Source organism: Rhea pennata, unplaced genomic scaffold, assembly GCF_028389875.1.
Source record: "Rhea pennata isolate bPtePen1 unplaced genomic scaffold, bPtePen1.pri scaffold_33, whole genome shotgun sequence".
In the NCBI taxonomy this organism is placed as follows: domain Eukaryota; kingdom Metazoa; phylum Chordata; class Aves; order Rheiformes; family Rheidae; genus Rhea; species Rhea pennata.
In genome coordinates this window covers 3,001,576-3,062,523 of record NW_026907680.1, presented here as the reverse complement: position 1 = coordinate 3,062,523, position 60,948 = coordinate 3,001,576, and the positions used below count along the sequence as shown (strand labels likewise).

The 60,948-nt window shown below is 54.6% G+C and overlaps 2 protein-coding genes and 1 pseudogene across 2 annotated transcripts; 2 read left to right on the top strand and 1 right to left on the bottom strand.

Moving 5' to 3' along the window:
* The first annotated feature begins 15,637 nt into the window (after positions 1-15,637).
* LOC134154719 (transmembrane protein 209-like) lies at positions 15,638-34,394 on the top strand. Its single transcript, XM_062601397.1, has 16 exons — positions 15,638-15,660; positions 20,393-20,532; positions 22,392-22,518; positions 22,635-22,693; positions 23,434-23,565; positions 24,551-24,789; positions 25,200-25,408; positions 25,881-26,052; positions 27,006-27,077; positions 28,216-28,312; positions 29,875-30,000; positions 30,436-30,533; positions 32,542-32,656; positions 32,757-32,854; positions 33,675-33,748; positions 34,340-34,394. The coding sequence occupies exons 1-16, from the start codon at positions 15,638-15,640 to the stop codon at positions 34,392-34,394; spliced, it is 1,836 nt and encodes a 611-aa protein (XP_062457381.1).
* Positions 34,395-37,246: 2,852 nt separating this feature from the next.
* LOC134154718 (uncharacterized) lies at positions 37,247-40,731 on the top strand. Its single transcript, XM_062601396.1, is given in 15 exon segments — positions 37,247-37,418; positions 37,520-37,665; positions 37,756-37,864; positions 38,003-38,119; positions 38,234-38,457; positions 38,578-38,635; positions 38,638-38,768; positions 38,891-38,993; positions 39,127-39,268; positions 39,350-39,533; positions 39,646-39,745; positions 39,830-39,948; positions 40,082-40,125; positions 40,375-40,508; positions 40,604-40,731. Coding segments are annotated over 15 exon segments (1,911 nt in total).
* A 1,962-nt stretch (positions 40,732-42,693) lies between these two features.
* Positions 42,694-48,845, bottom strand: LOC134154717 (uncharacterized; annotated as a pseudogene).
* Between the last annotated feature and the right edge of the window lie 12,103 nt (positions 48,846-60,948).

The following is a 60,948-nucleotide window of genomic DNA, read 5'->3' as shown; positions in this document are numbered from 1 at the left end:
TCCCCCCTGCTCCCCCCCACCCCAGGGGTCCAGGCACCCCTCTGCCCCCCTGCACCCCAGGGGCCCAGGCATCTGGGCACTCTCCTGCCCGCCTCTACCCGAGGGGCCCAGGTGTCCGGGCACCTCTCTTCTGCCCACTACGCGAGCGGCCCAGGCGTACGGGCATCCCTCTGCCCCGCCCTGACTCCAGGGCCCAGGCATCCGGACACCCCATTGCCTCCCCCTACCCCAGGGGCCCAGGCGTCTGGGCCCCTCCTTCCACGTGCCCAGGAAGTCCCCATCCCTTCCCACGTCAGGGGCCCAGGCGTCCGAGCACCCTCCCCCCACCCCCGTTACCTGAGTGCCGGCTCGGACGCCTGGGCCCCTCGCCGCGCCCCCTTCCCTCCCCCAGGCCCAGCGATGCCGCTGCCGCCCCGCGCCGGGAACTGCAATCCCAGCAGGCAGCGCGGCCGCCGAGCCCCGCCCCCTCCCTGGCGCCTCGCGGGAGCAGCCGCTGTGAGGAGGAGCCTTCCTGGCCCCGAGCCCGGGCTGCTCCGCTCCGCTCCTCAGGCCTCCCCAGAGCTGCCGCGCTGCAGGCGGGCGAGCGCGCCGCACACCCCGCCAAGAGCCACCCGGCCTGGGGCAGCTGGTTTAATTCAGCACACAAGAACTTCCTGGGTGCTCGCGCGGCTCACAAGCAGAGCTGCTGCTGCTGCTGCTGCTGCTGCCGCCGCCGTTGTGGCTGCTGCTGTGGCCACCGCCGCTGCCCCCGGGGCTCCCACTGCCGCTTCCCCTCTGTCTGACATGTGGTCTTCGACTGCGCCTGCCCCTGGGGCTGCCGCTGTGCCCGCCACCGGGGCTTCCACTATTGCTGCCACCGCCAGTGGATCTGCTGCTGTCCCCGCCACTGGAGCTTCCACTGCCGCTGCCGCTCTGTCTGACACTGGCACTGGAGCTGCCGCTGTGCCTGCAGCTGGAGCTTCCACTGCCACTGCCAGTGAGGCTGCTGCTGACACTGGGGCTGTCGCTCTGTCTGACAGTGGGTTTCCCAGTGCCACTGGGGCTCCCGGTGGGGCTGCCGCTGTGTCTGCCACTGGGGCTCCCACTGCCACTGCCAGTGGGGCTGCTGCCGGCACTGTGGCTGCCACTGATGCTGCCACTGCCCCTGCCACTGCTGCTCTGTCTTCTGTTGCCACCGGGTCTGCCGCTGACACTGCCACTGCTGCTGCTCTTTCTCCTGCTTGTCCCTGTCTCCGCCCATGGCTCTTCTTCCCCCTGGAGAAGGAGGCAGAAAGGAACAGGCTGTGCCCTCCTGCGGCAGAAAGGCCAAGGCCGTCCTGCTAGGGAGGACAGGGGTGCGCAGTGGGGGCCAGAGCCGGTCTCTTTTCCCGCAAGGGAAAGGCCTGTTCCCTAACTCTTCCCGTGAGCCTTCCTGTCAGCACCCTTCTGCCCTGAAGGGAAGCCCAGCAAGGCTGAACATCCCTTGCTTGTTCACACCAAAGATCTTACTCATCACACAGCTGAAGAGAAACTCTCCATCTTCTAGCGTGGAAACGCCCTGCAGTTCCACAGCCACCAAGCAGAGAGCCCCAGAGGCTTTGTTGGGTTGCTCACAGAGAGCGCTGGAGAGGCAGATACATTGCAGAAGTAGAGCACAGCTGGCATCTCTGAAAACAAAGGCCTGTGCAAAGCCTTCCAGGGCCCAGCAGGGCTCTTGTACAACCAGCACCCATAGCACAAGGCCTGGGCAGAGAGCAGGCTGGCACATGAAGGGCCTCAATGAGGAGCACTTACCACTCCAGACCTCTGACGGTCCTCGCTCAGAGGACATGCACTAGTGCTCGGGCTTCTCTCCGTTCCTTCTTCCTGCCCGCTGCTGCACTCTGTGCAGAGCACTCTGAGGTGACTGGCACCGGCCTGCAAATACACACCGCGGAGAGGTGATATGAGCACAGGGAGAGTAGGGTCCCCACCTGGCCCTCACCAGCTTCACACCTGCTCCTGCAGCAGAAGGCAATTCTGCAGCAGAAGCACAGGGCTTCCACTGACTGGGGCCACATCAGAGCATCACCTCCCATCAAAACACCTGGGGCTGCACGTCATGCCTGAAGGAGAGCTCCAGGAGCCCAAGGGAGACTCTCTCCAGGCAGTGAGGAGAGCAGCAGGGTCATCTGCCAGGACAGGCTCTGAAACACATCATTACCTGCTGTTCTGCCAACTACACAAGACTGCTCTGTGGCCCCAAAGACTCTGTGTTCAGGGGTGAGAAAAGGATTGTTGCTGGGCACCCAGTGTCAAAGAAGGAGAAAGGCATCAAGCATTTACACACAAAGCCCTTAGCAGGTGGACGACATCACAGAGTTCTGCAGAACCCTCTCCCCACCCTCAGAGCCCAGATGTAGGCAGAGCATGCATGCAGGTCACTGCGACTGTATCCCTGCTACCTGACACTTGATGGGAATGGTCCGTGTTGTAACTTTTTGTATCTGTACTACCTGATACTTGGTGGGAATAGGCTAGTGTTGTAACTTTTCAGTGCCTGAACAATACCGCTGTGTTAAGCGGGATACAAATAAGTAACTGACAAGGTCTTGGGAATCTGTGAGAAAGAACAGTGGTTGGTTACATGTAGATTCGGTGGCTTCCAGCTACAGAATCACCATGAGAAGCAGTCAACATGAAGGTCAGAAGCTGAAGAGTAGTGAAATAGCGACTCCCAAAGCCAAATGTGGCCCCCGAAATAAGTCTGCACGCGTGCGCAGTATCATAGCCTGGTTATGCAACCGGGGTGGAGTTGGGCTAGACTCCCTGCACTTGCTGGCCCCAGGGGCCGGGACTCCCGCCTACCACAAGTAATCATAAATACCGGAGTTTTTCTGAAGGAGAGAGAGGCTGCTACACAACAGAGGACCACGTTGCCTCCTCGGGGACATCCGAAAAGATTGTACCTGCCGATTCTCGCTCTCTCATCATGCAGATGATTGGGACAAGCATTGAGGTGGTCCTCGAGATTACCATTGGGTCGGTCTGTTCGTAAGTATCTACTAATAAACTGCTTGCTCCTAAAGAGTGTTTGTGTGTGTGTGTGTGTGAGTGAGTTTGTGCCGGCTTGCCAACCTGGGCATATGGCCCCCGGGAATCTAACTATAAGAGGGACCCAGCCGCTGGGAAGACTTGTTCCCAAAGCACTTTCAGAGCAGCCTGCCCCAGCCCTGGCACTGCAGCCCTAACAAACCTGTGCGGAGAGGCTGCTGCCTTTCTGAGGCAGGGGGAAAGAAGGAAGGCAAAGTACTCACGTTGGAAAAATACTTGGAAGAGGTTCAAGGGACACAATCGAAGCTGCTTTAGTGGCTGTCGGGATTGAATCCCTGCGTATTTTCATCTGCAAAGGTGAGAAAGAGAGGTGAGATGCTGCCAAGTAAAGGCTCTTGCTCCTGGCAAGGGCAGCCCATGTTTCCATGCTCCGGAGAAGAAGCTGCCTCTCAGAACTGCAGAAACACCCATTGCTTTTGCTCACAGCAGCCCCTCCATTCCACACAAGAGCAGCTGCAGGGGAATATGGGCAAAGAGCTAAATGTTCTGGCAGGCTTTTGTCAAGGGAAGAGCCAAAAGGCTGATCCAGAAGAGCATGGAGTCAAGGGAGGCAAGCACAGGGGAAGGCAGCTCACTAAACTCTAGGGCAATGTGCAGGGCAGTCCTGCTAGGGAGGACAGGAAGGGGTGGGGGGGGCTATGGCAGCTCCATTTTGCAGAAGGGAAGGTTCTTCCCCAGCCTCTGCTCTGAGCCTTCCCGGGAGCCTTCCTGTCAGCACCCTTTTACCCTGAAGGGAAGCCCAGCAAGGCTGAACATCCCATTCTCTTTGAACCAGGCATCTGAATTATGACAGAGCTGAGCAGAAACTCTTCACTTTCTATCACAGAAAGGCCCAGCACTTCCAGTGCCACCAGCAGGAGGGCCCCAGAGGCTCTGCTGGTGTGTTCACGGAGAGCAAGGTGCAACAGTGTGTGCATTCCAAAACTACATTCACCACTGCTGCCTTTGAAGGCAGGACTGGGCGATGTCGGGCAGGGCTCAGTGAACCCATGGGAAGGGCTCTTGCGAGCCAGCGCCCATAGCACAAGGCTTTTGCAGGATGCACACCGGCAGAAGAAGGGCCTCCAACAGTGACACTTACTGCTCTGGCATTCTCGTCCACTTCATTCCCAAGCCACTCAGTAGGTGCTCCAGCTTCTGAAGATGGCTTCCTCCTGCCTGGCACTGCCTTCTGGGCAGAGCACTCTGGGGTGCCTAGGAATGGACTGCAAATACACACCGCGGGGAGGTGGCATGAGCACAGGGGGAGTAGGGTCCCCATTTCAGCCTGACAAGTTGGGCACCTGCTTCTGCCACAGAAGGCAGTTCTGTAGCAGAAGCACATGGGTCCCACTGACTGGGGTCACATCCACAGGAACGGGGATCACCTCCTAACAAAACACCCAGGGCTGCAGATCATGCCCGAAGGAGAGCTCTGGAAACAACCACAGTGAAAATTTCTCTCCATGCAGGAAGGCGAGCAGCAGGGTCATCTGGCAGGATAGGCTCCGAGGCACAGCATTACGCACTGTGCTGCCAGCTACATTAGCCACTGCTCTGTGGCCCCAGGGACTCTGTTCCAGGATGGGCAATGGTTTGCTGCCTGTCTTCCTTGGTCCGGTGGCCTTACGAGGTCATCCTACAAGGGACAGCCTAAGCTGGAATACAGCCTACCGCTGTTGTGTTAAGGCAGGATCAAAGCAGAGAGGAAAGGTGTTAGGTTCTCACTCTGTTGCCAGGGCACATGTCTGGCTGCTTTCTCCCTCTGTCATAGTTTCTTAATTCTGTCTTCAACACTTGAACTGCACCATATTCAGTGTTGCAGAGGTGGAAGGGGACCAGGTCTTGGGGAAGACTTTGCAAGGTACCTATTTACCACTAGCTCACCATGACATGGTAACCATCTACCTGCACCCAAACCTCTTCTGCTCGCTGGAGTTTTAATGGGCAGCAAGTGCTGTGAGCCTGGAGAGTGGCCCTCTCCAGCAGTGGCGCTGACCGGCAACGGCGCAACTGCCTGACAACGGCGGCAACGGCAGCAGCAGCACTGCTTGTGAGCCATGCGAGCACACAGGAAGTTCTCTGATGCTGAATTAAACCAACTGCCCCAAGTCGGGTGGCTCTTGGCTGGGTGTGCAGTGAGATCATCTGTTTGCAGCATGGGAACTTTGGAGAGGCCTGAAGAGCAGAGCTGAGGAGTCAGGGCTTGGGGGCTGCTGCCAGGGTAGCTCTCCGCCACGGTCCTGCTGTGGCTCTTTGGCTGCAGCTGCGGTGGCTGTGGCCTAGGGGTGTGCTGCGTCTTGTTGGTGCTGGGGAGAGGCGTGGAGAGGGCCCTGCCATGGCCAACGCATGTCCTGGGGGCAGGGGGCCTGTGGGGAGAGGAGGAAAAAGCTGCTTTATGCCTCTGAGGGGAGGAAGTGCTTGAGCCTGGGCCCCCCTTGCTGGGGCCCAGTGCTGGCGTCGTGGTGGGAGGGAACTGCCAGCTCTTGTGTGTGTCTTGGGTGCCCTTGAGTGCTGGGCTTTTGCGGGTGTGAGGGGAAGAAGGCGGGTGCCCATGGCCAGAAGGGGAAGCGGCCACCCCGGAGGCTTGGTGCCAGCAGCGTCCATGGCCACCTGGGCTGTAGCACCCGGGAACTAGTGGAGTTGCAGAGACCGAGGGCAGGTAGGAAGGAGAGCAGCAGAGCCCAGAGCTGGCCTTGAGGCGAGCAGGCTCAGCAGAATCACAGAATCAGGAAGGTTGGAAGGGACCTGTGGAGATCATCTAGTCCAACCTCCCTGCTCAGGCAGGGTCACCTAGACCATCGTAGACAGGACTGCATCCAGAGAGGCCTTGAATCTCTCCAGGGAAGGAGACTCCTCCACCTCTCTGGGTAACCTCTCCCAGTGCTCGGTCACTGTCACTGTGAAGAAATTCCTCCTCATATTCAGGCGGAGCGTCCGCTGGTTCAGTTTGTTCCCGCTGCCTCTAGTCCTGTCGCACGGCACTACTGAAAAGAGTTTGGCCCCGTCCCCTTGACACCCTCCCTTCAGGTACTTAGACACACTGATAAGATCCCCCTCAGGCTTCTCCTCCCCAGGCTAAACAGCCCCAGCTCTCGCAGCCGTTCCTCGGAGGGCAGCTGCTCCAGCCCCCGACCACCTTCGCAGCCCCACGCCGCCCTCTCTCCAGCAGCTCCGTGTCTCTCTCGTCCCCTCTGTCAGGGCTCGAGGAGGCGCCAGGGAGGGGGCGGGGCTCGGCGGCCGCGCTGCCTGCTGGGATTGCAGTTCCCGGCGCGGGGCGGCAGCGGCATCGCTGGGCCTGGGGGAGGGAAGGGGGCGCGGCGAGGGGCCCAGGCGTCCGAGCCGGCGCTCAGGTGATGGGGGGCGGGGGAAGGGGGGGTGCTCGGACGCCTGGGCCCCTGTCGTGGGAAGGGATGGGGATTTCCTGGGCACGTGGAAGGAGGGGCCCGGACGCCTGGACCCCTCGTGTGAGGGGGGCAGAGGGGTGTCGGGAGGCCTGGACGCCTGGTGTGGGGGGAGGCAGTGGGGTGTCTGGATGCTGGGTCCCAGGGGTGGTGGGCCCAGAGGGGTGCTTGGATGCCCCCCAGGATGGGGGGCTGAGGGGTGCCTGGACGCCTGGGCACCCGGGGTGGGGGGAAGCAGGGGGGGATGTTGTCCCACTGGTCCCAATTGCCCTGCACATGGGTGTGCGTGGGGCTGCCGTGTGCGTGGGGCTGCCGTGTCCATGTCTTTGCCTGTGAAAAGGGCAGCCGTATCCTTGGCGTGTGTGTGTCACTGGCGTGTTATTGGGGCAGCCATGTTGGCATGTGTGTGGTTGCTGCAGAACAAACCAAGGGTGATGAGCTCGATTGACTGTTTTTGCCATGACACTGTCTGAAATTAGCTTAAAACTCCAATGCAGTGAGTTCCCAGCAAGACATATGGGTTGAACCAGGTGATGGGATGTCTCCTCCCTGTCAGAGGTGCTCATGGAACATCATCCGTAGCTCCAGCATTTCCCATGGCCAGTTCACACCGCACGGTGGTGGTCTCTGATAGGGCTGCAGTTAGCTGTGCTGTCACTTGATGGCACTGGCTCAGTGGAGATGGGAGCAGCCATGAGAGAGGGTCACCAGCAAGGCTGGGAGGTGGCCTGGGAGTCCTGGTCCCCTAAGGGAAGGAGCCTCCTTTGGAAAGGTGTCTGCTCTGTCCCTCCCTTCTGCAGCGCCCCGTCGACTGTGCAAGATTGGAGCTCCCTCCCATTGCTTCCCCTCTCATTTCTTTTCTGTTTTGCTGTCCCACAGGCTTTAGGGGCAGAGAACAAATCCCCAAAGAATCTGCTCAAATGTTGCAGTGACAGGTGAGACTTTTGGGGGCAAAATGCCTCAAAACCAGGGGCTGCGGCTCAAACACCCACTCTAAAACACAGCATTGGCCCCGGCACAGCCCCAGTTTGAATTAGACATTCACACTAGAATGCTTTCGGCTTTCGGCTAGACGGTGCCATCACCCACTAATAGCAGAGAGGACTGGGTGCTCCGTGGTGCCGTTCATTTCCTCCTTGGGTCGTGCTAGCTCAGGCAAACCCTGCTGTGAAGTGGCTGCTGCTCCATGACCTGTGAAGCAGCTGAAGGAGCACCAGTGTGTCCACAGATGACTAACCCTTTGCTTCTGTCTTCCCCAGGGGAACACTTTGTCGATAGGCACCGAGTGGAGCTGACTGAACGTGTTGTTGAATTGAAAGGTGTCCTGGACCTCCTGCTCGGGGACATTCTGGACTTTGAGCAATAGCAAAGAATTCTGGCGGAGAAAACATCCCACACCATGATGCGTGAGCTGTTCAGGCTGATGCCGAGCTGGACTCCCTGGTGCAAGGATCGCCTGTACGAGGCCCTGAAGAAAAAGCCCCCACCCCTCGCTGAAGCCCTTGAGAAGTAATTTGCTGAGGCACTGACTGCTCTGTGATACAGAGGAGTTCTTCCATGGAGAAGCAAAGTTCCTCTAGACAGCTCACAAGTGACTTCACAAATGGCAGCATCACCAAATCACTGAATCAACGCATTGCTGAAGTTGGAAAGCACCTCTGGAAGAGAACATCTGCCTCCACCCTCTTTTCTTTTATACTTGGAGGTATACCTGGAGCATGCTGACTGAGACTGTGTCCAGTTGGGTTTTGAGCAGCAGCAAGGATGGAGACTCACAGTCCTGCTGAGCAACTTGGTCTGGTGTTCCATCGCTCTTGCAGTGGAAAGTCTTTTCTTATATTTCAATGGAATTTCTTGTATTTCTACATGTGCCTGTTGCCTCCCATCCTGCCACTGGCTGTCACAGAAGAATCTGTCTCTGTCTTCTTTATGCCATGTCCCCATCAGGTACTTCTGTACATTCAAATTGCTCTGAGCCTTCTCCCCTTACACACTGAACAGGCCCAGCTATCTCTGTCTCTCCTCATACAGGAGATGCTCCTGGCCCTTAGTCTTCTTTGTGTTTGGACTCACTCCAGTAGGTCCATGTTTCTCTTGTGCTGGTGGACCAAGCTCTCCAGGTGCGGCCTCACCAGTGCTGAGCAGAGGGGAAGGATCACCTGCCTCCACCTGCTGGCAATGCTCTTCCTGATGCAGCCCAGGATACCATGGCTGCTCTTTGCCACCAGAGCACATTGCTGGTTCATGGTCAGCTTGGTGCTCACCACAGCCCCCAGGTCCTTCTCTGAAAAGCTCCTCTCCAGCACAGCCAGGTATCAGCACCCCTCCCTGGTTACACACCAAGTCCCTGCTTCATCAGGACATTGATGAAGAAGCAATGGGAGACAGCGTGGAGCCCTCCTGGAGGCAGCTGCACAACACCTGCTGCTCTCCCCTCCGGCACTGAGCTTGCCAACACCCCTGCTGCCTCCCCAGGCTGGTTGCTCCTTCCCAGGCACTAACAGCAGCCTTGTGGCCACTGGTGGCCTCTCAGGTCTTGAGGCGCAAGTGAGCTCACTAGCAGAAGCAGCAGCAAGGTTCCTCCTCCTGGCTTCCAAGTGGGTGGGGCTGGAATCACCTCCCTGTCAGCACTGACACCATTTTCCTGCTGCAACGCTCCCGGGTGCAAGGCACAAGTGCCCTCACACTCAGCATCAAAGCCTTGTGCCTGCCACTGGTCTCTCCGGGCCTGAGGGAGTAGTGGCCTCGCAGTCAGCACTGCCATCCTGGGCCTGCCACTGACCTGTCAGGTCCTGAGGCAGAAGTGACCTCCTGAAGTGGAGCAGCAGCAGTGGGCCTGCTCCTGGCCTACCAGAAGTGACCTCGGAAGCTCCCAAAGGGGCACTGGGCCTGGTGCTGGTGGTTCTTCGGGAGAAGTGGCATCAGAACCAGGAGGAAATCCACGTGCCTGCTGCTGGCCTAGGAGCTGATGTCACCTCCCAAGCACCGCTGAAGCCAGGTGACGGCTCCTGCCTCTCAGGGACTGAGAAATCCTAAGTAGAAGAGAATTTCCGAGCTCTTTCTTCCCCGCAGTACAACCGCTCTTCCTCAGCAGCCCTTGGAAGGAACTTCCCCTGTCCCAGCAGCCTGGGATCACTGCCCTCCAAGGGGCACGCGTGCAGCTGTGGGATGACAAATGCAGGTGTTCAATGACGGCAGAGAACTCGCTGAGAAACTCGTGTTACTGAGACATCCTTTACTCTGCCCTTCAGCAGGGCTACAGCTCTGGCGTGACCAGCAAGTCACAGTAACGGAAAGCCTGGCTCATCTGTCAGGCCAGCTTCTAGAAAGGATTGAGGAATGAGGAGGCGGGGGCAGACACACCTGTATCTTAACATCCCTGGACTTCTCAGAGGAAGTGTCCCCGGAGTGGCAGCGTGGTTAGTCTAGTGCCTGAAAGCCTCTAGAGCTGCAGCATTAAGGTATCTCCAAACCAACGTGGCGTAGTGAAACTCGTATAACAAAACCACACTGTAGTTGTCTTGGCACTCCTCTCACTCGACCGTGCTTTTACAGCCACCTCCAGAGGCGCACGGAAGCAGCAGCAATCTGTAGTGCCCAGCGCTGCCGGCTGAGCCCTCGGAAAGCTTTCGGCTTCACTACAGGGTTTTCCAGTGCATGAGGACTGAAGTAGGGGACACAGAACAGATCCAAGAGCAATGTGCTCAGTGCTAAGAGAACGTTGAAAACGCTACATGTCTGTAGCAGGACAAGAATGCAAGGGAGCAGAGGGACTGCTCGGCTTTTCTTCAAGAAAGCCCACCTTCTGGCCTGGTCAGTACTGCTCGTGCTTAGCAATGGATAAGAGCTGTGGCAAACATCAAGCACTATCATATTCACAGAACGTGCCTGTGCTATGCTTTCCTGCTGTCTATGCCCTACGGGTAGGCAGGGAGAGCTGAGGCCCCTGTGGCTGAGACCGCCGCTGCTGGCAGCTCCTGCCCCGGGCTGGGATGCAGCTGTGCCAGGCGCAGCGCTGGAGCCAGCTGCAGCTGGGCTTCCTGCTGCAGGAAGCAGCCTGACCTGCTCCAGCACCTCGGGAACAGACATCTCTGGCTGGAGCCCCAGGAGACTAAAGCCCCGCGAGCTCTGCAAACGCAGCCACGTCTTTCCCCAGCTGGAGCGTGCGGAGCCCCGGGGGCTGGGAGAGCGGCTGCTGCCGGCGCTGCTGCCAGGCCAGGAGCTGCCGTGTGACCGTGCTGAGGGGAAGGCGGCCGAGCTGCAGCCCCGGTGCCTGGGGCGAGATCCCTGCCCCGAGGCAGGGCAGGGACAGCTGGGTTGATGGTGAACATGAAGGTGTCAGGTGCACGCTGGCCTGGCACTGCCCGCTTGTGGGTGCTGTGCATGGGCCTCGCCGGGGAGGGCTGCGTGCCAGAGACAAGGGTCCACGCCTGGCCCCAGCAGCAGGACAGCACCTGAGCAGCCTGCAATGACCCAGGCTGCAGCCCTGCTCCACCTGGGCTGAGCCTGGGCTGAAGTCTCACCTCAACCTCATCTACAGGTGGACACAGCAACCTGACCAGGCCATCAAGCAGCCCAAACACCTGCACAGAGCCTCCACAAAGGCTCTCTCTGCTTTCCATCCCACGCAGCATGTGAGCAGAAGCTGCAGTGATGCCAGGGCCATGGCAAGACTCAGCCAGCCCTGGCATGACAGGAGCTCTCCCTGCACGGCCCTGTGCAGGACCTGGCCTCAGCTCTCAGAACCACAGAATCACAGAGCTCTTTGAGGTTGGAATGGACCTGGAGAGCCTCTAGTGCACCTGCCCTGCTCACGCAGGGTCACCTAGGGCAGCTTGCCTAGGACCCTGTCCAGACGGCTTCTGACTGTCTCCGGGCATGGAGACTCCACAGCCTCTCTGGGCAACCTGTTCCAGTGCTCTGTCACTCCTCCCAGGGAAAAGGCTTATTCCTTTGTCTTCAGATGGACCTTCCTGGGTTTCACTCTGGCCTGTTGCCTCTCATCCTATCGCTGGGCTCCACTGAACAGAGTCTGGCCCCATCCTCTCGACACCCACCCTGCAGATACTTATACACATTGCTGAGATTCCCCCCCTCAGCCTTCTCTGCCCCAGGCTGAACAGGCCCAGCTCTCTCCACCGTTCCCTGTGGGAGAGATGCTCCACTCCCTTCCTGATCTTAGTAGCCCTTCTGGGGCAGGACTCCACCTGGTAGCTCCACGTCTCTCTTGTGTTGTGGAGCCCAGAATTGGACACAGCCTGGAGGAGGAACTCCGGGACTCCAAAGAAGCTTTCTTTGATTTCCCTCTTACTTCTGGGAGCCTCTGGCATGGGGTTCTCCTAGACAGCTGCCTGTAGAGGCCAAAGTCTGCTCTGCTGCAGTCTAGTGTTGGCATCCCACATTTTGTGCTCTTCCATCCTCTCAGGATCCTCAGCTCCACACTCTCACGGCCACTGCAGCCAAGGTTGCTGCCAGTCTTGATATCCGCATGCAGCCTTCCCTTCTTTTTAAGTAGGAGGTCCAGCAGAGCCCGTCTGCTTGCTGGCCCTGCTGTGTTGTCTCTCCAGGAGCTCTCAGGGTGCATAAAGTCTGCCTTTCCTTTGTCGGAGCCTGGGAAGCACACTGCATACACAAGTGGAAGGCCCACATCTCCAGTGGATCTGAGGAGCTTTCCTTCTCTGACAATACCTATGCAGACTCTTCCTGGGTGGTTGTGCAAATGGAGCCCGTAGGAGCCACAGTTATCTCAGTGTGGCAGGGGACAAGGCCGGGGAGTTCTTGTTTTCTTCTTGAAACTGTATGAGTAAAGAGAAAAGCAAGAATTCAACCCCTTCAGGAGCGCTCCTGCTGAAGGTGGCAGCCCAGCATGCCAAGAGGCCCACTTGCCTTCTGAGGCCATACTTGAAGACCGGGCTGAGAAAATTGTGGGCTTTCCCTGAGGGCTTTGGCTCCCCAGTATGGCTTAAGGCCTTTGTGATGAGGAGATCCCGTGCCCTTTTCCGATCCAAATCATGCTTCCATACAGGCAGCTGACTCTCTGCTGCGACAATCGTGGTCTGGAGGAAAACGCCAGCCCAAGATGTCTTTCTGCCTTGCTTGTTTCTGGTAGGGATCAACCTTTTCAAACAAACCAAAACCAGAACCACTCATTCCTCTCCATGTTTTAGGCTCCCCAAATAAGAGCTACAGAAGGACCAAAGCACAGGGCAATAAAGTGCCAGAGGGTATTTGCTGCAGGAGGAGTGAGGCCTGTTGGGGAGAAAATGACCACATCTGAACTTTGCATGCACCGGGGCAGGCTGTGAGCTAACAGCTCTTGGTCAGGAAGGAGAGGCAAGAGAGAGGTCGCTGAAAGCCACATCTCCTTGCCCTGCAGAGGTGAGAAGAAGCCCAGCAGAAGTGCTTTGAAGAGGAAGAGAGAAGCCAAGCAAGGAGGCGCATGTGACCCTGCCACAGGTTGACGGTGTGCTTTCAGCCCACGGTGGGGGTGTGCTTCTGGAAGGACCAAGCAGGCAAAGGCTTTGTGGCTCCTGCGTCTGGCTGAGGAAGCTCCCAGGCCCCAGGCTGCTGGAAGAAGACCCTGTTGGGGCAATCACTGCATTCTTTGCGGTTCTGCATTTACTTGCTGCTGTTCCAGCCTGTGCTAGAAAGACTGTGCTGAAGCACCAGCAGCTCTCGCAACACTGGCCTCAAGCACTTAGTGAGCTGCAGTCTGCAAGCAGAACCTCCGTGTACTTGCTGCTGCTCCAGCCTTTGCAAGAGAGGCCTAGGCTGGAGTAACATCTCGTTGGAGTCAGACCCTCTCCTCAGCCAGAGGTCTGTCTGCAGAGAAGGTAGTGCCTGCCCTGGGGCCTGTGGGGCAGAGGCTCTGCGGGCTGGCAGAGGCCATGTGGGGTTTTCTGGGAAGAAAACGTCTGCACTGGAGGGGAAGAGAGCTAAATTCCCTAACTCTCCCTCCCACCGCACTTCTGCTCTACCTTCCTCCCCTTCTTGCACCATGGCTCCACCGCCTGCAGCTTTTCCTGTCAGCACGAAATGCCCTCTCCTGCGTCCATTGCCTGCCTTAGCCAACAGACCCCAGCCCACTTCTGGGGCACTTGTCTGTGCCCCAGAGAGCCCTCCCAGCAGCAGGGCACTGCTTCGGGGCACGCACCTCTTGGCAGGTGCCAAGGAGCAGCTCCACAAAGGCTCCTGGGGCCAGCAGAGCTGCTGCTGCTGCTGCTGCTGTGTGAGGGCAGAGCAGGGGCAAAAGCACTTTCTGAGCTTCCTCGCAGACCTGCTGACCCCTCAGCAGCCTCCCCAGTCTCCAGCTCTTCTCCAGCCTTGGCACCTCCTTTTCCCTTCCCCCCAAAAAACAGTGTGGAACAGAAAGCCAACACTGGGGAAACCTCTTTCCCTGTGGAGTCGTCCCTGCCTTGACTTTCCTCCGGGTAAGCTCCTGGGGCTGAGCAGCAGCTCTGAGCAGCCTTGCCCCACGCAGCCCCCACTCTGGGGCACTGTGATCCTGCCCTTTTGTGGGCTGCTCCTTCCCCCACGGCTTCTCCCTACAGCCCTGCAGGCAGTTGCCCAGGCGGGCTGAGTGCTGACCATCGCAGGTGGCAGAGGCATGGCCCTGGGCACCCTGACCTCCCAGGACACTGCTCTCAGGCACAGCCCTGGACACACCTGGCTGCACGCACACCCTGCTCACACAGCCCTGCCGCCCTCCCCGGCAGAAGGGAGCCGTGCCGCCTGAATGCCTTTTAAACTCTGCCATGAGGACTAGGCCTCTCTTGCTGGCTGGGCAGCCCGGAGCAAGTGCCTGTCAGAGCCTGCTCTTGGCTTCTTTCCGCTGCTGCTTCTGCTTTCAGCTTCCAGACCTTTGGGAAAGTCAATGTAAGTGGTCCTTTTGGAAGAGGAGGGCCTTTTCTCCTAGCGCGTAGGTGAAATAAATGTGGATGCTGCTCATTTGCGGAGAGCAGTGCTGGGTGTCTCAGGGCAATTTTGGAGGCTGAGGAAAAGTCTGCATGCTCTTGTCAAGCCTTGTGAAGAGGGAGGTGTTGGTGTGAGCTTTGCCGCAGGGTGTGCGTTGTTTGCTCAGACCTGTGAGTATGCAGTTAGGCAGGAGGAAAGGCGGAGGATGTCTTTTGTGGCCAGGACAGGATCGAGCTTTGTATGTCAAAGTGAAATCGGAGCCCTGCTGGCAGCAAGGCCAAGGAGCAGAGGCTGTTTGCAGAGTTGTGGATGAATTTTGGGAGCTAGGAGCCCTTTTCTTCCTTTGAAGTCCCCTCTGGTGGCTGGCACCAACAGAGTGTGACTACACCCCACTGGCTGGCATCTCTGTGTGTCACTGAAGCATGACACACACTTGTGCAGAGTTGGTGGATGTGAATGCAAAGGGGAGTCTATGTGTGTGCACATACATGCAGGGCCTGGAAGAGGCAGGAGGGCCCTGTTTCAGGTGAGAGAGAGCCTCTGTGCCTGCTGCCACAGAATCCTTTGCCAACAATGTCTCCAGGCATGTAGAGCTGTGGTGAGCAGCCTAGTAGAGAGGAGTGAGGTGGAAGAGAGGGCTGCAAGGAATGCTGCTGGAGGGGAGGAGTGCCTTGGGTGAATATCTCCCCAAAGCTGTGGTGTTTCCCCTTGGGCAATGCCCTTCCTTTGACTGCCAGCAGCAAGGAGGAAGGAAGGTCATTTCCAGGCAGCAGTCAGGGGTGGCGAGCAGCAGGCTCGAGAGGATGTGCCCTTGGCTCAGGCAGCCCTTAGAGGCAAGGACAGGTTGTTTGGGCTCTTTGAAGAGGATGGGAAGGAGGGACATAAGTGCCTGAAGAGAGAAGGACTGCAAGGGACGGAGCAGTTATTCCCGGTTCCATTCCTGAAGCTTCCAAGAAAGCTTGTCCTTGGGGGCTACACAGCAGTGGCTACTGGAGTGCTCAGGACAGTGGGTAATGGTGTGTGCTGGAGCCTGTCCTTGGAGCTGACGCTGCTGCTCTCCTTGGTACCTGGAGAAAAAGTCTCAACTGTGGGCTCCTCGAGTTTTCTTTTGGGCATGTTGTGCAGTCCTGAGTGTCCTGTGGCACACATCCCCGCGGTGTGTATTTGCAGCATGCTTCCAGGAATTCACTCACATTCTGCGAAGAAGGAATTACTGGGCAGGAGGACGCAAGTGCCAGAAGCTCGAGCAGCAGCTGCGTGGCCTGTACATGGCCATCAGAAGTCAACAGAGGTAGGTGCTCCTGATGGAGGTCCTTCTTTTGCCAGCTTGCTTTCTGCCAAAGCATTGTGCTCTGGGCACTGGCTGTAGAAGGGCCCTTCCCATGGGTTCTGCTTAGCCTTGTCGGACTTTCCCTGGGGCTTTGCTTTCAGAAATGCCACTTGTGCACTAGTTTTACAATATATCTGTAACTCCTGCACTCTCCATGAACACACTGCTCTTTCTGGTGGCCATGGAAGCACTGAGCCTTTCTGTAATACGAGATGGAGAGTTTTTGCTCAGCTGTGTGATTATTCAGATGCTTGGTCTGAACAAGAAAGGGATGTTCAGCCTTGCTCAACTGCCTTTCAGAGCAAAAGGGTGCTGACAGGAAGGTTTAGGGAAAGGATGAGCGCAGGGACTGAGAAAAACGTTTCCTCCTGGTAAAACAGATGTATTGCAGCCCCCACTGCTCTCTCTCATCCTCCCTAGCAGGCTGACCGACACATTTCCCTAGAGTTTAGTGAGCTGCCTTCCCCTGGGCTTCCCTCCCTTGAATTCTCTATAGGCAGGAACTGCTCTCTTAACTCAGACTCTCGGCTCTTGCCCTCGACAAAAGCCTGCCAGAGCTTTTAGCCATTCTCCCCTATTCCCCCACAGCTGTTGTTGTGTAGAATGGAGGGGCTGCAGAGCAAGAGCAAGGGTTGTTTCTGCAATTCTGAGAGGCAGCTTCTTCTCTGAAGCATGGAAACATGGGCTGCCCTTGTGAGCAGCAAGATCCTTTCCTTGGCAGCATCTCACCTCTCTTTCTCACCTTTGCAGATGAAGGTGATGAGGGAATCAATGTTCACAGCCACTAGAGCGGCTCCTTTTTTGTCCTCTACTCCTCTTCCAAGTATTTTTCCAACGTGAGTACTTTGCCTTGCTTCTTTCCCCCTGCCTGATGAAGGGAGCAGCCACCCAGCACAGGTTGGTTAGGGCTGCATTGCCAGGGCTGGGGCAGGCTGCTCTGAAAGTGCTTTGGGAGCAAGGCTTCCCAGCGGCTGAGTCCCAGTGACCTGCACGCATGCTCCGCCTTCATATGGGCTCTGTCTGTGGGGAAGGGTTCTTCAGAGCTCTGTGCTGGCTCCCACCTGCTCAGAGCTTTGTGCTTGACTGCCTTGATGCCTTTCTCCTTCTTTGACACTGGGAGCCCAGCAACCATCCATTGCCCATCCCTGAACACAGAGTCTTTGGGGCCATGGAGCAGTGGCTAATGCATGTGGCAGGACAGGGGTAGTGGTATGAGTTGGAGCCTGTCCTGTAGCTGACCCTGCTTCTATCCTCACTGCATGGAGAGAAAGTCATGCTGTGGGCGAGCTTAGAGCTCTCTTTCGGGCATGATGTGCAGCCCTGAGTGTTTTATTTGGGGGTAGTCTTCACAGCTGTTGATGTACCTGCAGTCAGTGGAACCCCTGTGCTTCTGCTGCAGCACTGCCTTCTGCTGCAGAAGCAGGTGCCCAGCTTGTGAGGGGGGAGTGGAGATCCTACTCCCCCTGTGCTCATACCACCTCCCCGTGTGTATATTTGCAGTCCATTCCCAGTCTCCTCACAGTGCTCTGCACAGAATGCAGCAGCAGGTGGAAAGAAACCACGTCCAGAAACTAGGGTACGTGCTACACAGCCTGTGAATGTAGGCCATCAGAACACAGGAGTGGTAAGTGTTCCTGACTGGGGTCCTTCTTGTGCTCGCCTGCATTCTGCAAATGCATTGTCCTGTGGTTGCTGGTTGTACAAGAGCCCTTCCAGTGCCCTTCTTTGAGCCCTGGCTGACTTTGTCCAGGGCTTTGAGTTCAAAGGCGGTGCTCTAGTTTTACAATGCATCTCTCCGTGCTGCACTCTCCATGAACACGCCTGTAGAGCCACTGGGGTCCTCTTTCTGGTGGCAGTGGAATTTCTGGTTCTTTCTGTGATAGAAGATGGGCAGTTTCTGCTTAGCTGCGTGATTATTGAGATGCTTGGTGCAAACAAGAAAGGGATATTCAGCCTTGTTCAGCTTTCCTTTGGGGCAAAAGGATGCTGACAGGAAGGTTCAAAACAAGGTTCAAAGGAGAGTGTAAGTAACCTTCCCTTCAAGAAAACCACCATGTTGAAGCCCGCACTTGCTGCTCCTGGAAGTGACAATGCCCTCCACAATTTATTTGGCAGCAGGAGACATCGGAGACTGATCCCATGGGAAAGGCAGGGAACCCTGCTCAGGCTGTGATGTAGCTGGGGAATGTTGTGGAGCCCCTTGCTCTTCTGCAGCTGGGGCTGCAGAGTCCCTGCCTGCAGCAGCGTTGTCCAGCGGGGGGCCCAGGCCAAGCCAGAGCCAGGGGCCTGGTGATTGCCGAGGTCCTGCAGTCTCCAGATGCTGATGAGGAACATGTGGAGAGCAGCGGAGTGGACTTGGAAGTGGGGCACATTGCACAGTGTGGAGTTGTCTTGCAGGTGCAGGAGGGTGCTGAGAATCTGGCTGAAGAAAAGCCCAGTATGCAAAAGATCGTCCAATACCAGCTGGGAGAAGAGAAGCAAGTGACCCTGAAGGTCTACTTCTCCTGCCTAGAGGAAGAGGAGGAAGGACTGGACAGTGAAGAGGGGCCTTGCAAGACAGGGCAGGTATGTGGCAGCTCCAGGAGAAGCCTGGCAGAACTGAGGGGCAGTGAGGCAGCAAGGGGTGCCACTTGTAATCCCGGAGCCACTGTGCTGCCTAGAGCGTGCTGTGACTTTTCCTGACATGGGCTTGATGTGGCTTAAAGCCTGTCACTAAGTCCCTCTCCGCAGCCCCCAGCAAAAGCCCAGCACTGCTGTGGAGCTGAAGGGCTGTTTCTGCAAATGGGGGGAGGGTTGAGGGAGTAGGGGAGGAGAGAAGCAGGAGGGCTCTGCGGCCGAGCGAGAGAGACAAGGTGCAACCCCATTGCCCCATGAGCAAGCCACAGGGCTGGCCTGGGCTCAGCCTTGCCTTCCAGCCAAGGGGGCAGCTGTTGAGTGCTGAGAATGGCCTTCAACAGTGGAACCTGCAAAATCTGAGTAGCTGAGCGCAAAGGGATGCTTCCAGTGTTGGTGTGCCCCTTTGCAAAGCTCTCCTTGACTGCTGAATACTGGACACAGGTACCCCCCAGTCTTGTTTCACAACAGATTAGCAGTGTCCAGACAAGGTCTCAAGTCCCATGACTGTCAATATAGCAAAACCATCAGCGAACACTAGCCTGCACTACTCTGCAGACTTTCTCAGCCTTTCTAGTGGGGCAGAACACAGCCTGTTCATTTCTACCTTCTTCCCAGGGGTTAGAAGAGCTGTGTGCAGAGACACAGCCAAGTAGCAGCAGGAGCAGCAGCAGCAGCACCAGCACTACTTGTGAGCCACGCGAGCACCCAGGAAGTTCTCTGAAGCTGAATTAAACCAACTGCCCCAAGTCGGGTGGCTCTTGGCTGGGTGTGCAGTAGGTCGTCCGTTTGCAGCGTGGGAACTTTGGAGAGGCCTGAAGAGCAGAGCTGAGGAGTCAGGGCTTGGGGGCTGCTGCCAGGGCAGCTCTCTGCCGCGGTCATGCTGTATCTTTTCAGCTGCAGCTGTGGTGGCTGTGGCCTAGGGGTTTGCTGCGTCTTGTTGGTGCCGGAGAGAGGCGTGGAGAGGGCCCTGCCATGGCCAACGCATGTCCTGGGGGCAGGGGGCCTGTGGGGAGAGGAGGAAAAAGCTGCTGTACGCCTCTGAGGGGAGGAAGTGCTTGAGCCTGGGCCCCCCTTGCTGGGGCCCAGTGCTGGCGTCGTGGTGGGAGGGAACTGCCAGCTCTTGTGTGTGTCTTGGGTGCCCTTGAGTGCTGGGCTTTTGCAGGTGTGAGGGGAAGAAGGCGGGTGCCCAGGGCCAGAAGGGGAAGCGGCCACCCCGGAGGCTTGGTGCCAGCAGAGTCCATGGCCACCTGGGCTGTAGCACCCGGGAACTAGTGGAGTTGCAGAGACCGAGGGCAGGTAGGAAGGAGAGCAGCAGAGCCCAGAGGCTGGCCTTGAGGCGAGCAGGCTTCCCCTTCTGCAGAGACCTGCTAGGGGGACGCCAGGGGAGGCAGCTCAGAAGGGCAAAGGAGCTCAAGAAAGCTGGCAGGCCTTTAAGCTGCTGAAGGAGAGCCTCCTCCAAGTGCCACTCTGCTCCACCTTGACACTCCAGCAAGCCCAAGTCAGGGCAAAGCCTGCGGCCCCTCACTAGCAATGGCGATTCTGGAGGACCAGGCTTCATCGTTCCATCTGGTGCGTGCGCATCTGCAAATGCATTAGCTTTGCTTGAGCGCCTGCTCAGGGAGACTTTCATCAGCACTACATGAGGATTGAGTCCCCTTCTCTCTGCAGACTGACAAGCCTCGGTAAGGATCCGCACCTCAGACCAGCTTCTAGCCTCTTTGTCCTCCACGCATTTTCCATTCCCCCCACAGCAGGAGCTGCGAGAGAAAGCGCCCATCACAGAATCATCGAAGGGTGGAGGTTGGAAGGGGCCTCTGGAGATCATCTCGTCCAACCCCCCCTGCTCAAGCAGGGTCACCTACAGCACACTGCACAGAGTGGCCAAGCGTTAGACACTGTGTTTATTGATAACTGTGCGGTCTAGGCTTGTAGTTAATCTCCTTTTTTAGGCTTTCTTACTTTCAGGTTGGTGCTTGGGATCTGAGGCAAAGGCAGGAAGGGTTTTGGAGCAGCTGAGGTTGTCCGCTGGCCCGCGCTCACAGAGCGGTCTGCTGTAACTCGTTGTGCTCCCTTTCAGCGGCCAGCGGTGCTTTTATTCCTCCCTGCTCCTCGTGGTGAGGTTTGCAGACAGGAGCAACACATTTGGCCAGGCTCTGGCGTGGGGCAGCCGGGGGGTGTGCCCGCACGCGGCCGTAGTGGGAGCCGAGCAGGGGAAGGGTACGGCCGGGTGTGGGCACGGCTGGTGGCGGCCAAGGCGGGCAGCAGGGCGCGGGGGACGTCGTGGCCGCCGCGCTGGGGCCGCCATGGCGCCTGGCGCCGCTTGCGGCCGGGTCGGGCAGGTGCCATCGGCCGGGGCGCCCGGGGCGGCTGCGCGAGCGTCCCCCTGGCAACGGCGTCCCCCTGGCAACGGCGTCCCCCTGGCAACGGCGTCTGGCTGGGATCGGCGTTCCCCTGGCAACGGCGTCCCCCTGGCAACGGCGTCCCCGCCCCCGCGGAACTGCCTCCAGTGACGTCACGGGTCTGCGCGACCAATCGTTGGAGGCGGCTGCGGTGAGGGCGGCTGCGGTGAGGGCGGCGGGCGGAGCCTGGGCCTGGGGCGGGGCCTGGGCGCCCTCGGGGGCGGAGCGGAGCGGAGCGGCGGTGTCGCCGCCCTCCCGGGGCGCCTGCTCGTTGCGGGGCCGTGTCTGCTTGTGGTCGGTGGGGTTTGGCTGCGGGGGAGCCGGGGCGTGCGCGCTCAGGGCCTGTCAGCGAGGCCTGGGAGCGCGGCGGGCCGCTGGCAGGTGACAAGTGTCCGTGCGTGTCGTGGTGTGTGCCAGAGTGGGGGGGGTGTGGGGAAGGGTCTAGGGTGGTGGAGGTGGGAGAGGGCTGTGCGTGTGAAATCCTGTCATTTCAGTTAAACCGCGTGTTCTCTGAGGAAACTCTTGTATGTTTGTGTTCAGCGACGAAGTAGCTGAGAGGTTTTGAAGCCTGTGGCCGGGGGAGGCGTGGCAGTTTCCTGCGCTGATGGGAGGAGCAGGGAAAGTGGCCAGTGTTACTGCTGTTGTGTGCCGCATTTTGTGGCGTAAAGGCGGGGGGGTGTGCGGAGGGTCTGGAGACGGACACGGGCGGGGGTTTTCAGTAGGAAAGCGGCCGGGCTGTGCACGGGCGAACGTTGTTTTTCAAAAGCGGAGTCGTCTCCCCCGCCCCCCTCCCCCCCCCCGCCGTTAACGGCATCTCCCCGGCAACGGCGTTCCCCCCCCGCCCCGCCCCTCCCCCCGCAGAACTGCTCCGGTGACGTCACGTCCGCGCGACCAATCGTTGGAGGCGGCTGCGGTGGGGGCGGCGGGCGGGGCCTGGGCCTGGGCCTGGGCCGCGGCGCCCTTGGGGGCGGAGCGGAGCGGAGCGGCGGTGTCGCTGCCGACTCAGGGCCTGGCAGCGAGGCCTGGGAGTGCGGCGGGCTGCCGGCGGGTGACAAGCGCGCCCGCGTGTGTGTGTGTGTGTGTGTGGCATGGTGTGTGCTAGAGTGATGAGAGGAGAAGAATATGTAGGAAGCGTTATTTCTGTTACATAGGGCATTTTATGGTGTAAAGGGGGGAGGGTGTGGGGAGGGTACAGAGCTGTCCTGAGCTGAGAGAAGGAGATAGGTGGGTGTTTTCAGTAGGAAAACTGCCAGGTTGTGCAAGATGTTTTCTTGGTCTGTTTTCCTTGCTTGGAGAAGGCAGTGTTGCCTCAGCATTCCGAAAAATGCTATTTCTCAAAAACGCTGTTGGAATCTGGCTCTCTTTTCTGTCCTCTGTACCTCAGTGGAGAAAATGGAAACTGTTTCACTGTGAAGAGGTGACAGTGCTTATGCAGTTTATAAGAGGAATATTGTTTTGGGTTTTTTGTTTTTGTTTTTTGTTTTTTGTTTTTAAACCACTGAAGCTCATTCTTAACACTGCACACGATTTGGTACCTCAATGTGAAGTCCTTTTATGTAATTTCTTTTTGCTTTTTTACTTTTTTAAAGGTCTTGTACAGAGTGAGAATCTAACTGTATATAAATTTTCAATCTTTAACTTTCTTTGTGTGCTTCCTGTTGCAGACAATGGCGGCAGAACAGATTTCTGCAGCTTCGCTCCTTGACAGGACTGTGAAGATTAGGAGGGAGGCTGAAGAGCGGAAAGTGGTCTGGGCCTGGGGCCTCCTTAATATGTCTGTTGGGGGGATGATATATACTGACATGTATGTTGATTGTTATATCTGACTCAACTAAGTAAAGCATTCTACTTTGTATATGCTTAAATATTTCATAGGACCCAGTTACTGTTAAATTGATCGCTTCTTCCTTTTCTTTTTAGGACTGGAAAACTTATAAGTTCCTATTACAACATCACATTTTGGCCGCTCTGGTATATTGGTGAGTTGTCACAGCATATGAATTAGTTTTAGGGAGGAGGGAAGGTTTCAGCCTTCATTCTTCTTGCTGGGGAAAGCATTTTTAAGGTTTGGGGTTTTTCGTTGTTGTTGTTGTTTTTTAATAACCAAGCTTCATTTTGTTTTCCTTTATCCCTTTTGGTGCTGTTGGAATTTCATCATTTTAGTGACAAGTAAGAAAGAGTGTGAAGAACAGGTTTCCTACCTTAAATGTGTTTAATGTGTGCAATAAGGCTTTGGGGAATAGTTGAAATAATAGCGTTGTGTTGTATTGTAGGGCTGCAGGACATTTCCAAATAATCAAATTTGGTTTCAAATGAGTAGGCTCAAAAGTAATTGTATCTAATACTATTAGCGGATGAAAAGGAAGAAGAGTGAGAGCAATGTCAGGTAACGAGTGACAGAAGGTTTGGCAGAAGACACTTGATAAATAGCATGAAACTTCATTGCAGTGCTTTGTATCCTGTCTGGAAAATACCTTTCGCTTTTACAAATACATATTGTAGCAACAGAAATGAATTTCAATATAGAAAGGAAATTTATCTCTAATGGTTCTTGCATGAAAAGGAGAAGTTGTCTTACGTCCGTGCTCAGACTGGCAGTTATTGGTAGCCCTAACAATAAACTATTCTTGATTTGTGTATAAACTTGTTTTCTCAGATCATTTACTGTTACTCCTGTTTATGGTGCCTAGCATGATAAAAACCTTTGTGTTTGTTCTAGAGCTTGCGCTTGTATCCCTGTTCAGTCTGAATGCCTTATTTGATTTTTGGATGTACTTCAAGTACACAATGGCACCAACTACCTTGGTCATGACTCGTAGACAGCAGATCCTTCTAGGGATGCAGAATGCAGGTAGGTGTTATAAATTATAAATACTTTTTTTAAAGATGATATCTTTCTCAAGCCCATGAATCTTTAGTGAAGTGAGTTCTCAGTTACCTCATCTGACAAGAGCAGTAAGATGAACTAACTGCAGCCTATAAAAATTCAAAATAAAAGTGATAAATTGATGAGCAATTAAGGGGAGAAGTGGAGAGGAAGCAACCAATACAAAAGGAGAAAAGGAGAGTGGGCTGTTAAAGGGCAGTGAGAGAGACTTAAACTTTATGAAGCTGGACAAGGAATTTGTAACCTATAAATGGGATTGAGAACAAGGCAGAGTGTATAGGTTTGTATTTAAATTTGGTATCCTACTATCATCATACTGACTGGAGAGTGCCAAATTAGAAAGAGAAAAGAGACCTTAGTGTGCAGTCTGAAAATGACAGGCTAGAGAGCAGTTGCTCTGAAAAGTTCTGAACGTCTAAGTGATGTTGTAAAATATAGAAAAACTTGGCAGAGTTTGAAAATACAGCAAAAGCAAGGTGCTAGTACAATGTGTTACATACTACTAGGCTGCCTCCAGAGAAAGAGCGGCAGATACGGGAGTAGGGTTATATCACCGCAGCTGAGGAGTGTAATATCTGGGTTTGCACAGGTAAATGAGACATTAGATGTGCTAAAGACACATGAAGCAGGCAGGTAGAGTAGCTGACCAAATAAGTTAAATAATTGCCTCGGGCTATGCAAAGGTGCTTGGTAGAATTTAACTGAAATTTTAAATTGTAGAATTTGTATTGAATTATGATCACGTGTCCCAGTTTTCTGATTTTTATGTCTTTGGGGTTGACTGCTGAATCCTGTAGGGGTCAGACTAGAATAGTCTTTTTAGTGTCCTAGAATTTCCTTAAGGGAAGAGAGTTGTGTATGTGTGTTTTGCTGTGTATTTAAAGTGAGGAGGAGAGTTCTGGGCTGCTGCATGTACAGTGCTGATTGTGGGTTTTTTTGCTTATTGCAGCGGTACAAATAATTCCAGCACATGAGCTGGCAGCGAAGAAAGTCCCTTCTTCTACGCCTTCTCCTAGAGTCCAGGGTCAAACTGTGCTGAGTTACAGCCCATCCCGGCCCTTCAGGGCCAGTCCAAAATTTACTTCTGGTTGTATCTCAGGGTACAGCCCTCAGCGGCAGGCTCTGTCAAGCAACAGCGCTTCTTATAGCAGTGCTTTAACCTATTCACCAAGCAGCAGCTACAGTAAGGTAATGACCAAGGTGGCTTCAAGGGGAACGGTTTGGCTTTGCTTATCGTGTCCTTGTGTTGTGCTGTAAGCCATTGGAGGTGTGCGGCCAGCAGTGGAGGGTCCTGTGTGTGTGTTCGCTTTGTTTGCAAAGCAGATGAAATTTGTCTTGTCAGTATTCATCCTCTTTCCCTGGTGTTAATTTATTTGTTTTAGAGTAGCTAGCTTGTTTCAGAGCACAGCAAAAATAAGAAACTAGAATGTAACTACAAAATAGCAAAAACCTTCCCCCAAACGAGAGCATATTTTATAGCAGCAATCAGCAGAGTAATCAATTCTTATGTTGAGTCGATCATTCATTTAGTTTATAAAGTCAAAATGGAACTCTCACTTTCCTCATGTGACACAACTGTTCACTTTTGTTTCCCAAAGCTTTCCAGCTTCAGCTCTTCTCCTACTGGTTCACCATATGCCTCAAGTGTTGGGCCAGTGGAAAGCACCGGGCTAAGGTCTCATTGCTACTTTTCACCAATGCGGTATAATTCCCGTATGAGTCAAGATGATGAAATCACAGACCGCAAGTCACTGCAAAAGTACCTTCGAAGCGAAGAAGAGAAACAGCGTAGACTTCAATTGGGTACGTAAATAACTTCATGTAGCCTGAAAAGCTTGGCAAGGAGGGGATGTTGGTTTTATTGATGAGGAGTGGATGAGAAAAGTTGGAAAAGATTCCTGCACAGAAAGAGAGCTGCTGAAGTACTAGTCTATATTATAGATATACTAATAATCTCTGTAGCATTTGTTGTGTATAGTGGACTACAATGAGTTGAAGGGCTTTATCACCTCGATGGGAGGGATATTTTGTGGAGAAGGCAGTTTAGCTAAAGGTGGTGAATTACCTGCAGGCAGTTTTTGTCTGGGATAGGGACAGTGCCTTATTAATATAAAGATGAAATCAGTGTTTATGCAGACAGATTTTGGTGTATGTATTTATGATAATTCATGAGCACATCTCTCCTGTCAAAGCCTTAATATAGTGACCTATTGCCTGCAGTGTTGCTTCTGTGATTACTTGGTGATAATTTTATGGCTGTTCAATGTCATTTCAGCAAGTTCATGTTCCAGCTCTCCTTCCAGCAGCCCAACCTTTTGGAACTACAGCCGTTCCTTAGTAGAGCAAGCACAGGTGCTGAGAAAGTACCAGTATCAGGTGGCTTGCATGCCCCAAGCTCCGTCAGCACACAAGGACGAAGCTCATCTGAGCTCTCCACTGACTGCAGAAGAAGTAAGCTCAGCACCAAAGGAGCCAAGAGAGAAAAACAGGGCTCTAAAATATGTGGCTCCATCCAAATGTGAACTCCGTCAACGGTGCTAGAAAGGGAGAAATCCTATAGCATTTAACCATCTTCATACAGCTTGTAAGACTTTTTGCCACAAGGGGTATACATTTCAAATTCCGGACTGTAAAATTTTACAATTGTAAAATTGTAAAATGATTTCTTCCTTGGTGAACAAGGTACCTGTGTTTAGGTGGAAAACTGACTCCTGAGAGAATTTCAGGTTTCATGCTTTGTGGTCTTTGTAATTAACTAATACTCACCGTGTAGGCCACGGTGGAAAGCTGGAAACTTCTGTTGGTTTGGCCAACTCTTCAGAATTATTTTATCTGAAGTTGTTTAATATTACTGTGTGATCTGAGAACAGACAGACTTTGAGTTCAACTCAAGAATGGTGGTTGCGGAACTTTTGTTTACCATTTTGTACTCTGGATAAAATAAACTTGTGACATAAAAATTGACTGGAAACTGACCTGTACCTAATGTAGTGAAATAGTTGAAGGTGTGTAAAATTGTTCTCCTTTACACTTGTGTCTGGAATAAGTCTGATTCAAAAGAATGTCATTAACGTAGCTTTTAATTAAATTTGATCTGTTTTCTTTATGTCGTACATTAACTTAGTCTACCCTGCAACTTGGACCAATTTTATCCTAACAGAGCAGGAAACTCAAAACTGTGCGTTTGGACTCACGGGAGATTTAGTGTACTGTGAAAAGAGAGTAGGAGAGTAGTATGGTAAGCTACTGTAGAATTCACATGATACAGCCATTAGATGAGAGTTCTGGAACAAATGCAATTTGAATTATGTGCTGTGGCTGCGGTCAGAAAACATCTTAGGGCCTAAAAACTCTTTAGTATTCTGTTAGGTTGCTGTATGTAGGTAATAATGTTCTTTCCATAGGTTTGGGCAAGGGTGATCGTGAATCGACGACAGCTTGATTACCTGGATTCCTGGACCGCTAGGTTCAGAAGTGTAAGTCCAGTCCCTGTGAACTGCCTGTTCTTGCTGTTAGAATAGGTACAGCAGAATGAAAAAGTACCTCAGTGCTCCCTGTATACCTAAGGAAGTGAGAAGAATTACATATTTGAGTCTATTTGAGGATTAGGGTGGGCTTGGACATGGAGACTAAAACAGCATGCTTGTAACCAAGAAGTATTAAGACACATTTTCAACCTGAACTTTTGCACTTGCTGGCCTAGGTGTTTTCTGTTCTGAAAACTTCACAGTTGTAAAGTTCACCCACCTTTGAATGAAGACACGTGCATCTTAACACACAGTGGATGTGAAAAGACTTGTTTTTTCTTTCTACAACCCAATTTTCTGAATTTTTTCTGTTTTTTTTCTCCTGTATTTCAAACTCCTTCTGGACTCAAATAAAGCATGGGAAATGCCAGCCCGTTGACTTTTTCCAACAGCCTTGAGGAGTGTAATAAGAAAACAAAAAGAAAATTTTGGTCTTAGGCAATTGCTTTGGCAAAGGAAATAAAATCACATACTATGACAAAATAATTTGTAAGCCTAAGTTTGAATTACCCCTTCAGTCAGCAACTATCACGTATGTAGTTCTTCTAAGTAGTAGGACGAGTGAAAAGTAAAAGATTTCTATGAGATGTGGGATTATGACTGTTCTGTACCAGATTCCTAAGCATCTGTTCATAAACCTACAGGCAGCTTGGCTTCAGTTCCCAAACTGTGTCACATACAAGTGTCACATACTGTGTTTATCAGGCCCTTCATTTCCTGAAAGGGTTTTGAGAGGGAGTGGGCCCATGAAAGTTTAAATTACCACTATGAGTGTCGTGCAGTGCCTCAGAATACCCCTTTTCTCATTGTTCAGGAAAGCTTTATCAGTATCACTGCTTTCTGGAGATTTGTTTTCCCAAGTCCTCTATAGTGAATTTTTGGCATTTTTAGAGGGTCTTTCTAGAGCCAATCACCCCTATCTAAATTGATACTCTTTAATTACTTTTCCTCCTTGGTTGACTTCAAAGTTCCTGTTGTTAAACTCCTTTGTGATTGTAACAGTGATGTTGACTAGAGAGTAAACTAACATTTTTGTCACATTCTTGTTGCTTCTAAGCTTTTTAATTTTTGCATTTCTCTTTCCTAGTGGATTAATGAGACTATTTTAGTGCCACTTGTACAAGAGATTGAGTCTGTGCGCAGTCAGCTAAGAAGAATGGGGTACCCAGAAATGCAGGTTGGAGGTATGATGATAGAGTAACTGGGGGGTTCCCTGTGGTGGTTGGTAGCAGGCCACCCCATAGTAGGGCACTGCATAGGTAGTATAGAAAACAAGTCTGCTAAGAATTACAGTTCCGTTTCCTGTTTGTATTGGTGTGATCTTTGCTTCATGTAATGCATTTTACTAAACTGGAAGGATTCTTCATAGGATTTCTGGAAATACTGATAAAGGCATGCTGATGCTGCAATAGCATAAAATTCTTAAGCCTCTTGTTTCCTCTGAATTCATTCCTGGAGAGTTAAAGGCTCAGATTAACATCCTTGTATCTTAAACTGTCAGAAAACTATCACACGTTGCAAGGATGGTTGCCTGTCAGCCCTCTCTGTCTGCGTTAGTATGTGTCTTTCCAAACTTCCTTAAAATCAGCTACTTCCTGAAAAACCTATTGCTGTTAATTCCTTAAATTGTTACCTGCTATCTTGTCTGAAAGCAAACAGGCCACAAAAAGTTTTATGAAAACTTAGATGTGATACATTGTATCCAAATAGTGTTTAAGAACTGAGAAGTCATCTTATGACTGTGATAATAATAAATCTATAGACCTAGGAAGTATTTATTTATTTATTTATTTTAACTTAAATTAATTCTGTTATCACAGGCGATTAATCGTTTGCATTTAAGATCTAAGATCATTTTAAGGTTAAGATACATTAAAGTTTATTTATTTATTTATTTTAACTTAGAATAGTTCTGTTATCAGAGATAGGCTATTAATCGTTTGCATTTAAGATCTAAGATCATTTTAAGGTTAAGATACATTAAAGATTATTTAAGTACTAGGTGTAGCACTAAGTGGGGTTGGGGAGGATAATCTCAGGTGGATTTTGGAGAGCTATGGGCATTAGAAGAAAAGATCTTTTGGTTGGGGCAGTTGATTTTTGCTGTTTTGGGGTCCCCCCCCTCCTTTTTAAGCATTTTGATGAGCTAGAATTCTAGCTAAAATTTCATAGTGCAACTCTGAAGGAACTCCTTCCGTTGCCCTATCACATGCATATCCCCCTCAATCAAGAGCAGGATTTGATAGGCTTCATTTAAACAAAGCCTACTTTTTTTTGGCCTGTTTGTAGTCTGTCCTCAAGATCTGCATCTGTTGTGGTGCCTGTGAAAAACTGATCACTTACTGACCTCATCTCCACCTTGCTGCCCTCCTACTGCTCTTTAAAATGGATGTTACTTCTTCCCTTTTTCACACTATAGGTTTCTGTTTTCTTTTGGAATGCAAGCCCTTCAGATAAGGAACTGTCGTCTTTTGCGACTGCACAGTGCTGCATAACGTTTATGTTTTGTGGTTTAAGGGAGACAGCTAGTACTTCACTGGGATTGGAAACAAACATTTGGAGTATTGGATAAGCTGTTAACTTTGTGTAAATCTTAGTAAATTATCTTAGTAAGTTACCTTAGTAAATAGTGAGACAAAAAAGCCAGTTCCTCCTTGTAACATTGCATTTGTTAACGTCTTGTAAGGGAGAATGTTCAAATTTCTGTCGTGGATGCAGATGTCATGCTGGCTCTTGTCGCATGCAGAAGCCAGCGTCAGCAATCTGAAACAAGCAGCGCTTGTTAAAGCTCCAGTCATGCCAACTCTGTACGCTATAATGCAGTATTTGGATATTGCAGCGAACCAAGAGTATTTGGTGGAAAGGGTCAAAGGTATGTGGTCTACCATACTGACTTTAAAACGTTTCCGTTAGCTGGGTCAAGCGTCGGTGGTGTCAGATACCCCGTCAATTAAGAGGTTTGAACTACAGTCACAGCAGGGAGAAGAGCTGCTTTTCAAGTAGCAGAGGTAGTTTTTGCAACTTCCTCTTTTCAGACCAATGTAATGATGTGGGACTTGGCATGGAAGTTTTCATTTCTTCTCTCAGTTTGGGGTGTGAAGTGTCCTATTTAATCCCTTCATTAATTACCAATAAAAAATACCTTGTAAACTCCACTCCCCTAACTTTATATCTTTATAAGCACTTCCTTAGTTTAATTTTCCTATTTTGTGCACTGAAAATACATGCAGTGTTCTTGAAGCTAGTGTCAAATACGTCCTTCTTGCACCTTCAACCTCCAGTAGCTGAATAAATTTTGTTTTTTCAGAGCTTTCTCAGGGAGGATACATGAGCTCATTCCGATGGAACAGAGGAGGAGATTTCAAGGGCCGTAAGTGGGATGCTGACTTGCCCACTGACTGTGCTGTAAGTTTTCAAAGAAGGCTTAATATAACTTCCTAAAGTGTGTCTTTCAGGGTAGATTTTTGTGTGTGGTAGCAATTAAGTCTTTTGAGGAACATGGTCAAAATCCTGTTTGCCTCCCTATCCAGATAATCCCATTGTAGTCAGTGAAATTATGCAAGGAATAATGCCAATGGGATTGGATATTGTGCAGATCACAAAAATGCGATTTCATGTCTTAGTCTTAAGCCGGCCTCTTATTTAGACTCATCTGAGATGTCAGTCAGGTAACTGTTTTGGGAGCAACCTGACAGAAGGTTGCGGATTTGTTAGAGCAATATTCTTACCTTATTAAAAAAAAAAAAAAAAAAAAGAAAAAAAAAAAGAAAAGAAAAAAAGTCTGCTTTAACCAAACCTCATAATTTCTCATGCAAGATGAACCTTAAAATTTTCCTTTGCTGTAATGGTTAGAAGAACAAGCGGATTAAGTGGCGTGTCTTGATGTTTATTTAATTCAGTAATATTTCTTGAGAAATCAACAGGCATTACATTATCTTACTTGAGAACAGACTTGTAGTCATGGTTAGCCAATTAATGCAAAAGGTCAGGAGAAAGCACTTCAGTGAATACAGTGACTTGAAAATTCAACTGAAATAGTTAAAAGAAAGGCCACAAGATAATCCAGGGAGTGGAGAACAAGCTTCATGTGTGACTCTTCAGTTGAACTCTGTGTTTGAAAGGAGAGTTCAGGTGATTTGATTCCCTCTATAGATGTTCAGTTCCTGGGGAGAAGCAGAAAGAAGATTCATATGCAAGTTTTACAACCTTGCTGACAAAGATGCAACAAGATTGAATTGCTGGAAGCTAAAGCTGAGCAAAATCTGTCTTGAAATAAGATTTGATTTTCTAGTTGTGAAGATGACTAAATATTTGGGACTGACAAGCTGGGAAGCAGCTCTGGCTATCTTGGTAGACAGCAAGCTGAGCAGTTTGGAAGTATTAAAGACCGTAACACAGACCATCACACCCTGAATTCATTGTCTTTTAATGAAACCAGCTAAGAGAGATAGTACTGCACAATGTACTAAACTTGTAAAGATTCTGGGAAAGAAGTTCTGATATAACAGATGAAATTAATATTGAACACTTGTCTCGAAGCTTTGGCATTAACTTAAGACAATAAGTGCCAAATGAAGAGTTTTTAACAGTAATGTTAGTCTCATTGCGTGCAACTTAAAGCAATAATTTCCGCTAGACCTCTTGAGGCTTTGGGCATTTATCCCATAGAAATTCTTCTGTCTGCCAAACAAATCCTATGTTGAACACAGGAGGTATCATACTACAGAGTAATTTGGTCACGCTGCACCCAAAGAATGTTGAGAAGTCTACTGTAAGAGTTAAAACACAACATGCAGTACTGCGATTTTCTCGCTGTTAGCTAAGAAGATACTTGTTCTAGGACTTTCTTCCAAAATGTTGAGAGCTGGTAAGATTCATGAGCGGTCCAAGTTTGTCCATTGATTTTGTTTTGCCATTTTTTGACAAGAGAGGAGCAACTTGCTGGGTAAGTGTAGTGTTTGGAAAAGTTGTCATTAGATCGGATCGGCCTCTCTAAGCCAAATCTTTGCAGCTAGCGTAGAAACCATCATGAAATCAGGTATCTTGTAGTTTGTCCTACATATGCTATTCAGATCTGTGACTCTGCAAATTCTGTGAGATGTGAAGATAGTTACTTGTATGTCAGGAGTTCAGTTCACATGCAGCACCTTTTTAACGTGTTGTGACTGAAAGGGTTTCATTTACAGGAAGAATAAACTTGTCTTGACATCTGTGGCGTGCCCTGGACCATTGAATTCAGTGCTCTAAGTGTTAAGCTGCCTTGGGCTTCTAAACATAGTGGGATTAATTAAGTCCATGATGCAGCAACAGACTCTCAAATACCCTAACTAATATCTGAGATTATGGAAAGAAAGCTGCTGTCCTGTCAGTCTTCTTAATGATACTAAAATGAGATTTGTTTTTGTTTGCACAGATCCTTATGCACATATTCTGCACTTACCTCGATGCCAGACTGCCCCCTAGCCCCAAATACCCCGATGGCAGAACCTTCACTGCCCAACACTTTGTGCAAACACCAGATAAACCAGGTATTGGCATTCTTGGACTGCTTGTTTAGCTGCTGTTTCCTGCTTGGATCCCATCAGCGCTCTTAAAATCCCTATCTTATTTTAAAACTTTAATTCACAGACATTACAAATGAAAATGTATTTTGCATCTACCAAAGCAACATCAATCCACCCCACTATGAGCTGATCTACCACCGCCAGGTCTACAATCTGCCCGAGGTATGATCGCGTTAGTTTTTTCTGCTGTCAGGAAACCTTGAGCAGACCTGATCTGTTTCTTTTTCATTCTTCCTTTTCCTTTGGAACTAGCCACATCCATTGAATATGTAGGCTGGCTCGGTGCAGAAAGCAAATGTTACCACGATCTTTGACCATCGTGTGGTATTTAGTCTGCTGCTGAATGATAGCTTCAGTGCCTAACTTAGGTACATCAGTGCCCAGGCAGCAGCTTCCTCTTGTTGTTTATTTTCTGATGATTTATTCTAAAATCCTAATTTATGTAAGCTCTGAGGTGTGTTGCTATTCCTCAGTGCCAACGAGACTGATGCTTGTCTGTACGAGTTTTTGGAGGGAAACATCTAATCTCAATATCAAAATACTAGACTTTTCCTGTACATCTTGATTTTATTATTGAGCCCCGATTGTGACTTGATTTTCTGATTTCAGAAAAGCTCTTTTAAAAAGCATTTAAAAATATTTGAGGGTGATAATCCATCTAGAAAACAAGCTTGGTCTTTTTCTGGTGTTTGCCTAATTGAAAGATAAGAATTGAGGCAAAACCCCAGCAGTCTAAGCTGTAATACCATTTCGCGAGGTCTCTGTTATAGTTTTTTCTCATCTCTGATGATGTAACAGGCCGACAGGGCGCACACTGCAGTATATGTATCTTGCAAAACGTTTTGAAGGAAAAATTGTGCTGCTCCACCTAAGATCAGGACAGGGGATGACAGTTGTTTTAAATAAGACATTCTAAGATATTAGTGTGGTTGTTTGCATGTGATTTCATTTCCAAGTTTTTTTCTCTTCCCGTGGTATTCAGGGCAGAAACAACATGTTCCATACATTGCTTATGTTTCTGTACATCATAAAGACAAAAGAATCTGGGATGCTTGGGTAAGTGTCAAACGTTCTGTATCATTGCGCTGCGCACGAGATCTGAGCAGGAGCTTTCTGTTTTGAAATACCGTAACTGAAGTTGCTATCATAGGACGATACTGATGGAATTAAAATGCTCTTCTCATTTTAAGTAATGGCAGCCTTTTTACAAAATCATGTAAGTTTTGTGTGCACGAGCATGCAGGAAATGTTTTGTGCTTTTCTTTGGTCTTGTGCTGGCTGAAAAATCCTGTGGAGTCCATGCTGCGGAATAGTGGCCTTGGCCAGACAACCAGGTTGCTACCTTCTTGCTAGAAGTACTGTGCTATTTATAAACAGGAGACAGACACTGCCATAGTGCTGTAATCTCTTGTTTTTGGCATAACAAGAGGAGTTTCGAGTGCACAGTGAAAGCTGCACTGACATAAAAGCAATGTCCGGACTTTTTTGTTCTGAAAGAGCTGTCTTTAATTCGAGGTGAAACACGATACCTACATAAATGTTAAAATGCTGATGTGCGGGATTGGCAGTTTTTCTTGTAATGAAGATTTGTTTTAAATAGGAGCTTTAACTTACTTGTGTCTTATCGTTATAATGCTGTTTTTGCAGGCAAGTGAATTTTGGTGCATCAGGAGTCAACGTTCTAGGGGTGTTTGGAGAGTAACATCTCTAGCAGGACTGCAGCTCAGAAGAACGATCCTGCTTCTCCGACAAGACGAGCTGAGCAGCATCGTTTCACTTGTTGCCTTGAATATGGACTATGAAATGGGATAATTTAAACTCTGCTTTATGGACAGAGGGGAAATGTTTGTAATTTCTGTACAGTTTTGGGGAGGATACTCTGTAAAACGTTGTATTGTTTTTTACTGATGAAATGTATCTAAACAGGAACTCCAGGCAGGTCTTTTCTATTTGGCTCCTCACCTTAACAAATCGTATTTAAACCCCCCTTGCTATTTCTCTTGCATTTACTCTTCAAGCACTCTAAAGAGCTTAACTGACCGCAGGGCTCAGCAATGAACCCGCGCTTGCCGCGTTTGGGGGTGGAATGCAGCAGCGCAGCTGGGACGTGTCTCCCGCAGTTGTACCCAGCCGCTCGCTGGCGAGCAGTCCCTTGAAAAGACAGTTACTGCAACGCGGCCAACTGCCGGATTCACAAGATCCAAGAGATTCCAGACGGGCATAACAGGCGCCAAGTTAGCGCTTACACCGATTTTTGGTTAATTTAATTAGATGCGATCTGAAAGGACGTTGTCTTTTATCCCTGCTCATTGGAATAATTGGATTTTGTGACCTCTCTGGATGCTTCAGGTGTCTCCACCGCAGATATAAGGGAAAGAGAAAATTTTTTGACTTGCTGGTTTCAGTAGGTATTTTTAAAATAGATTTAAACCAAAACAAAATAACCATACCATTCAAATGTGACCATCTTATGAGACAGAAGATGTTGTGGGTGATTGAGTACGACTAGAACATTACCCTGCCTTTGCTTTTTAATTTTTTAAAAATTCTTTTATTTCTCATGTTAGCTTTTCTGCTAGCAGCTCCTTACTTTTAGGGCCTTGCAGACTGGCATGTGGCTTCAGCATCCCTGCATGAAACCAGAGTGGATACACCTGCGTGGGCTCATCCCAGGAACTTAGGGGAACATCCTGAAGTTCCTGCTGCCTTGCCAGAGCGTGCCCAGAAATGGCTTTTTTCTCTTTTTTTCCCCTGGGGGCGAGCGGCCACCGCCTGGCCAGAGCCTCCGGCTTCTCGGGAACGAGTCAAGCTCTGGGGCCGCCGGCCAAGCTGCGGTTCCCGTTGCAGTGACGGTCTCAAAGCTCGGGCAGCAGTGGAACGTCCCCGCTGCGGAACGACGCCTGCGTGAGTGTCTCACCACGCCTGCACCTGCCGCCGTTCCCCTTCTGCGGAATTGGCTTTTGGGGGAAAACACTTGCCTTTGTTTCAAAGAGCGGGCCCCGCTTTTTAAGGGGGGGCATCCCTTGCAAATTCAGGCAAATCGAAAAGGGGGTTAGAAGTTGATGTGGTTTATTTTTTTAAACAGAGGGATAAAACTGCGATACGAAGGATGTGTGTGTAATACGTGAGGTTAAGGTGAGGTGCCAGCGCCCTTTCCCTCGGGGATTCTCTGCGAGCAGCAGGGACCTTCTCGTGTCGCTGCGGCCTGCTGGCAGCTACCTCGAGCGCGCCCGCGCCGCGGCTTCCTCCCCGCGGCCCCTCTGTGCCGCGCGTTCCTCCGGCGGGGAAGGGAGAGTCTCGCTGCCCGGGGCGCCGCTGTAACCGTGTGTAAAGCGGGTGGGATCGCAGCGGTGATTGGGGTTTTTTATTAAATTACTGTGTTTTGTCAAGCCCGTGTGAGGCTCTTCCCTGCGTGGCGATGATGGGGGGGGCGGGGCCGTGTGGGGTGCCCCGCGTGGGCGGGGGGGAGGGCGGCGTGGGGCACCCTGCGCGTGCCCGCGGCGCCGCCCGTCAAAAGCGGTGGCGGTGCGGCACTACCGGCGCCCCCATGGCCGGCGAGGGCGAGGGCGAGCCCGGGTGCCGCAGGCACTGCCCGCAGGACGCGCTGGGTGAGCGCCGCGTTGCGCCACGCCGGGGGGGCCCGAGCATCGCGCCGGGGTCGGGGGGGTTCTCAGGCCTCGCCCTGGGCGGCAGGACGGAACTGGGCTGTGCACTGGGGCGGGGGGGGCGCGACAGGGTGACACTGAGTACTGTGGGGCCGGGGGGGGCAGGGAGCGAAGGTCCCTCCTGAGTGTTGCACCCAAAGGGAGGGGTCCCAGGCATTGCACCGGGGGGGGGGGGGGCGGGTTGCAGGGTGGGGGAGTTGTCACTCCTGGGCACTGCACTGGAGGGGGGTGAAGGTCCCTCCTGGGTGTTGCACCGGGGCGGTCTTCATGGGGTGGGGGGTATCACTCCTGCGCTTTGCACTGGGGGGGCATTGCACCTGGGGGGCAGATTTGCCTGGTGTGGGGGGGATCCCTCCTAGACATTGCACAGTGTGGGGGGGGGAGGGTCCCTGCTGGGTGTTGCACCCATTGGGAAGAGTCCAGGACATTGCATGGGGGAGGGGCTTTGCAGGGGGGGAGGGTTTTTGCCAGGGCGGGGGCCCCTCCTGGGCTCTGCACTGGATGCGTGGGAAGGTCCCTTCGGGGTCCTGCACCCAATGGGAGGGGTTCTGAGCCTTGCAATGGGGGGGCTTTCCACGGGGGGGGGCGGGTCCCTCCTCAGCATTGCACAGGGGGGAGGGGAGGAAGGTCCCTTCTGGGTGTTGCACCCACGGGGAGGGATCCTGGACATTGCACCGGGAGGGGAGGACTTTCCAGGGTGGGGGTGTTGCACCTGGGGGGCGATTTGCACAGTATGGGGGGGGTCCCTCCTGGGTCGGGCTGCAGCGGGTGCTGGAGTGCATGAGCCTGGGAAGGGGGTGGGGTTTTTTTTCGAGGGGGGGGAAGCAGGGGCTCCGGTGCGGCGCCAGGGCTGCAGGGGATCGAACGCGCGGTGCCTCCCAGGCCCGGCATGGCCCGGCTCATCCTGGCCCGGCCCGTCCTGGCCGCTGCCTCTCTTGCAGCCGCTGCCGGGGAGCCGGAGGTGCGGGGCGAGGGCCCGCGGTGGGGCTCGCTCTGCGACCGCCGCTGCGCCGCCATTAACGACCCGCATGGCGACCTGCCCTCGGCCTCCCACCCCCATGGCATCCTCGCCCCCCGCATCCTCGCCCTCCGCATCCTGCCTGGTAGGGAGCCCGGCGGCGGCAGCGGTGAGGGGGGTCCGCGCGGGGGGTCCCCGCGCCAGCGCCCGCGCCCGCTCGCCTCTCGCCCGCAGTCGTCACCCGCCAGCAGCACTTGAATGAGGTGCCGGCGTGTGAGAGCTGCGGGGCAAAGACCACGCTGACGGCCGAGAGCGCGGTGGAGGCCAACAAGCTCTCCAACGACGACAAGGTGGGTCCGTACCCCCGTGGCCCATGCCCATCCTGCTGTGCGGGAGGGGAGGGGGTCTTTTCTTTGGCCGCGACCTTCTCCTCTCTGCAGTTCGGCTTCAAGAAGTGGAAGAGCCACGTGACCGCCCAGCCCTGGGAGGACCGCTTGGAGATCAGGAAGGAGCTCTACTCCAACCTGAACGTCGTCCGCGGCTTTGGAGGTGCGTGGCCGCCGAGGCTCTAGGGTCCGCAGCAAAACCCTGTTGGGAGGAGGGAACCCGGTTAACACCCCCCCTCCCCCGCTGTGCACGTGGCGAAGCGGCTGGTGGAGCAGCGGAGGGGCCGGTCGCTGTCTGCAGGCTCCACGGTGACGTTGGGCAGCGTCCTCTATGCGCTGCTCTTCGGCTGGTGGCTGGTGCTCCTCTACGTCCTGGTGGCCGCCGAGATGTTCCTCACCGTCGTGGGGGCTCCTTACGGTGAGTCCTCCCCAGGTGCCCGTCCCCGGTGCGACCGGGCCGGGCTGTCGTGGTGGTGTACGGGACGTGCGCGTCGGGGTCCTGCCCCGCGTCCCGATGCCGCTGTCCCCGCAGGGCGGCTCTGCAGGGACCTGGGCGGCTACTTCCTCTGGCCCTTCAGCAAAGTGATCCAGCGGGTGGAGGTAACGGCCGGGTGCCGTCCGTACGTCCGTCCCCGCCAGCCCCTCCTCACTCTCCGCCAGGGTCCCACCGTGGAGGCCAACGGCACCCGGGAGACCTCGGCCCTGCTCGGCGGCCCAGCGCCCGGCCGCTGGTGCCCCGCGGACCCCGGCTACCGGGTGAGCGCCCGGCGCGGGAGGTGCTGGACGGGGCCCGAGTGGCGGCTCTTTGGGAGCCCGGCTGCTCCCGTTCGGGTTTTTCTACCCTAAAAACCTGCCGCCACCGGGCCGTCCTTGCAGCAACGCGCTGCCGCCGCCGCCGCCACGTGGCTCTGCCTGGGCTACCCGGCGCTGGCACTGGCCACGGGCTCGTCTGCTTCGTCGCCTGGCTCCTCTTCTTCCTCATCTCCGTCACCAAGATGAGCACCCGCACGGCCCACCGGGTGCTGCTGCCGCCCCTGGAGTGGGTGCTCATCCGGCGCCCGCACATGGTGGGTGGCCCCTGGTGCTGGGAGTGGAGGGTCCCCTCTCGATGGGCTGGCTTTTGGCAGGGGGGGACACCCAGACCAGTGTCACCCGCTTGGTTTCCATCGCCCCGCTGCCGCCGCCGCAGACGGACGTGCCGCTGGAGGCGGAGGTGATCAAGTGCTGCTACCGCGCCGTCAACGCCTACTACTACAAGTATGCCGTGGACGGCATCAACGTCTTCGCTGTCAGTGTCCTTTTCCCCCCTGCTTCCTTTTTGTGTATAGGGGGGGGGGACACGTCAACTGGGCACCTCCTTGAGGTACCACCCCTCAAAAACCACCGCCCCCCCCACTTCGGACACGTCCTTGATGGCCGCCGCAGACCTGCTGCCGCTGGTGGTGGTGACGCTGGTGCTGGGCTACGTGGACAGGCGCAGCCGGCTGACGAGCTCGCCCGTGAAGTTCGCCCTGGCGCTGCTCTCCATCATGCCCCTCTCCTACTACATCGGCATGGCCATCGCCAGGTGAGCAGCTGCCTGGTGCCGGGGCCGCCCCGCGGCGCTGCTTCCCGCCCCGTTGACCCTCTGCGCCTCCCGTCCCCGCAGCATCTCGGCGCAGAGCAACGTCGCGGTGGGGGCGGTGGTGAACGCCACGTTCGGCTCCATCACAGAGCTCACCTTCTACATCACGGCGCTCATCAAGGGCGCCCGTAAGGGCAGCAAGTGCTACGAGGAGATCGTCAAGGCGGAGCTGACGGGCACCCTGGTGGGCTGCGTCCTCCTGGTCCCGGTGAGCCTGGCGGGGAGGAGGCGCTTGTGTCACGAAAGCCCCCGTCCTCCAGCGTGGGAGGAGGACAGGACCTCCTCGCCGGGGTCACACTGACAGCCACGTTCTCTCCGAGGGCTTGTGCACGGTCATAGGAGGCATCCGGCACCAGGAGCAGAGGTTCAACAGCCGCTCGGCGGGTGTCAGCTCGGCCCTGCTCTTCCTCTCCGTGGGAGGTGAGTGCCCCGGCGGCGGTGCCAGCGGGGGGAGGATGTACCGCGCCGCGGCCTGGCGCCCACTTCCACCTCTCCCGCTGGCAGGCGTCTTCGCCCCGATGCTCTTCTCCAAGGTGTACGGGAGGCTGGTGTGCGGCGAGTGCCACAACGTCACCCAGAACACGCTGGGCCACTACCTCTGCCAGAGCTGCCACTTCGACCTGGTAAGACCCCAAACCGCAGCACCCGTGGGTGCCCATAGCCCGCCCGGCTCCTCGCCGGCGGCCCGCAAAGGGCGCTGCAGGGTGCCCAGGCACGGCCATGGCGCTCGCCCCGCTGATGGGCTGTCCGTTGCAGGTGCAGAACAACAGCATGCTCTACTACAGCCACATCCAGTGAGTGTCCTGGGGTGGACCCGGTCCCCGTGTCGGGGTGGCACTTCGTGGTTGGCTCACAGGTCCTCAGGGAGCTTCCAGGTCGCGGGCAGGGCGTCCTCCCTCCTGGGGATGGCACCGCTGTGCCTGTCTGGTCCCAGGGCTGGACCACGCTGCGTCCATCTCCCTCTGTCCTGGGACAGCCGCCGGTGTCCTCAGCCCTGTGGGGTGCAGGGGAACGCCGGGGCCTCCAAAGGGCTGTCGCGTGGGGCTGAGCGCCGTGTCCCGCACGCCCCCGGTGTACACAGTGTCCCTGCTGCTCCCTGCCGCCTACCTCATCGGCCTCTTCTACACCCTGAAAACTCACTCGCACATCTATGACATCCACATCAGCGACTGTCACGATGAGTGTCGCCCTGGCTTCGCTCGGCAAGTCCCCTGCTCCCCTTCCCACACTGGGAGGCTCACGTGGGGTTTCTGACTCCTCCCTGCTCCTTTCCCCCAGGGCCCGGCCACCACCACAGCGCCGTGGTCCACTGGTCTCGGTGGAGGGCACTGGTCGTCCTCCTGCTGTCCACGCTTTGCATGTTGGGGGCACTAAAAACGACTCTGGGATACTTTCCTCTCTGGTAGTTTTCAGGCTCGCCGGGCACAAAGTACAAAAGCCACTGTTCTCCTCTTCCTCTGCTGAGGACAGGCAGTGATGACAGCTCTGAAAGTTGATACAGGGTAGATACCAGCAGAAGGGCAAGGCTGGAGAACAAAGCAGGGGCTTTGGATGGATTTATTGGTCAGAGCATTAAAAAAAAGAAAAAAAAGAAAAAGAAAGCAAAGAACACTGGACACACAAATACAAGCAAGTACAGCTCCTGGCCCCCTTCTCCCTCCCCAGCCCTTCCTCGCTCCATGGGGAAGTCCTTCATCATAAAAAGCAAGGGAGGAAACGAAGCTCACATGTTGCAACATGCACACTGGATGCAAAAAGGACCCGCAGCAATCAGAGAAACAGGACAAGCTTTACAAACTAAAGGCAGGAAGGCAACAAGCAGCAGCCAGGGTCCCTCTGCCATGGCTCGAGCGAGGACATCGGCTCATTCATGAGTAAAGGTTTAGCAATTTCTTTTTCTTTTTTTTTAAGCCTTACTTATTGATTTATTTTTCCCTCCCTCCCCTAGTATAGCAGCATTACGGACAATGCTGTTGTCTTTAATGCAGCTCTTCGTTTGGGAACATTCCTGTGCAGGTATCAAGAGCTGCCTGATGGCAGCAAGATAGCCTCAAGAGCACAGGGCAGTAGATAGCATTAATTAAAAAGGAGAAAAAAAGAAAATGGGGGTAGTGTGTGTGGCGGAGACACAGAGGAATGTGATAGCAGCTAAGCAGCTCATCTGAGGCGGAACAGGAAACATCTGCCTTGGGCTGAACTGGTGTGACAGAAAGCTAGGCTTCACTCTGGAAATGGAGCCAGCCTGCGTGCTTTAAAAAGAAGGGCGCTGGCAGCGCAGCGAGGAAGAGGAGGGGGTAGGGCTAATGCTGCACTTCAACACACCAGTGTCTGGCACTGCTGGGCGGCAAGATGAGTTGAGCAGCACCTGCAGGTGTCTACAGGGAGGGGAGCTCGGTGCTGCGCAGCTCCCTGATGCTCTGCAAGCCGCTCAGAGCAGAGCCAATTATGGGGCCAAGGTAGTAGCAGTAACTAGCAAAAGCCTCTTCTCCTTAGGAAACCAGCCCTGCTCTGGCAAAGGTAGCAACACGCTGACATCATGGAAGGTTTTCTTTTTAAAAGGCAGATTTGCTCTTAGAAAGGAGAAACTAGTACTTTAAGACAGCCTTGTTTGAAGATGATGGAGCCAGGCCTCCAGCAACAGCAGTGGCAGCCGAAGCCAAGCAGGAGCCCGGGCAAGCAAAGACTGGAGTAATTTATCCCCCTTCCAGCTATGTGGCAGAGCTAGGTCCCAAAGTGGCAAAGGTCACCCAGCTCGTGTGCGCCAGCAGGAACCTTGAATCATTCAAATAGTCAAGATGCACAAAAGCATTGCCTTACCTAGCAGCAAGCCCTCAAACCAGAGCTGCATGCTCTCCAGCGCTGCCTCTGAAAACAAGTCAGTTGTGGGGTGAAGCAGCAAGGCGCTTTACTCAGCCTTCAAACACTTGTCCCCATGCTGCAGCAGCCACCCCAGGGCTCTGGGAGGGAAGGGATGACCTGCCCCACACACAGGCTTAGAGGCTGCTGTGTGTTCATGCACACATGATTTTGGCTTTGCACTGTTAGCAGAACCCCACCACCACCGCCCTGAAGATGGCTGCAGCTTATTTTGGGGGATGCTTTTGAAGACAGAAAGGTGCCTCCCATCACTAGGAAAGATTTGTATCACCTTTTATCAGCAAAGCAAGTCACTGACTGTTGCTCTGTAATGTTCGCAGCCCTGATGTGTAACACAGGCTATGACGCATGGCTAGAGCTCTGCCAGCAAAACACTTGAAGGCAGCAGGGTGGCTCTACTGAAGAGGTGAGCTATGAGCAGTTGATGGATGCACCAGCAGCTGCTGCTGGAGGAGAGGGCCACTCTCCAGGCTCGCAGCACTTGCTGCCCATTAAAGCTCCAGCGAGCAGAAGAGGTTTGGGTGCAGGTAGATGGGTACCATGTCATGGTGAGCTAGTGGTAAATAGGTACCTTGCAAAGTCTTCCCCAAGACCTGGTCCCCTCCCACCTCTGCAACACTGAATATGGTGCAGTTCAAGTGTTGAAGACAGAATTAAGAAACTATGACAGAGGGAGAAAGAAGCCAGACATGTGCCCTGGCAACAGAGTGAGAACCTAACACCTTTCCTCTCTGCTTTGATCCTGCCTTAACACAACAGCGGTGTGGCTGTATTCCAGCTTAGGCTGTCCCTTGTAGGATGACCTCGTAAGGCCACCGGACCAAGGAAGACAGGCAGCAAACCATTGCCCATCACGGAACAGAGTCCCTGGGACCACAGAGCAGTGGCTAATGTAGCTGGCAGCACAGCGCGTAATGCTGTGCCTTGGAGCCTGTCCTGGCAGATGACCCTGCTGCTCGCCTTCCTGCATGGAGAGAAATTTGTGCTCTGGTTCTGTCCAGAGCTCTACTTTGGGCATAACGTGCAGCCCTGGGTGTTTTTTTAGGGGGTGATGCCCATATCTGTGGATGTGACCCCAGTCAGTGGGACCCACGTGCTTCTGCTACAGAACTGCCTTCTGCGGCAGATACAGGTGCCCAACTTGTCAGGCTGAAATGGGGACCCTACTCCCCCTGTGCTCATGCCACCTCCCCGCGGTGTGTATTTGCAGTCCATTCCTAGGCACCCCAGAGTGCTCTGCCCAGAAGGCAGTGCCAGGCAGGAGGAAGCCATCTTCAGAAGCTGGAGCACCTACTGAGTGGCCTGGGAATGAAGTGGACGAGAATGCCAGAGCGGTAAGTGTCACTGCTGGGGCCCTTCTTTTCCAGCGTGCTTCCTGCAAAAGCCTTGTGCTATGGGCGCTGGCTTGCAAGAGCCCTTCCCATGGGTTCACTGAGCCCTGCCCGACATCACCCAGTCCTGCCTTCAAAGGCAGCAGTGGTGAATGTAGTTGTGGAATGCACACGCTGTTGCACCTTGCTCTCCGTGAACACACCAGCAGAGCCTCTGGGGCCCTCCTGCTGGTGGCACTGGAAGTGCTGGGCCTTTCTGTGATAGAAAGTGAAGAGCGAGTGAAGAGTTTCTGCTCAGCTCTGTGATAATTCAGATGCTTGTTTCAAGCAGGAAAGGGATGTTCAGCATGGACAGCAGGAGGATGACCAGTGCCCTCCACCGAGACTAGTGGACCACGGCGCTGTGGTGGTGGCTGGGCCCTGGGGGAAAGGAGCAGGGATGAGTCAGAAACCCCATGTGAGCCTCCCAGCGTGGGAAAGGGAGCAGGGGACTCGCCAAGCGGAGCCGGGGCGGCACTCACTGTGACAGTTGCTGATGTGGATGTCATAGATGTGCAAGTGAGTTTTCAGGGTGAAGAAGAGGCCGATGAGGTAGGCGGCAGGGAGCAGCAGGGACACTGTGTACACCGGGGGCGTGCGGGACACGGCGCTCAGCCCCACGCGACAGCCCTTTGGAGGCCCCGGCGTTCCCCTGCACCCCACAGGGCTGAGAACACCGGCGGCTGTCCCAGGACAGAGGGAGATGGACGCAGCGTGGTCCAGCCCTGGGACCAGACAGGCACAGCGGTGCCATCCCCAGGAGGGAGGACGCCCTGCCCACGACCAGGCAGCTCCCCGAGGACCTGTGAGCCAACCCACGAAATGCCACCCCGACACGGGGACCGGGTCCACCCCAGGACACTCACTGGATGTGGCTGTAGTAGAGCATGCTGTTGTTCTGCACCTGCAACGGACAGCCCATCAGCGGGGCGAGCGCCATGGCCGTGCCCTGGGCACCCTACAGCGCCCTTTGCGGGCCGCCGGCGAGGAGCCGGGCGGGCTATGGGCACCCACGGGTGCTGCGGTTTGGGGTCTTACCAGGTCGAAGTGGCAGCTCTGGCAGAGGTAGTGGCCCAGCGTGTTCTGGGTGACGTTGTGGCACTCGCCGCACACCAGCCTCCCGTACACCTTGGAGAAAAGCATCGGGGCGAAGACGCCTGCCGGCGGGAGAGGTGGAAGTGGGCGCCAGGCCGCGGCGCGGTACATCCTCCCCCCGCTGGCACCGCCGCCGGGGCACTCACCTCCCACGGAGAGGAAGAGCAGGGCCGAGCTGACACCCGCCGAGCGGCTGTTGAACCTCTGCTCCTGGTGCCGGATGCCTCCTATGACCGTGCACAAGCCCTCGGAGAGAACGTGGCTGTCAGTGTGACCTCGGCGAGGAGGTCCTGTCCTCCTCCCACGCTGGAGGACGGGGGCTTTCGTGACACAAGCGCCTCCTCCCCGCCGGGCTCACCGGGACCAGGAGGACGCAGCCCACCAGGGTGCCCGTCAGCTCCGCCTTGACGATCTCCTCGTAGCACTTGCTGCCCTTATGGGCGCCCTTGATGAGCGCCGTGATGTAGAAGGTGAGCTCTGTGATGGAGCCGAACGTGGCGTTCACCACCGCCCCCACCGCGACGTTGCTCTGCGCCGAGATGCTGCGGGGACGGGAAGCGCAGAGGGTCAATGGGGTGGGAAGCAGCGCCGCGGGGCGGCTCCGGCACCAGGCAGCTGCTCACCTGGCGATGGCCATGCCGATGTAGTAGGAGAGGGGCATGATGGAGAGCAGCGCCAGGGCGAACTTCACGGGCGAGCTCATCAGCCGGCTGCGCCCGTCCACGTAGCCCAGCACCAGCATCACCACCACCAGCAGCAGCAGGTCTGCGGCGGCCATCAAGGACGTGTCCGAAGTGGGGGGGGCGGTGGTTTTTGAGGGGTGGTACCTCAAGGAGGTGCCCAGTTGACGTGTCCCCCCCTATACACAAAAAGGAAGCAGGGGGGAAAAGGATACTGACAGCGAAGACGTTGATGCCGTCCACGGCGTACTTGTAGTAGTAGGCGTTGACAGCGCGGTAGCAGCACTTCATCACCTCCGCCTCCAGCGGCACGTTCGTCTGCAGCGGCGGCAGCGGGGCGATGGAAACCAAGCGGGTGACACTGGTCTGGGTGTCCCCCCCTGCCAAAAGCCAGCCCATCGAGAGGGGACCCTCCACCCCCAGCACCAGGGGCCACCCACCATGTGCGGGCACCGGATGAGCACCCACTCCAGGGGCGGCAGCAGCACCCGGTGGGCCGTGCGGGTGCTCATCTTGGTGACGGAGATGAGGAAGAAGAGGAGCCAGGCGACGAAGCAGACGAGCCCGTGGGCCAGTGCCAGCGCCGGGTAGCCCAGGCAGAGCCACACGGCGGCAGCGGCAGCGCGTTGCTGCAAGGACAGCCCGGTGGCGGCAGTTTTTTAGGGTGGAAAAACCCAAACGGGAGCAGCCGGGCTCCCAAAGAGCCGCCCCTCGGGCCCCGTCCAGCACCTCCCGCGCCGGGCGCTCACCCGGTAGCCGGGGTCCGCGGGGCACCAGCGGCCGGGCGCTGGGCCGCCGAGCAGGGCCGAGGTCTCCCGGGTGCCGTCGGCCTCCGCGGCGGGACCCTGGCGGAGAGTGAGGAGGGGCTGGCGGGGACGGACGTACGGACGGCACCCGGCCGTTACCTCCACCCGCTGGATCACTTTGCTGAAGGGCCAGAGGAAGTAGCCGCCCAGGTCCCTGCAGAGCCGCCCTGCGGGGACAGCGGCATCGGGACGCGGGGCAGGACCCCGACGCGCACGTCCCGTACACCACCACGACAGCCCGGCCCGGTCGCACCGGGGACGGGCACCTGGGGAAGACTCACCGTAAGGAGCCCCCACGACGGTGAGGAACATCTCGGCGGCCACCAGGACGTAGAGGAGCGCCAGCCACCAGCCGAAGAGCAGCGCATAGAAGACGCTGCCCAACGTCACCGTGGAGCCTGCAGACAGCGACCAGCCCCTCCGCTGCTCCACCAGCCGCTTCGCCACGTGCACAGCGGGGGAGGGGGGGTGTTAACCGGGTTCCCTCCTCCCAACAGGGTTTTGCCGCGAACCCTAGAGCCTCAGCGGCCGCCCACCTCCAAAGCCGCGGACGACGTTCAGGTTGGAGTAGAGCTCCTTCCTGATCTCCGAGCGGTCCTCCCAGGGCTGGGCGGTCGCGTGGCTCTTCCACTTCTTGAAGCCGAACTGCAGAGAGGAGAAGGTCGCAGCCAAAGAAAAGACCCCCTCCCCTCCCGCACAGCAGGATGGGCATGGGCCACAGGGGGACGGACCCACCTTGACATCGTTGGAGAGCTTCTTGGCCTCCACCGCGCTCTCGGCCGTCAGCGTGGTCTTTGCCCCGCAGCTCTCGCACGCCGGCACCTCGTTCAAGTGCTGCTGGCGGGTGACGACTGCGGGCGAGAGGCGAGCGGGTGTGGGCGCTGGCACAGGGACCCCCTGCGCGGACCCCCCTCACCGCTGCCGCCGCCGGGCTCCCTACCGGGCAGGATGCGGAGGGCGAGGATGCGGGGGGCGAGGATGCCATGGGGGTGGGAGGCCGAGGGCAGGTCACCATGCGGGTCGTTAATGGCGGCGCAGCGGCGGTCGCAGGGCGAGCCCCACCGCGGGCCCTCGCCCCACACCTCCGGCTCCCCGGCAGCGGCTGCAAGAGAGGCAGTGGCCAGGACGGGCCGGGCCAGGCTGAGCCGCGCCAAGCCGAGCCTGGGAGGCACCGCGCGTTCGTCCTCTTGCGGCCCTGGCGCCGCACCGGAGCCCCTGCTTCCCCCCCCCCGAAAAAAACCCCACCCCCTTCCCAGGCTCATGCACTCCAGCACCCGCTGCAGCCCAACCCAGGAGGGACCCCCGCACACTGTGCAAATCGTCCCCCAGGTGCAACACCCCCGCCATGGAAAGCCACCCCCCCCCCCCAGTGCAATGTCCAGGATCCCTCCCCGTGGGTGCAACACCCAGAAGGGACCTTCCTCCCCTCCCCCCCCATGCAATGCCCCCCCGTGGAAAGCCCCCCAGTGCAAGGCTCAGGACCCCTCCCATTGGGTGCAGCAACCCGAAGGGACCCAGAGGCAGCGGCAGTGGAAGCCCCACTGCAAAAGAGAACAGCAGCCCCAGTGTCAGTAGCAGGCAGCGTGGCAGTGGCAGCGGGAGCCCCGGTGGCAGACAGAGCGGCAGCCCCAGTGTCAATGGCAGTGGCACTAGAAGCCCCAGTGGCAGATACAGCGGCAGCCCCAGTGTCAGCGGCAGTGGCACTGGAAGCCCCACTGTAAGACACAGTGGCAGCCCCAGTGTCAATGGCAGTGGCACTGGAAGCCCCACTGTAAGACACAGCGGCAGCCCCAGTGTCAATGGCACTGTCAGACCAAGTGGCAGCAGCAGTGGCAGTGCCGGACACAGCGGCAGCGGAACTGGAAGCCCCAGTGGCAGACACAGCAGCAGATCCACTGGCGATGGCAGCGTCACTGGGAGCCCCAGTGGCGGGCACAGCGGCAGCCCAAGTGCCAGTGGCAAACACAGCAGCAGTGACAGTGGGAGCTGCAATGTTGGACACAGCGGGAAACCCGCTCGTAGCAGCAGTGGCAGCGGAAGATCCAATGCTGGACTCAACAGCAGCCCCACTGGCAGTGGCAGCGGCACACGAAGACCCAGTGTCAGAAAGACCAACAGCAGCAGTGGGAGCCCCAGGGGCAGCGGCAGTGGCCACAGCAGCAGCCACAATGGCGGCAGCAGCAGCAGCAGCAGCAGCAGCAGCAGCACTGCTTGTGAGCCACGCGAGCACCCAGGAAGTTCTCTGAAGCTGAATTAAACCAACTGCCCCAAGTCGGGTGGCTCTTGGCTGGGTGTGTGGTGAGCTCGTCCGTTTGCAGCGTGGGAGCTTTGGAGAGGATATAAAGTTAGGGGAGTGTAGTTTACAAGGTAATTTTTATTGGTAATTAATGAAGGGATTAAATAGGACACTTCATACCCCAAACTGAGAGAAGAAATAAAAACTTCCATGCCAAGTCCCACATCATTACATTGGTCTGAAAAGAGGAAGTTGCAAAAACTACCTCTGCTACTTGAAAAGCAGCTCTTCTCCCTGCTGTGACTGTAGTTCAAACCTCTTAATTGACAGGGTATCTGACACCACCGACGCTTGACCCAGCTAACGGAAACGTTTTAAAGTCAGTATGGTAGACCACATACCTTTGACCCTTTCCACCAAATACTCTTGGTTCGCTGCAATATCCAAATACTGCATTATAGCGTACAGAGTTGGCATGACTGGAGCTTTAACAAGCGCTGCTTGTTTCAGATTGCTGACGCTGGCTTCTGCATGCGACAAGAGCCAGCATGACATCTGCATCCACGACAGAAATTTGAACATTCTCCCTTACAAGATGTTAACAAATGCAATGTTACAAGGAGGAACTGGCTTTTTTGTCTCACTATTTACTAAGGTAACTTACTAAGATAATTTACTAAGATTTATACAAAGTTAACAGCTTATCCAATACTCCAAATGTTTGTTTCCAATCCCAGTGAAGTACTAGCTGTCTCCCTTAAACCACAGAACGTAAACGCTATGCAGCACTGTGCGGTCGCAAAAGATGACAGTTCCTTATCTGAAGGGCTTGCATTCCAAAAGAAAACAGAAACATATGGTGTGAAAAAGGGAAGAAGTAACATCCATTTTAAAGAGCAGCAGCAGAGCAGCAAGGTGGAGATGAGGTCAGTAAGTGATCAGTTTTTCACAGGCACCACAACAGATGCAGATCTTGAGGACAGACTACAAACAGGCCAAAAAAAAAAAAAAAAAGTAGGCTTTGTTTAAATGAAGCCTATCAAATCCTGCTCTTGAGGGGGATATGCATGTGATAAGGCAATGGAAGGAGTTCCTTCAGAGTTGCACTATGAAATTTTAGCTAGAATTCTAGCTCATCAAAATGCTTAAAAAGGACGGGGGGGACCCCAAAACAGCAAAAATCAACTGCCCCAACCAAAAGATCTTTTCTTCTAATGCCCATAGCTCTCCAAAATCCACCTGAGATTATCCTCCCCAACCCCACTTAGTGCTACACCTAGTACTTAAATAATCTTTAATGCATCTTAATCTTAAAATGATCTTAGATCTTAAATGCAAAAGATTAATAACCTATCTGTGATAATAGAATTATTCTAAGTTAAAATAAATAAATAAATAAAATTTAATGTATCTTAACCTTAAAATGATCTTAGATCTTAAATGCAAACGATTAATCGCCTGTGATAACAGAATTAATTTAAGTTAAAATAAATAAATAAATAAATACTTCCTAGGTCTATAGATTTATTATTATCACAGTCATAAGATGACTTCTCAGTTCTTAAACACTATTTGGATACAATGTATCACATCTAAGTTTTCATAAAACTTTTTGTGGCCTGTTTGCTTTCAGACAAGATAGCAGGTAACAATTTAAGGAAGTAACAGCAATAGGTTTTTCAGGAAGTAGCTGATTTTAAGGAAGTTTGGAAAGACACTTACTAACGTAGACAGAGAGGGCTGACAGGCAACCATCCTTGCAACGTGTGATAGTTTTCTGACAGTTTAAGATACAAGGATGTTAATCTGAGCCTTTAACTCTCCAGGAATGAATTCAGAGGAAACAAGAGGCTTAAGAATTTTATGCTATTGCAGCATCAGCACGCCTTTATCAGTATTTCCAGAAATCCTATGAAGAATCCTTCCAGTTTAGTAAAATGCATTACATGAAGCAAAGATCACACCAATACAAACAGGAAATGGAACTGTAATTCTTAGCAGACTTGTTTTCTATACTACCTATGCAGTGCCCTGCTATGGGGTGGCCTGCTACCAACCACCACAGGGAACCCCCCAGTTACTCTATCATCATACCTCCAACCTGCATTTCTGGGTACCCCATTCTTCTCAGCTGACTGCTCACAGACTCAATCTCTTGTACAAGTGGCACTAAAATAGTCTCATTAATCCACTAGGAAAGAGAAATGCAAAAATTAAAAAGCTTAGAAGCAACAAGAATGTGACAAAAATGTTAGTTTACTCTCTAGTCAGCATCACTGTTACAATCACAAAGGAGTTTAACAACAGAAACTTTGAAGTCAACCAAGGAGGAAAAGTAATTAAGAGCATCAATTTAGATAGGGGTGATTGGCTCTAGAAAGACCCTCTAAAATGCCAAAAATTCACTATAGAGGACTTGGGAAAACAAATCTCCAGAAAGCAGTGATACTGATAAAGCTTTCCTGAACAATGAGAAAAGGGGTATTCTGAGGCACTGCACGACACTCATAGTGGTAATTTAAACTTTCATGGGTCCACTCCCTCTCAAAACCCTTTCAGGAAATGAAGGGCCTGATAAACACAGTATGTGACACTTGTATGTGACACAGTTTGGGAACTGAAGCCAAGCTGCCTGTAGGTTTATGAACAGATGCTTAGGAATCTGGTACAGAACAGTCATAACCCCACATCTCATAGAAATCTTTTACTTTTCACTCGTCCCACTACTTAGAAACATTTGAACAGATTCTTTGGGGATTTGTTCTCTGCCCCTAAAGCCTGTGGGACAGCAAAACAGAAAAGAAATGAGAGGGGAAGCAATGGGAGGGAGCTCCAATCTTGCATGGTCAATGGGGCGCTGCAGAAGGGAAGGACAGAGCAGACACCTTTCCAAAGGAGGCTCCTTCCCTTAGGGGACTAGGACTCCCAGGCCACCTCCCAGCCTTGCTGGTGACCCTTTCTCATGGCTGCTCCCATCTCCACTGAGCCAGTGCCATCAAGTGACAGCACAGCTAATTACAGCCCTATCAGAGACCACCACAGCTGCGCAGTGTGAACTGGCCATGGGAAATGCTGGAGCTATGGATGATGTACGATGAGCACCTCTGACAGGGAGGAGACATCCCATCACCTGGTTCAACCCATATGTCTTGCTGGGAACTCACTGCATTGGAGTTTTAAGCTAATTTCAGACAGTGTCATGGCAAATACGTTCAATTGAGCTCATCACCCTTGGTTTGTTCTGCAGCAACCATGCACACGTCAACATGGCTGCCCCACAAACACGCCGACACGCACATGCCAATGACACAGCTGGGCCTTTCACAGGCAAAGACACACACACGGCAGCCCCATGCACACACATATGCAGCGCAATGGGGACCACTGGGGCAACATCCCCCCTGCTCCCCCCCACCCCAGGGGTCCAGGCACCCCTCTGACCCCCTGCACCCCAGGGGCCCAGGCATCTGGGCATTCTCCTGCCCGCCTCTACCCGAGGGGCCCAGGTGTCCGGGCACCTCTCTTCTGCCCACTACGCGAGCGGCCCAGGCGTACGGGCATCCCTCTGCCCCGCCCTGACTCCAGGGCCCAGGCATCCGGACACCCCATTGCCTCCCCCTACCCCAGGGGCCCAGGCGTCTGGGCCCCTCCTTCCACGTGCCCAGGAAGTCCCCATCCCTTCCCACGTCAGGGGCCCAGGCGTCCGAGCACCCTCCCCCCACCCCCGTTACCTGAGCGCCGGCTCGGACTCCTGGGCCCCTCGCCGCGCCCCCTTCCCTCCCCCAGGCCCAGCGATGCCGCTGCCGCCCCGCGCCGGGAACTGCAATCCCAGCAGGCAGCGCGGCCGCCGAGCCCCGCCCCCTCCCTGGCGCCTCGCGGGAGCAGCCGCTGTGAGGAGGAGCCTTCCTGGCCCCGAGCCCGGGCTGCTCCGCTCCGCTCCTCAGGCCTCCCCAGAGCTGCCGCGCTGCAGGCGGGCGAGCGCGCCGCACACCCCGCCAAGAGCCACCCGGCCTGGGGCAGCTGGTTTAATTCAGCACACAAGAACTTCCTGGGTGCTCGCGCGGCTCACAAGCAGAGCTGCTGCTGCTGCTGCCGCTGCTGCCGCCGCTGCCGCCGTTGTGGCTGCTGCTGTGGCCACCGCCGCTGCCCCCGGGGCTCCCACTGCCGCTTCCCCTCTGTCTGACATGTGGTCTTCGACTGCGCCTGCCCCTGGGGCTGCCGCTGTGCCCGCCACCGGGGCTTCCACTGCTGCTGCCACCGCCAGTGGATCTGCTGCTGTCCCCGCCACTGGAGCTTCCACTGCTGCTGCCGCTCTGTCTGACACTGGCACTGGAGCTGCCGCTGTGCCTGCAGCTGGAGCTTCCACTGCCACTGCCAGTGAGGCTGCTGCTGACACTGGGGCTGTCGCTCTGTCTGACAGTGGGTTTCCCAGTGCCACTGGGGCTCCCGGTGGGGCTGCCGCTGTGTCTGCCACTGGGGCTCCCACTGCGACTGCCAGTGGGGCTGCTGCCGGCACTGTGGCTGCCACTGATGCTGCCACTGCCCCTGCCACTGCTGCTCTGTCTTCTGTTGCCACCGGGTCTGCCGCTGACACTGCCACTGCTGCTGCTCTTTCTCCTGCTTGTCCCTGTCTCCGCCCATGGCTCTTCTTCCCCCTGGAGAAGGACGCAGAAAGGAACAGGCTGTGCCCTCCTGCGGCAGAAAGGCCAAGGCCGTCCTGCTAGGGAGGACAGGGGTGCGCAGTGGGGGCCAGAGCCGGTCTCTTTTCCCGCAAGGGAAAGGCCTGTTCCCTAACTCTTCCCGTGAGCCTTCCTGTCAGCACCCTTCTGCCCTGAAGGGAAGCCCAGCAAGGCTGAACATCCCTTGCTTGTTCACACCAAAGATCTTACTCATCACACAGCTGAAGAGAAACTCTCCATCTTCTAGCGTGGAAACGCCCTGCAGTTCCACAGCCACCAAGCAGAGAGCCCCAGAGGCTTTGTTGGGTTGCTCACAGAGAGCGCTGGAGAGGCAGATACATTGCAGAAGTAGAGCACAGCTGGCATCTCTGAAAACAAAGGCCTGCGCAAAGCCTTCCAGGGCCCAGCAGGGCTCTTGTACAACCAGCACCCATAGCACAAGGCCTGGGCAGAGAGCAGGCTGGCACATGAAGGGCCTCAATGAGGAGCACTTACCACTCCAGACCTCTGACGGTCCTCGCTCAGAGGACATGCACTAGTGCTCGGGCTTCTCTCCGTTCCTTCTTCCTGCCTGCTGCTGCACTCTGTGCAGAGCACTCTGAGGTGACTGGCACCGGCCTGCAAATACACACCGCAGAGAGGTGATATGAGCACAGGGGGAGTAGGGTCCCCACCTGGCCCTCACCAGCTTCACACCTGCTCCTGCAGCAGAAGGCAATTCTGCAGCAGAAGCACAGGGCTTCCACTGACTGGGGCCACATCAGAGCATCACCTCCCATCAAAACACCTAGGTCTGCATGTCATGCCTGAAGGAGAGCTCCAGGAGCCCAAGGGAGACTCTCTCCAGGCAGTGAGGAGAGCAGCAGGGTCATCTGCCAGGACAGGCTCTGAAACACACCATTACCTGCTGTCCTGCCAACTACACAAGACTGCTCTGTGGCCCCAAAGACTCTGTGTTCAGGGGTGGGCAATAGGTTGTTGCTGGGCACCCAGTGTCAAAGAAGGAGAAAGGCATCAAGCATTTACACTCAAAGCCCTTAGCAGGTGGACGACATCACAGAGTTCTGCAGAACCCTCTCCCCACCCTCAGAGCCCAGATGTAGGCAGAGCATGCATGCAGGTCACTGCGACTGTATCCCTGCTACCTGACACTTGATGGGAATGGTCCGTGTTGTAACTTTTTGTATCTGTACTACCTGATACTTGGTGGGAATAGTCTAGTGTTGTAACTTTTCAGTGCCTGAACAATACCGCTGTGTTAAGCGGGATACAAATAAGTAACTGACAAGGTCTTGGGAATCTGTGAGAAAGAACAGTGGTTGGTTACATGTAGATTCGGTGGCTTCCAGCTACAGAATCACCATGAGAAGCAGTCAACATGAAGGTCAGAAGCTGAAGAGTAGTGAAATAGCGACCCCCAAAGCCAAATGTGGCCCCCGAAATAAGTCTGCACGCGTGCGCAGTATCATAGCCTGGTTATGCAACCGGGGTGGAGTTGGGCTAGACTCCCTGCACTTGCTGGCCCCAGGGGCCGGGACTCCCGCCTACCACAAGTAATCATAAATACCGGAGTTTTTCTGAAGGAGAGAGAGGCTGCTACGCAACAGAGGACCACGTTGCCTCCTCGGGGACATCCGAAAAGATTGTACCTGCCGATTCTCGCTCTCTCATCATGCAGATGATTGGGACAAGCATTGAGGTGGTCCTCGAGATTACCATTGGGTCGGTCTGTTCGTAAGTATCTACTAATAAACTGCTTGCTCCTAAAGAGTGTTTGTGTGTGTGTGTGTGTGAGTGAGTTTGTGCCGGCTTGCCAACCTGGGCATATGGCCCCCGGGAATCTAACTATAAGAGGGACCCAGCCGCTGGGAAGACTTGTTCCCAAAGCACTTTCAGAGCAGCCTCCCCCAGCCCTGGCACTGCAGCCCTAACAAACCTGTGCGGAGAGGCTGCTGCCTTTCTGAGGCAGGGGGAAAGAAGGAAGGCAAAGTACTCACGTTGGAAAAATACTTGGAAGAGGTTCAAGGGACACAATCGAAGCTGCTTTAGTGGCTGTCGGGATTGAATCCCTGCGTATTTTCATCTGCAAAGGTGAGAAAGAGAGGTGAGATGCTGCCAAGTAAAGGCTCTTGCTCCTGGCAAGGGCAGCCCATGTTTCCATGCTTCAGAGAAGAAGCTGCCTCTCAGAACTGCAGAAACACCCATTGCTTTTGCTCACAGTAGCCCCTCCATTCCAGACAAGAGCAGCTGCAGGGGAATATGGGCAAAGAGCTAAATGTTCTGGCAGGCTTTTGTCAAGGGAAGAGCCAAAAGGCTGATCCAGAAGAGCATGGAGTCAAGGGAGGCAAGCACAGGGGAAAGCAGCTCACTAAACTCTAGGGCAATGTGCAGGGCAGTCCTGCTAGGGAGGACAGGAGGGGGTAGGGGGGGGCTATGGCAGCTCCATTTTGCAGAAGGGAAGGTTCTTCCCCAGCCTCTGCTCTGAGCCTTCCCGGGAGCCTTCCTGTCAGCACCCTTTTACCCTGAAGGGAAGCCCAGAAAAGCTGAACATCCCATTCTCTTTGAACCAGGCATCTGAATTATGACAGAGCTGAGAAGAAACTCTTCACTTTCTATCACAGAAAGGCCCAGCACTTCCAGTGCCACCAGCAGGAGGGCCCCAGAGGCTCTGCTGGTGTGTTCACGGAGAGCAAGGTGCAACAGTGTGTGCATTCCAAAACTACATTCACCACCGGCGCCTTTGAAGGCAGGACTGGGCGATGTCGGGCAGGGCTCAGTGAACCCATGGGAAGGGCTCTTGCGAGCCAGCGCCCATAGCACAAGGCTTTTGCAGGATGCACACCGGCAGAAGAAGGGCCTCCAACAGTGACACTTACTGCTCTGGCATTCTCGTCCACTTCATTCCCAAGCCACTCAGTAGGTGCTCCAGCTTCTGAAGATGGCTTCCTCCCGCCTGGCACTGCCTTCTGGGCAGAGCACTCTGGGGTGCCTAGGAATGGACTGCAAATACACACCGCGGGGAGGTGGCATGAGCACAGGGGGAGTAGGGTCTCCATTTCAGCCTGACAAGTTGGGCACCTGCTTCTGCCGCAGAAGGCAGTTCTGTAGCAGAAGCACGTGGGTCCCACTGACTGGGGTCACATCCACAGGAACGGGGATCACCCCCTAACAAAACACCCAGGGCTGCAGATCATGCCCGAAGGAGAGCTCTGGAAACAACCACAGTGAAAATTTCTCTCCATGCAGGAAGGCGAGCAGCAGGGTCATCTGGCAGGATAGGCTCCGAGGCACAGCATTACGCACTGTGCTGCCAGCTACATTAGCCACTGCTCTGTGGCCCCAGGTACTCTGTTCCAGGATGGGCAATGGTTTGCTGCCTGTCTTCCTTGGTCCGGTGGCCTTACGAGGTCATCCTACAAGGGACAGCCTAAGCTGGAATACAGCCACACCGCTGTTGTGTTAAGGCAGGATCAAAGCAGAGAGGAAAGGTGTTAGGTTCTCACTCTGTTGCCAGGGCACATGTCTGGCTGCTTTCTCCCTCTGTCATAGTTTCTTAATTCTGTCTTCAACACTTGAACTGCACCATATTCAGTGTTGCAGAGGTGGGAGGGGACCAGGTCTTGGGGAAGACTTTGCAAGGTACCTATTTACCACTAGCTCACCATGACATGGTACCCACCTACCTGCACCCAAACATCTTCTGCTCGCTGGAGCTTTAATGGGCAGCAAGTGCTGTGAGCCTGGAGAGTGGCCCTCTCCAGCAGTGGTGCTGACCGGCAACGGCGCAACTGCCTGACAACGGCGGCAACGGCAGCAGCAGCAGCAGCAGCAGCACTGCTTGTGAGCCATGCGAGCACCCAGGAAGTTCTCTGATGCTGAATTAAACCAACTGCCCCAAGTCAGGTGGCTCTTGGCTGGGTGTGCAGTGAGATCATCTGTTTGCACCATGGGAACTTTGGAGAGGCCTGAAGAGCAGAGCTGAGGAGTCAGGGCTTGGGGGCTGCTGCCAGGGCAGCTCTCCGCCGCAGTCCTGCTGTAGCTCTTTGGCTGCAGCTGCGGTGGCTGTGGCCTAGGGGTGTGCTGCATCTTGTTGGTGCTGGGGAGAGGCGTGGAGAGGGCCCTGCCATGGCCAACGCATGTCCTGGGGGCAGGGGGCCTGTGGGGAGAGGAGGAAAAAGCTGCTGTATGCCTCTGAGGGGAGGAAGTGCTTGAGCCTGGGCCCCCCTTGCTGGGGCCCAGTGCTGGCGTCGTGGTGGGAGGGAACTGCCAGCTCTTGTGTGTGTCTTGGGTGCCCTTGAGTGCTGGGCTTTTGCGGGCGTGAGGGGAAGAAGGCGGGTGCCCAGGGCCAGAAGGGGAAGCGGCCACCCCGGAGGCTTGGTGCCAGCAGCGTCCATGGCCACCTGGGCTGTAGCACCCAGGAACTAGTGGAGTTGCAGAGACCGAGGGCAGGTAGGAAGGAGAGCAGCAGAGCCCAGAGCTGGCCTTGAGGCGAGCAGACTCAGCAGAATCACAGAATCAGGAAGGTTGGAAGGGACCTGTGGAGATCATCTAGTCCAACCTCCCTGCTCAGGCAGGGTCACCTAGACCATCGTAGACAGGACTGCATCCAGAGAGGCCTTGAATCTCTCCAGGGAAGGAGACTCCTCCACCTCTCTGGGTAACCTCTCCCAGTGCTCGGTCACTGTCACTGTGAAGAAATTCCTCCTCATATTCAGGCGGAGCGTCCGCTGGTTCAGTTTGTGCCCGCTGCCTCTAGTCCTGTCGCACGGCACTACTGAAAAGAGTTTGGCCCCGTCCCCTTGACACCCTCCCTTCAGGTACTTAGACACACTGATAAGATCCCCCTCAGGCTTCTCCTCCCTAGGCTAAACAGGCCCAGCTCTCGCAGCCGTTCCTCGGAGGGCAGCTGCTCCAGCCCCCGACCACCTTCGCAGCCCCACGCCGCCCTCTCTCCAGCAGCTCCGTGTCTCTCTCGTCCCCTCTGTCAGGGCTCGAGGAGGCGCCAGGGAGGGGGCGGGGCTCGGCGGCCGCGCTGCCTGCTGGGATTGCAGTTCCCGGCGCGGGGCGGCAGCGGCATCGCTGGGCCTGGGGGAGGGAAGGGGGCGCGGCGAGGGGCCCAGGCGTCCGAGCCGGCGCTCGGGTAACGGGGGGCGGAGGGAAGGGGGGGTGCTCGGACGCCTGGGCCCCTGGCGTGGGAAGGGATGGGGATTTCCTGGGCACGTGGAAGGAGGGGCCCGGACGCCTGGACCCCTCGTGTGAGGGGGGCAGAGGGGTGTCGGGAGGCCTGGACGCCTGGTGTGGGGGGAGGCAGTGGGGTGTCCGGATGCTGGGTCCCTGGGGTGGTGGGGGCCCAGCGGGGTCTTGGATGCCACCCAGGATGGGGGGCTGAGGGGTGTCTGGACACCTGGGCCCCCGGGGTGTAAGGGGGGCAGGGGGGATGTTGTCCCACTGGTCCCAATTGCCCTGCACATGGGTGTGCGTGGGGCTGCCGTGTGCGTGGGGCTGCCGTGTCCATGTCTTTGCCTGTGAAAGGGGCAGCCGTGTCGTTGGCGTGTGTGTGTCATTGGCGTGTTATTGGGGCAGCCATGTTGGCATGTGTGTGGTTGCTGCAGAACAAACCAAGGGTGATGAGCTCGATTGACTGTTTTTGCCATGACACTGTCTGAAATTAGCTTAAAACTCCAATGCAGTGAGTTCCCAGCAAGACATATGGGTTGAACCAGGTGATGGGATGTCTCCTCCCTGTCAGAGGTGCTCATGGAACATCATCCGTAGCTCCAGCATTTCCCATGGCCAGTTCACACCGCGCGGTGGTGGTCTCTGATAGGGCTGCAGTTAGCTGTGCTGTCACTTGATGGCACTGGCTCAGTGGAGATGGGAGCAGCCATGAGAAAGGGACACCAGCAAGGCTGGGAGGTGGCCTGGGAGTTCTGGTCTCCTAAGGGAAGGAGCCTCCTTTGGAAAGGTGTCTGCTCTGTCCCTCCCTTCTGCAGCGCCCCGTCGACTGTGCAAGATTGGAGCTCCCTCCCATTGCTTCCCCTTTCATTTCTTTTCTGTTTTGCTGTCCCACAGGCTTTAGGGGCAGAGAACAAATCCCCAAATCTGCTCAAATGTTGCAGTGACAGGTGAGACTTTTGGGGGCAAAATGCCTCAAAACCAGGGGCTGCGGCTCAAACACCCACTCTAAAACACAGCATTGGCCCCGGCACAGCCCCAGTTTGAATTAGACATTCACACTAGAATGCTTTCGGCTTTCGGCTAGACGGTGCCATCACCCACTAATAGCAGAGAGGACTGGGTGCTCCGTGGTGCCGTTCATTTCCTCCTTGGGTCGTGCTAGCTCAGGCAAACCCCGCTGTGAAGTGGCTGCTGCTCCATGACCTGTGAAGCAGCTGAAGGAGCACCAGTGTGTCCACAGATGACTAACCCTTTGCTTCTGTCTTCCCCAGGGGAACACTTTGTTGATAGGCACCGAGTGGAGCTGACTGAACGCGTTGTAGAAGTGAAAGGTGTCCTGGACCTCCTGCTCGGGGACATTCTGGACTTTGAGCAATACCAAAGAATTCTGGCGGAGAAACCATCCCACACCATGATGCGTGAGCTGTTCAGGCTGTTGCTGAGCTGGACTCCCTGGTGCAAGGATCGCCTGTACGAGGCCCTGAAGAAAAAGCCCCCATGCCTCGTTGAAGTCCTTGAGAAGTAATTTGCCGAGGCACTGACTGCTCTGTGATACAGAGGAGTTCTTCCATGGAGAAGCAAAGTTCCTCTAGGCAGCTCACAAGTGACTTCACAAATGGCAGCATCACCAAATCACTGAATCAACGCATTTCTGAAGTTGGAAAGCACCTCTGGAAGAGAACATCTGCCTCCACCCTCTTTTCTTTTATACCTGGAGGTATACCTGGAGCATGCTGACTGAGACTGTGTCCAGTTGGGTTTTGAGCAGCAGCAAGGATGGAGACTCACAGTCCTGCTGAGCAACTTGGTCCAGTCTTCCATCGCTCTTGCAGTAGAAAGTCTTTTCTTATATTTCAATGGAAATATAATGGTGGCTCTTTGCCACCAGAGCACATTGCTGGTTCGTGGTCAGCTTGGTGCCCACCACAACCCCCAGGTCCTTCTCTGAAAAGCTCCTCTCCAGCACAGCCAGGTATCAGCACCCCTCCCTGGTTACACACCAAGTCCCTGCTTCATCAGGACATTGATGAAGAAGCAATGGGAGACAGCGTGGAGCCCTCCTGGAGGCAGCTGCACAACACCTGCTGCTCTCCCCTCCGGCACTGAGCTTGCCAACACCCCTGCTGCCTCCCCAGGCTGGTTGCTCCTTCCCAGGCACTAACAGCAGCCTTGTGGCCACTGGTGGCCTCTCAGGTCTTGAGGCCCAAGTGAGCTCACTAGCAGAAGCAGCAGCAAGGTTCCTCCTCCTGGCTTCCAAGTGGGTGGGGCTGGAATCACCTCCCTGTCAGCACTGACACCATTTTCCTGCTGCAACGCTCCCGGGTGCAAGGCACAAGTGCCCTCACACTCAGCATCAAAGCCTTGTGCCTGCCTCTGGTCTCTCCGGGCCTGAGGGAGTAGTGGCGTCGCAGTCAGCACTGCCGTCCTGGGCCTGCCACTGACCTGTCAGGTCCTGAGGCAGAAGTGACCTCCTGAAGTGGAGCAGCAGCAGTGGGCCTGCTCCTGGCCTACCAGAAGTGACCTCGGAAGCTCCCAAAGGGGCACTGGGCCTGGTGCTGGTGGTTCTTCGGGAGAAGTGGCATCAGAACCAGGAGGAAATCCACGTGCCTGCTGCTGGCCTAGGAGCTGATGAGGCGCAAGTCACCTCCCAAGCACCGCTGAAGCCAGGTGACGGCTCCTGCCTCTCAGGGACTGAGAAATCC

Coding starts and splice junctions, on each gene's coding strand:
- LOC134154719 (XM_062601397.1), top strand. CDS start 15,638: ATGGCCATCAGAAGTCAACAGAG. Junction 20,533..22,391: donor GGGAGCCGAGCAGGGGAAGG/GTACGGCCGGGT, acceptor CAATGGCGGCAG/AACAGATTTCTGCAGCTTCG. Junction 32,855..33,674: donor AGGTCTACAATCTGCCCGAG/GTATGATCGCGT, acceptor CGTGGTATTCAG/GGCAGAAACAACATGTTCCA.